The following is a 69257-nucleotide window of genomic DNA, read 5'->3' as shown; positions in this document are numbered from 1 at the left end:
GCCACGTCACTCTGTCCTGGCAACTGCAAAGACACCCCCCCCCAGAACAATCATTCCCCCAAGAGGAATGAGGGGTGAGGCCAGGGAAGCTCCTGAGCCACTTACTCAGGAGGGCACATCCTCTGGACACATGATCCCATTGTCTGGTCATCCCAGATCATCTCCCCAGGGCCTCTCCCCTCCTCCCCAGTCTAGTGTTATTTCCTCAGGACTAGGCCAGGGAGTCCAGGGCTGTGAGATAGCCAAAGCACACATTGTGCACACTGATGCTGACCAAGATGTGGGGGCCCTACGAGAAATTCAGGCCTGGAAGACTCCCAGAGCCACCTGGCCCAATTTCTTTATTTTGCAGGTGAGAAAACGGAGGCTCAGAAACACACACAGGCAGTGCAGGGGCTAAAGTAGAAGCTGGGCCTCCCGGGTTGATGTCTAACTGGAGAGAGTCAAACCTATCTCCTCATCCTTCAGTTCACTCAGCTGGCCTTGGAAGAGTTAGACCCATTTTCCAGATGGGAGAGCTGTGGCGCGTTAGCTCTCTGGACTCTCGCTGATGCTGTGTCTGGAACCATTGGCTGTACTGAACAGGCCGTCCATGAGGAGTGCTGGCTGCCTCCACAGCTGAGAGTGGAGATATTGCAGTTGATGACCTGAGAGAGTTTCAAGCCGTCACTCCTATGACCACCTCTTTCTGGAATGTCCTTCCTCACTGGATTTCCCCCTGGATCCCCACAGTGTACCACACCCAGGCCCCTGCCTGGTACTCAGCACACCATTTCAACCGGGGTATATATTTATCTCATGTACGTACTCAACTAGAGGGCCTCAAAGCCACGGCTCTATCCTGGCACCTACTCAGTGGCAGCCTACAGTAGGCCCTCAGTAACACACGGCGGACGGATCGTGAGAATTCTCGTGTTTTCTGTTCTAAGGCTTGTGGCCAATCACAATATTAAAAAGACATTAGCTTGTAAGCACATGTAATAAATAACTTCAAAATGCAATGGGTATTTAATTTTAAAGCGTGCCTTTAACATTTATGTAAAACGCTTTTTGTACTCGTTCAATAGAAACTTATCTGGCCACTGGGTAAAGCTACTGGTCCGCAATGTGGTAAGTGATGGATGAATGGGCGGGGGTGGATTGGGGGGGGGGGGAGGTTGACAAGGGACAGAGGGGAAGTAGGGAGGGAGAAGAGGCAGAGCCGGGGGCTGGTTGGCCATCATCCTAGGGGCAGACACTATTGTTTCATCCTTGCTAACAGAACTCTAACTCTGCCCATCATCTTCTAAGGGGCCTCATCCTTTAGTAGAGACTGTGTCCCTCCCAAGCCTCAGTGATAGAATCCTGCTTGGACTAAACCCACCATGATGGTTTCCTTCATCTGGCCAGAGAGGAGGTTGGGTGTGAACATAAGATACAGTTGAGCCACTGAGATGTGAGAGGAGTTATATATCCAAAAAGGAGGAGGAGGAGGGAGAGAGGGAAGAGGAGGAGGTTGGAACATTGTTGGGTGAAGATGTGCCGTTTGGAGCGGCTACAGCCATTTTTGCCACAATGAGGAACAAGCCCTAGGTCCATGGCCAGCAGACTGAGGATGGCAGAGAGGAAAGGCAGAAAGAAGCCTGTCCTTAAAGACATTATTGAGATGCTAATGGACAAAAACAAGAGTTCAGCTCCTACGGCATCTCATCAACGTTGTATTGAAACGATGGTGAGTGAAACGTTATTTGAAGACCCCGGGCACACTTTTATCCAGTCCTCTGGTGCTTTGCTTTGAGTTCCTTCTTTGGAGGAATGTTCTTGCTCTCCTTTTCCGGGTTCTTAATCTGCAAAATTCAGAAGGTATCTCCTTGTCTGGGAAACCTTTCTTGTACCACCCCCACCGGTGCCGTCAGCATTTAACATCCAGCTGTGGTGTGCTGGTAAGTATTTAACATCCAGCTCCCCAAAAAAAGGAGGGGAAAGCCCTGACTTTTAGCATCTGCCAGTGGCCATGCTGTAGATATCCTCCTCGTCATGACCAGTTTCAAGGTACAGACATGCTACCCTTGAGTGTGAGGTTGGGAAGAGATGTGCGAGCCGATGGGAGTCCATTCCAGCCACCACTGGCTGGACAGGCCGCCTGCGGTCTCTGTCCCTCCGCGGCCCCCAATAATACAGCGCCGGGCCTAGTCATATTGGAGCCTGAGGCCAAAGGGACCCTGTCTTCATTTAAAAGTTTTATATCTTTTGTTCACCCATTACTTTTTGCATTACTTTTGATTTTTAAAGCATTGCAATAAAGTGTTATTTATCTCGATAGTGAATTTAAGCACCACATTACATTTTGTTCCTGAGATAAGTGCCTCACTCACTTCGCCCTGGCCCTGGCCCTGACATAATAGCCCATGTTGCACTGCAGTAATTACCATTGCTATAGCTGCCTCCCCTACCAGGTTGTGAATCATGGGGACAGGAATTCATTTCTAGGACGCGGCACACAGTAGGTGCTCAATAACTAGGGTCCAGTGAGAGAATGAATGAATAGATGTATGGACCAGTTGCTCAGCTTCTTTGCCAACAAAATGACATGCTGATAAAATACATCCTCTGCTCTTGATTAGGCGTAGGTTTTGAGTTTCAGCTCTTCCAACTCAACAAAGATTAACCCTGCCCTTGACCCGGGTGAGCCAGCCCCTGCACTGGGGATCTTTACCAGGGCCAATCTGCAGACGCCTCCAGCCTGGGGTAGCGACAGAAGGAAGTTGAATCTGGAAAGTGGAGACTGTACTAGGACCAGGGTGGGAAGTCACCGAGAGGCAGCCGCTCCTTAGATCCCAGGAAGGACTTTCTAACCGTCTGCATCAGCGCCCTCGAGAGGCAACAGAGTTCCTGTCTCTGGATGGGTCCCAGGAGACTGCCGTTTGGCAGGGTCAATGGAAAGGAGATGCAAGCCGTGAATGCTTCAGGATGACTTCCAGCTCAACAATGTGATGGATCATCCGCCAGCTGAGGGCCCCAGGACTTGTTCCCATGCCTGCTCGCTTCTCACCCCGAGGACCTCCACAGAAGAGCTCTTCCGGGGATGCCCTCATTGGCTTCACAGGCATCTCCCTGGGCTCCGGTCAGGGTGCGGGTGGGCGTCGAAGGGTTCTATGTCTCGGAGAGGATCCATGGCTTCCATTTTTTAAGCACGTGATAATGCTGTGCCCATGGCAAAGAGCTCCATACACACATTTGCTTATTAATACCCACAGGACCCTCAGTTAATCTACCCATTTTACAGATAGGAATCAGAGAGCAACTTGCCCAAACTCACCTCGCTGATAATCGATGGAACTGAAATTGTAACCTAGAACCAACCGTCTGATTCTAAGAGTCTATGAGCTTAACCACATCGAATTTCTAAGATAGACACCACCACCCCCTTGGAGCACTATTGACTGTGAAAACTAAAAAACAGGGGTGGGAAGGAGCAGATATAGCTATTTTGGTCCTTCTTCTGACCTCGTCTTGTCATCTGCCTCAGACATGCTCCCTGCTCTCCCAGCCCACTCACCACTGAAGCCCCTACGGCTCTTTCCCACCCACCACCACAGCCCCTTCCCACCAAAGAGGAGCTCGTGTTCTCTAAAGAGGACTCTTCAGCTCAGAGATACATTCCCCGTTTGGAGGGGGAGGATGAGAACAAGCCGTGGGCATCTCCCGTGCCAGGCTCTGCACACACGTTTCCCATCCTTCTCACCCCAGGACCAGGAGCAGGTGCTTTTCCCATCTCCGTGTTCAAGGCCTGCAGCCTCCTATATGGTAGCCACTAGCCACATGTGGCTATTTGAATTTCTTAAATGTATTTTAAAAATTAAGCTCCTCAGTCACATTAGCCGCATTTCAAGTGTTCCATAGCCTCATGCAGCGAGTGGCTACTGTATTGGACAATGCATGCGGAAACAGAACATTCCCATTCTCGAAGCAAGTTCTATTGGACAGCGCTGCGCGGAGGAAGAACGAGGACTCTGAGGACGACTTGCTTTGGAGCCACACAGCGAGTTGTAAACAGAACTGGGATGGGACCCACACTTCTCGCTTCCAAAGCCTCTACTCCCAGAGCCTGGAATAAATTTGCCACCACCTGGCCCCAGAACAAGGAGGATTGTTTGCCTGGAATGGTAGGTTGACTTGGGAAACCAAATAAGAGATCAGAAGACTGTGGGTGAATACCAAAGTGGGGAAAAGGAGCCAGCTGTTCTTGAGGGCTATTTTTATCCTGCCCAGATAGCCTGGGGAGCTGCCCCCCCTCCCCTTACAGCTATTTTTATCTCGGGAGCTGGAATCAGAACACTGTCTCCCATGGATGGTTGGGAGGATGCACTGATACATCAAATTCCAGCATCAGGACCTCCCTCCGGCTGACAGTTTCCAAGGCGGCTTCATGTCCATTCTCCGAGGCCATTCTCCTACCAGTTTGGGAGGCCAGCATAGTCAATGGAGAGTGCAAACCCCAAATAACAGATAAGGGAACTGAGTGCTGTGAGCCGTTTCAACAGCTTGTATATGGTAGGGCTGGGATTTAAACCCAGGCTGAGACGGCTCCCGGCTCCCTCCTTTCTGAGCAGGGGACTCAGCTGAGTGACAGCAAACAGCCACATTTCTTGCTGACCCCACCTCACCCCTTTCTGGGTAAATGGGCAAGTTGCGTAAACACGTTACAGGGAACTCTAATCTTTTTCTGCCTCCTCCATGGACTTGCTGGGAATCTGGCCAGTGGGAAGGCTTTTGGTAAGCCGAAAAACACCCAATGCTCAGAAAAAACGATTTATTATTATTATCACCACCATCATCATCATCGTCAGCTACTAGTATGAAATCTATCATTGAAGGCGGCCTCCACCCCTTCCCCCTCTCTGGGCCTCAGTTTCCCTGCCTGAAACCTGAGCCGTCTGGCCCAGAAGATCTCCACGGGGCCTTCCTTCCAGCCTCGGCCTGCCATTTCTATGACCCATTCATTCAGTCAACAAGTGTTTATTGAGTTCGAGCAGCCCGACACGGTGGGGAAATGAGGGACCGGCTTCTCCAGAAGGCTCTCTGCCCGGGCTGCTTCAGCCACATACGCAAATTTCCTTGTGTTTTCAAAAGGCAAATTATGGGAAACATGTTATTCACCATAACACACTCGCCCCATCTCTCAGGGGGAAAAAAAAATCTCTTGAACCCCACCAAGAACTAAGCTAACAGAGGACAGAAACCCACCCTTGTTCCTTTGGGCGGCTTTCCAGAAGCGCGTCCCTGGTAAAAAGGGGAAACTGTATGCGGCCGTGTCTCTCTGGGCCGCTCTGGATGTCGTAAACAACCTGTGTTTGTCCCGGCTCTCTCCATCCTGAGGGTCAGTCACAGCCAAGGGGAAAACAGCCCCGGTCTGTGCCCAGCCGTCCCCAGAGGGAGGCAAATTGTCCGTAAATATTTTTATCTTCATGGTCACCAAGGCAGCTGCGAGGAAGGCTTTGATTCTCCAAGCCCCCAGACCACTCCCTTCCTCTGGGGACCGGGTGGTCAAAGCTGACCCGGGCGTCCCATCTCCCACCCCCAAATTACAGGCTGCTGCCCACGTCGCCGGCCCCCGGGAGGCGGTGGGCTGCGAGGCGGGGCCGCATGTACACCGTGGCTGGCCTCGGGCTGTAGGAATTGCGTCTCCCAGCCAGCTGGTTTCCTGCCGGAGCTGGGTGGTCAGGCAGGGAAGGGAGGACCCAGAGATGGTGCTCGGGGCGGGGAGAGGGCCCGGGGCTGGGGCAGAAAGAGGCCCAAGGCCGCCATCTGGATCTGGAGTGGCCTTGCTTATCAGGGCTCGGGTGGAGGAGGCCTGAGAACATCCCTGACTGGGAAGTGGTTTACGGCAAAGCAGATGCTCGGAGGTCAAAGGACTTTCACGATCCCAGGAAAAAATCGGCTAACGGTGAAATTTCAGGCTCTGTGATAGCTACTGACAAAGGCACCGGGGCCAGGGATTTCAACCCGGGACTCCTAAGAGCATCCCTCAGAGAAAGCGCCTGTGTCCCCCCCTTCCTTGCGGGAACTAACCTCCTTGCCTAACGAAAGAAGACTGTTCCTTTCTGAAACTTTCTAGAAGGAAACACTGCGTCTCGATGTACATGAGACATGAGAACCTCAGAGGGTCATCCAAGTGCAAGGTCCTCTGGTTCTGTGTTCCCTAGATCCCTGAAGCCATAAAATGTTATGGCCCAAGTGCTAGACTTCTAATGCCTGTTGCTGCCAGCACCGAGGCTCTAAAATCCTGGAATCCTCCCTGGCAACGACTTTCGGCTTCTATGATTCTGTGCTTCTGAGGCCGATTTCTGTGATCCTTCAACTCTGTGACCTACTTCGGGGCAGACAAGGACCTCACACAAGGGGGCATTCATTCCCAGCAGGGATTACGTGCGGAGGAGCCCCGTGGGGCCGGCTGATGAGCGCGCTCCTCTGTCTGTGATGGGCAGCAGTCCATGGCCCAGAAGCTCCCTGAGCCCAACTTGCCTTCTGACCTTTCCCTGGCCATATCCTCACTTGGCTCCCACGTAATCCTGCCCTGCCCCTCCCCACCCACGTCACCAGGTGTGGGCAAGGATGCTGCCGCAGCCACAGCCGCAGCCGGCTCCAACGCCCCCCCTCCCCGCCCCCCATACACACAGCACCCATTCCCAGAGGCAGAGAGAAAGGGAGGCAGTAACTCTGTTCCCTCAGGCAGCAGGCCCTCCAGGGACTCAGCATTGGAGAAGCCAGAGAAGGTAGGCTTGTCCCTGGACCTAGTCCTAACTTGTTCCATCCTGATCTACCTGGCCGGCACCGGAACGGCCACGACTGGGTGATTAAAAGATCCATAAGCCTCCCAGTAGGTTCTTCCACCGCCCACTCCTGTGGAAATGCCATCTGTGGATGGGCCTTTGCAGAAAGATCTTGGAATGACAGCTATTTCTCGTCTCATTTATTCAACACCCAGCTCAGGGCACCACTCATTTATTCAACACCCAGCTCAGGGCACCAGAAAGGTGACCTTCCTTTTTTTTCTTTGACTAAACTAAAATCCAACTCCGGCTCATGTACAGTATCTCCGTGCTGGCAGGAAACTCAGTGTTGGTCATTACCAAGCCCCCGCCCCCCCCCCATTCACGTCTCCCTCTCCTGGTGCTGGTCATGCCAGGGCCCTGGGGTCTTCTATAAAATAACATGTTCCGGGAGGTCTTTCTGTCCTTCTGCTTCCATCTTTGGCCACGTGGCCATCGCTATCTGTGCTGTGCTGGGTGCTCTGGCCCTGGGATCAATTCCTAGGTGTAGGTCTTATCACCCCCTTTGAATTCCTGGGGCAATGAGGCCTAAAAAAGGCTGAACAACTCACTCAAGGTCACACAGATTCAAGTTCAGGCTGACACACTATGGAGTCCTGGCTGCTCACAAGGTCCACTGTGACACACCCTTCAGTCCCTGTGGATCTGTCTCTTGCCCTGGGGACCCTGGCACAGGTACCCAGTGGGTGCTGGGTACAGAGGCTTTCCCTCCCACGGCCCTCACCCACCAGCCCTCAAAGCCCCTTTCATGGGCCTGTTCCACACCCCACTGGGGAAGCCAGACAAAACTGCCAGTGTTGGGATTATTTTTCTATTTCCAGATGGATCTGTTTTCTGGCTCCATCCAGGGCCTCCCATCACCGCGTGGGGGCCAGGGGCCCAGCGCCAGGTTAATATTAGGAGGCAGCAGGAAAAGAAGGCAGCCCAGTGCAGCTCCTCACAGAGTCCTGGGCTGTTCCACCAGGGCCGCCTCTGAGGAATATTCCTGGGGCATTTAAAGGGGCCTGGCAGCCAAGCGGGCCACGAGGAAGAAAGAATAGTCTTTATTTTCTTTAACAATTTTCAAGGAAGTGCCCAAGTGTCTCGTTTTAGTCCGGGGGCCAGCACGGAGTCCCCTGGTGATCTGCAGAGCTGAGCTGGGCTCTACTCACGCTGAGCTGAAGACAGCATTTTAAAATTCAACCAGGCAGTCACTCATTTAACCAACATTCACAGAGCACCTCCTTCCGTATTGTCAGATGAGGCACCACACACAGAGGGGAAAAAGGTTTCTACCCCCGTGCAGACCACGGTCTAGCAGGGAGGTGGCTGTTAGATAATTGCACGGGTGAAGGACACTTGCCACTACGACAACGTGCTATGGAAAAGGAGGCCCAGATGTAGACAACAATAGTAGACCTTGGCTTTTTAAAAAAAACTTCCCAATCTAAATGCCTTGTTTCAAAAGAAGAAGAATAGTCCCAGAGAGAGAGACAGAGACTCCTAGGTACCCAGAAAGGGTACCAATGCCAGAGCTGTACCCACCCATTTGGGCTGGGCCGTGGCAGAGCAGTATGGGCAATCATGGGATTCTGGCAGCCTTGCCCTTGATCTTGGGGGAATAGGTAGATAAGACCGGGCTATAGGGAACTCACTGATCACCATTGATCAAAGCCAAGTGTATGAGAAAGTTATCTCCAAAGCTCATTGAGTCCGTCTGTTAACGGATTCATGACTCAGTTACTATGACAAAAACATCCAGTCCAGCTGGAAGAGGGAAATGTCCCATGCCCGTCCTGGTCTCCATGCCCAGGAACAAAATCAGCAGGGGTGACATATCAGTGTGCGTCTAGGTGGGGCGCTGGGGCAGGGAGAGACGGGAGGGCCTCCGAGGCCCAGGAAACGACAGGGTGTCCTGTGTAAGACCGTCCATGGGGTCCGGGTGGCCTCGGGGGGAAGGGCCAGGGGAGAGTTCAGCTCCTGCTGAAAAGAAACTCGATGTTCAAACCACCGGCAGGTGAGAATGGGATGAGATTAACAACCAGTCCTGGGACAGAGGGGACAGGGAAGGGGAAGGGGCAGCGCAAGCAGAAATCAGTGACTCCTTGGCAGAGGCCGGAGGGAAACTTCTGGCCGGGTCAGGGGACTGGGTCAGAATCCGGGGCCAAATGAGGTCTGCAGATGTTGGCACACTCGGAATCCCGGCAGGAGGCAGCACCACGCCAAAGGGGTCAACTGAGAGAGCACTGAATGCTCCGGGCAAACGGGCCAAGTGGCTTAGAAATAATGATACCACTGCTACTGATAGTGATAAAACATAAAAGGTTGGAATGGAAGTTCTCAATGGAAATATTCAAAGCTCGAGTGGGTGGGGTGATGGGAACCAGCCGTGGCAGGTGAAGCGCCCTGGGGCTGACCGCCATGAGGAGCCTGGTCATCCCAGCTTGAAGGGACCAGGGCGAGGGGATGAGTTGGTGGAGCCAGGCAGGAGCTGCGGCCTTAGGAAAGCCGACATTGCCAGAGCTGGGGCAGGGCAGCGAGGGAGCGGACTCCGGCCTGTCTCCCCTCCTGCCTTCCCATCAGCTGGTGCCTCCCACAGACCAAAGCCACTCAGAAGTGAGGTGAGGCCCTCAGCCTCTAGAGCAGTGGTTCTCAACCTTCTGGCCCTTTAAATACAGTTCCTCATGTTGTGACCCAACCATAAAATTATTTTCATTGCTACTTCATAACTGCAATGTTGCTACTGTTATGAATCGTAATGTAAATATCTGATAGGCAGGATGGTCTTAGGCGACCCCTGTGAAAGGGTCGTTCGACCGCCAAAGGGGTCGCGACCCACAGGTTGAGAACCGCTGCTCTAGAGGCAGCCTCCTGGGGCACAGACAAGGAAAGGCAGAGAGTACATGGGGGGACCCGAGAGGAGGAGAAGAAGAGAAGTGTATTGTGACTGGTTGTCCAAATATGCCCACCTTTTTAAAAAAATGCCTGGGGTGGTAAGGCATGCCCTCTCCACTTGGCCACAGGCTCAGCACTCCCAACTGCCTTACGGTTCAACTGGCCCCGCCTGTACATAGTTCCCAGCTGGCTCTGTGGCCACTGGAGTTTGTGAGCCCCGGAAAGATAAACTCCGAGGTGCCGTCCCGCCCCCTCTGACTTCGTGACTCTCAGAGACCTAGACGACGAGAAGCGGTCACTTGTCCAACATGCCCCCAGCCCCTGCTCAGTGCTGGGGCCCAGCTGGGGTTCTGGGGACCCCGTGATTATCAAGACCTGTTTTTAACCTCTGGGGGCTTATAGTCTATGGGGGAGACATGAATCTATTTGGTGAGAAAATACTGGTAGGCAAGCACGGATTCCTCTGGCCCTGCATTTGAGTTGGGGGAGACAGAACACAAACAAGGAAGCCCATCGATGTATAAGTGCCGGGAAGGAACAAAAAGCCACAAAGTGGTCTGAACACAACGAGAAAGATGTGGCAGTGACCAAGCGCTGTCTGAAGGACAACAGCAAGCTTCGTGGCACAACACAGCCACCATGTTTGTGCTCCTGGATCCCCGGGACCTGTGATGATCCTATCTTACACGGTATAAGGAGTTCCGGTGTGATTAAATGGAAGATTTTGAAGTGGGGACAGCATCCTGGACTGTCTGGATGGGGCCAATGCAATCATGAGAGTCTTTATAAGGGAAAGAGGGAGGCAGGGAAGTCGGAGAAAGAGATGCGCTGATGGAAGCGGGGATCATGATCACGGAGAGTCTAGAAGACGCGGCTCTGTTGACTCTGAAGATGGAGAAAGGGGCCAGGAGCCAACAATGCAGCTTTAGAAGCTGGGAAAGGCCAGAGCCTCTGCCCCGGAGCCTCCAGAAGGAAAGCAGCCCAGCCTGCACCCTGACGTTAGCCCATCAGACGCATTTTGGACTTGACCCCCAGAGATGTCAGGGAATAAACTTGGGTTGCTTCAGCCACTGAGTTTGTGGTCCTCTGTTATGCAGCGTTAGGAAGCTCATGCACCATGCCTGGTGCCTTGGCTGAGATAACAAAAACCAGAGCCCCCACCTGTGACCCCTCCATGTGGGACTTCCCGTAGCGGATCAGGGCCCCCAAGCAAGCATTCTAGCAAAAATGGCAGGAGCGCCACGGCCTTTTGCTAGCCAGCTCCAGAAGGCCCGTGGCACACTACTGCTCAGTCACAAACCCGCCCAGACTCAAAGGGAGGGACGGAGACCCCACCTCGGCTGGGGGGTCAGCCGTGTTATGAAATCACCATGAAGCTCCATTAGAGGGGCGGTCAGGGAAGGCCCCCTGAGCAGGTAACATTTAAAGAGAACCTGGAGGAGGTGAGGGAGCAGGCAGAGCAGAGGGCTTCAAAGGGAGGGAACAGAAGTGGGAAGCCCAGAGTGAGAATGAGGCAGGCAGATGACTAGGAAATTCCCGTCCCTGTGACAAGTGACCCACATGTGAGAACCCAGCCTGAGAAGGTTCCAGAAGGACGGGATGAGCGAGCAGAGATGACTGGAGAACTTGGCAACCCCCTCCTATACCCCCAGCCCCCGCAGGAATGAGGACTGGCCCGTGCACTGCTCATTCTGTCCCCACTGGGTACTGGGACCCCCCCTCCCCGCCCCCCACAGGCCCAAGCAGACCTTAGCAAAGGCCTCTGCTTCCTGGGCCTCACATCAGCTTTCTTTCTGTGACCCCGTGGCCTGCACTTTTCTGTGCGATGTCCTTTCATAGATAAAGTTTTACCTAATTAACTGAGGGCTACCAAGAGCACTTTCTCACTGAGGTGAAGAGAGCCGGTGTGAACAGGGCGGGGGGGACGGGGGAGGCAGTGTGCACGCATGCGCAGCACAGGGCGTCAGCCTCGGAGCCTGAGCGGATACCCTCCAGGTCTGCCCAGCCACCCACCTTTCTTCCCTCTTTCAATGCTTTCTTCCCTCTGCAGATGCAGCCGGGGAAGTGGGAGGAGGCCCAGGTCCGGACGGTCAGGAGGGAGCCGGGGAAACGTTCCTCTGGTCCCCGGGGTCAGCATAGGGGTCACAGGATTCCAGCCTGAGCACAGAGCTTGGCAGGTAGAAGATGCTCAAGAAATACTCCTTGAATAGAGAGGAGAGGGAGGAGAGAGGAGGGGAGGGGAGAGGAGAGGGGAAGCTGAAGGGGGGAAAAGGAGGGCGAGAGGAAGAGAGAAAGAGAGAGAAAACGTTTTTTTCTCTGGCATACAACAAAAGATGGTTAAAAGCACAGGTTCGTGTTTCTACAGTCTCAGGTTCAAATCTTGGTTCAGCCTTTTACTAATTTACTCAATTACTTTACCTTCCTGCGCCTCAGTTTCCTCACCCATAAAAGGGGATAATCATGCCAACCTTATAGAATTGCTGCATCGATTAAACAGGATGGTCTCCAGAAAGGGCTGATGAAGAAGAAAGTGGTGATGATGAAGATAATGCCGAGGAAGATGATGGTGGGTAACATGCCTAAGCCCGCAGCACATGCCAGGCACAGTTCTGAGACCGCTCTAAAGATCAGTGTTTCTCATCCTCAACACAACCCAAGGAAGCATTTCACAGATGACGAGACGGAGGCCCAGAGAGGCTGAGGAGCTTGCCCAAGGTCACACAGTGGATAAGCCTTAGTGGGTGAAGGCAAGCCCAGGCAGTGTGGTGCCCAGCTGGCACTAAAGCTGCATCCTGCAGTGCCTGACACATAGTAGGAGCTCATTAAGGGGCACGTCCTCTGCCCACTGGGCAACTGTCTTCTCTGCACTGGGTGGCGAGCAGCAAGGGCAGGGGCTGCTGGTCCCTGCCTCTGGGTTCCTAGCACTGGGCTGAGCCCCTAGGACTGTTGCCTGGATGGGTGTGGCCCAACAAAGGTGTCACTCCTGTTGTGTCCTCTAATGGGACAAGGGTGTTCCGAAGTCAGGTGTCTGGAGCTGAATCCTGGCACCACCATGTATTGGCCCTGAGCCTCAGTTTCCCTAACTGTCAGGGGAAGAATGAGAGTGCCCACGCCACGTGGTCGTGCGACTGAGATCCGACTGCACAATGCTGGGCAGAGTAGTAGGCGAGAGCTGAATGAAGGTTCGCCATCATCACCATCATTATTTGTGTTGCTCTTCCACACTTCAGCCAGGCTTCCCCACAGCACCCTGGCTTCACGGGGACCGGGCCACCCGCCCGGGCAAAGAACAGTTAACCAGACTCTTTCTAGTGACGGGTAACTTAACTCCCATCTCAGATGCAGCAGCGGAGGCCAACGCAGAGGTGAGGCCGGAATTCGAGATTGGCCCTGGGCCGCGTGCTCCCTCGCGAAATGGCCAGAGCTTTCACCCCAGCCCTTTCTTCTCCCGCCTTCCAGAGCGGTGGTCATAGATATGGCGAAACGAGATCCACCTCAAGTGAGACTGGGGTTGGGAGGGTGTTGGGAGCGGGCAGGTGGAGGGGGTGTAACACCATCCCTCTCAATGTCCCTCCCAGACAACACTGAATCTGCCCTTTGACTTCCCCAGAGGCCCAGAGAGGTTAAGGTGCTGGGCCAGTACCACACAGCTTATCTGAAAGCCAGCTGGACTTTCTGATCCTGGAAGTCCCTAGTTCTAAAACTCCGTGACACTCCCACCTCGGCTCAGCCCAAGGTCCCTTCTTGGGGAATGGGGGGCGATGATGAGGCTTCCTGGCCCTTTTCACCTGAGTCTTGGATGGGGGAGCCAGGCCAGAGCCTCCGGTGCGGGGAGGGGGTGAGCACCAGGCAGCAGGATCGGGTGCCAGGCCCTGCTCCTTGGCTCCCCAGGGAGGATCAGTTGCTTGGAGGAGGGGGGGAAGGCCAGGATGCCAGGAATGGAAGGCGCTGGAAAGCCATTTCTCTAGCACCGGCCTCATCTCATTTTCTCTCTGCCTGGCTTCTTTCTGGCCCGCTCTGTCTTGTGGGCTCTATTTCTCTGCCTCTCCCCGTCTTTTCTGTTTCCCTCTCCCTCTAGTTCAGCAGTTCTCAACCTGTGGGTCGCGACCATCGGAAAACACATATAGCATATCAGATATTTACATTATGATTCATAGCAGTAGCAAAATTACAGTTATGAAGTAGCAGCGAAAATAATTTTATGGTTGGGGGTCACCACAACATGAGGAACTGTATTAAAGGGTCGTGGCATTAGGAAGGTTGAGAACCACTGCGTTCCTTTTGTCTCTATATCCTGCCTCCCTGTTCCCTCCCCTTTCTTTCTTGTCAGTCTCTCTCCACGTATCTCTCTCTGTTTCTGCCTGTCTTTTGCTCTGTCTACGTCTCTCTTCCCCTCCATTTCTCCCTTCTTTCTGCCTCTCCTCCTCCCCCTGCTCTGCCTCCTCTCTGTCTCCCCTCTGCCCTAGTATCCCACTCACCTGGGAGGAGATAAGGGATCCGGGGAGGAGAGTGACACACAGGGAGGGGAGAGCAGGGCAGACGACAAGAGGCCACTGCAAAGGTCCGGGGAGGAGATGGCCAGATCTGAGCCCTGTGAACGCTGCGAGGTGGAGAGGACGGGTGGCGGTGAGAAAGGCTGCAAAGGAGGGAGCGTCGAGGGAGCAGCGGGCTGGGGAGAAGAGCCAGCAGGTGGGACAACTTCCAGGAGGAAGAGGAGGAAGGGACCTCAGCACGAGCATGTCGAGGGGATCGTTTAGGCTGAACCTCGGGTCTGACGGGGACGGGTAGACTGATGGGGACAAGAAGGGCGGGTGCTGAGAACTGAGCCTAGGCCGGGACAACTGGGGGAAAGCCTTGAATGCCGACCAAGAGCCTGGACGTCAGTCCATGGAGCAGTGGCTTTTTATGTGAATCTGATGAAACTCCAGAATTCTCCCTGACCAGTGTGTATGCCCCATGTTTGGCACCCACGCCGAGGCTTCTGGGACCCTCTGAAGTTCTTCATGAGCCACAGATACCTCAGGACATGGCGCTGGTTGCAGGCCCTGGGGAGCCATTGAGGGTTTTGAGCTGAGGAGACCGGCAGAGTTGGAGCCGCACGTCAGGAAGGTGCATCTGAAGAGGAGTGGCTTTCATGGTTGGGCAGAGAGACCTCTAGCTGCCTGGCCCACCGGGCCCGGGGCCTCGCCGAGTGCACCTGCTTCCTGGAGACCCTGCCAGGCTCTAGGCATGCAGAGGGCTGGCTGCAGCCTAGGACACCCAGGCGCAGAGGGAGGGGCTGGGGGCCTCTTCCTGATGCTGGGAGGGTACTTGGTCTCAGGATACCTGGCCCAAGAGGACTGGCCATTCCCAGCCTTTTGGATGACCAGCCTGGGTGCCTGAGACAGTAGCCGTGCCCTGCCAGGTCCAGCCCAGCCTGGTTCCTCCTTCCCACCCACTCACTCACCCACCTCCTGTCCCACATGCCCTGCACTGGGTCTCTACCTCCTCAGACAATGTCCTGTAGGCAGGGAACAGCTCCGATGTGGGGCTGCCCTCACCCTGACAGCAGGGCCAGCCTGGAGTCTGCTGCAGTAACCTCAGTCCTCTGGTTCAATGCCCATTGTACAGACGGGAAAACTGAGTCCTGGAGAGTGGGGAGACCTTCCCAGTAATTCTCCAACAAGATGGTGCCTCAGGCAGGCCACCAGGCTCTCAGCTCCGGGCTCTTCTGCCTGTGCGTCAAGGGTGGTCCTGCATGTGACCCTATCACCTAAAATGCCTGGGTCCTGCCCCAGTCACACCCTCTACTCAGGCTGCCCTAGCCAGTTTGGGCAGAACTCATTGCTATGTGGTAGTTACCGTTTATTAAGCGCCTATGGTATGCCAGTCACTTGATATCATGCAATCCTCCCAATGGCCCACCGTGTAGGTGGTAATGTTAGCCTATTGTGTAGATGAGTAAGCTGAGGCTCAGAGGGGTCCAGTAACTTGCCTGTGATCACTGTGTCAGTAACTGACAGAGCCAAGATTAGTACCCAGGTGTGTCCAACTGCCAAGTTCGGACCTTTCTCCTATACCACACCCCTTTCTCTTTCTGTCACACAAAAGGGGCATCAAACTGGAGACCCAGGAATCTGTCCCCCAAACCAGATGTTCAGGCACCCACCTGGCTCCCATGAGACCAGGTAGGGGTCAGCTTTAGCAGCCGGGGGGGGGGGGGGCCCTCAGCTGTTGCCTTTCCTTCAGCATGGGAGGTCCATGAACCCGGTCTCCAGGGTTCAGCTCTGCCATTGACTTGCTGTGTGACCGTGGCCTCGTCCACTGCCCCCTCTGGTTATGCCTCTGTCTTCCCCTCTCAACCTGCAGGAGTTGGGCTCCTGACTCCCAGAGGGCTATGCCAGCCCGAGTGCCTGCAATTCCTTGGCTGAAGGGAGATGTCTTATGCCCTCTGGGTAGAAGCGTTGCCAAGCTAAGGGTTTGGCATGCCATCTTTGCCTGCTCTGTTTGAGGGTGACTGTCTTATTCCAACAGGGAACCACCCCCAGAGTGGCCCACTCCAAACCCCAGTGACTCACTTACAGAGTGAGGGGCAAGCGGGCGGGAGCTGTCTCTGTGGCTCTTGGCGTCTGATGGAGCCCACGGGCCCACGAGCCCACGCCGGGCGGGGATTGGTGTCAACCACTGGCTCCTATAAATCGCAGGGCCAGGACAAGGTGGGACCGCCAGCGGCCCTCGAGAGAAAGCTCAGCCTGTGTGCTCTGGGGAGGTGACCCGGGGGGACCCTGGGCTGCTCCTCGGGGGCGGGCGTTAATGAGCGCTCCATCTGGTGCCATCCTCAACCACGAGCTGACGCTGACACAGCATCTCAGAGAGGAGAGAGAGCGCGTGTGTGTTCCAAGGCTAGCAAAGGCTCAGTTTTTCCGATTCGGAAAAATCCGTTCAAAGAAGGGAAAATTGGGGATGAGGAGCCGAAGATTGCCTGATTAATGTGGTCTTAGTCTGTGACTTGAAGGGTTCACAGAAGACCATCTCCCTGGATGTCTCACTGGGGAGACCCAGGCTCAAAGAAGGCTGGGCTCCGAGGGGAGGGCCATGGCAGGGCCAGAAGAGCGATGTGACCTTTCACTGCCCAGCCCAAAGCTCTGACCGGTTTGCCATCCTGCCTCCCTCAGGCAGGGCCGGCTCTGCCTTTGGCCCGACTGGAACACGCACCCCGATTCTCTGGCCTTGGTTTGGATTCAGGACTGTCACTTCTCTGAGGCGATACATTTACTAGGAGGTACCCCCCTCCCGCAGAGGACCCAGAGCCCCGCCTTCAGAGGATTTCCCATCCTCTTTAGGAGACAGGAAGGAGTTTAGAAGGGAAACCAGAAACAGTAATAACTGATGCTTAGTTGGTACTTCTGCACCAGGCACGGTTCTGTTCTACAGGCTTTTCACATATTAACCCATGTAGTTATCATGACAAACTATAACATACTGTCATCCCTGTTTTACAGAGGAGGAAACTGAGGTCGTCAGAGGCTAATTAACTTCCCCCGAATCACGTAGCTAGGAAATTGTGTAGAAAGGCAGCCTGGTGTTTGAGCCCATAACTTTGTATGGCAAGTGTGAGCACCTCCTCTGTGCAAGGCGCCATCCTCAGTGTTGGGGGCCCTGTGGTAGAAAGAATAGACAAGGAAGCTGCCCTCAAGAAACTGGTCATTCTTCATCCACTCACCCACCCACCCATCCATCCATCCACCCATCCATCCATCCACCCATCCACCCATCCATCCACCCATCCATCCACCCACCCATCCATCCATCCACCCATCCATCCATCCACCCATCCACCCATCCATCCATCCACCCATCCACCCACCCACCCATCCATCATCCATCCGTGTCTGGTTTTATTTGCTTTTGTATCCCCCGTGCTCAACATAGTGCCTGGCACTAACAAGCTGTGAACCAGTATTTGCTGAAGAAATGAAGAGATGGGGAGAGATGTGGGCCCAGTCCAAGAACTCTGGGTCTGAGTCCCTTACCCTCTCCCAGTCTCTATGCATTGGGTGGTAAACACTGCCCTGCTCACCTCACAGGTTTCTCGGGAGGTTCTGATGGGGAGGAGGCAAGTGCTTTGCAAACTGTAAAGGGCTGTGAAGACATAGTCAGCACTGGGCTGCCCAGCTGCTGTGTAGGCGCCGAGGCCTGCAGAGCTGTGTCTCTCTCAGGTCTGGCTGGTGAGACCTGTCAGACACTTCCCCTCGGCCTGCCAAGAGGCCCAGAAAGGAAAGGAAATTGACATTTAATGAGCATCCGCGATGTGCCAGGACCTTCACACGCTTTAACCCTCTCTTCTCTTGTACAGATCAAAGAATGGAAGCCCAGAGAGCTCCATCTATTGCCCAAGGTCACACAGCCAGTGAGGAGCAGAGTCCAGGGGGACCCTGGTCTGTGAGTCCCAAAGCCTATGGTTGTGACAATACCCCCTACCACCTCCCCGTAAAGGGATGCTGCCGACTTCCTGCTTTCCAAATCTCCAAGTCCCCAGTGTTCAAGGTTACACAGCAAGCTCCTTCCTGGCAAAGCCTTTCAGAAAGTGTTTCCATTTAGTTTTTGCATTGATTATTTCCTTTTTGCTTTATAGGAATTTCCCCCCTTTTATTTGCAAAGAAAAGCCAACGTAAATGTTCTCCCCACACACAGGTTAACCCTTGTCTCTCAGAGAGGGATGTGAGCAGCTATTTGGGGAGGAGACGGAAGGTCAGCTGCTGGCCACAGCGCCTGCAGGGCCTCTTCGCAGACCCTCAAGACAGTTCACACGCCAGTGTGGCCGTGCTGCCTGCTGTCCTCCGATCACCAGCTTCTGTGACCCTCAGCACAAGGCAGCCTTCCATGACCCAAGTGGAACCACCCCCTGAAGCTTAGAGCCCAGGCCTCCTGGAGACACCACCTTGTGCCACAGGCCGGGACAGAAAAAGAAACGCCCGTAGCCACTGTTCCTGGGCCACCCACCGAGAGCCTGGCACCGCGCTGGGCACCTCACCAACATCCTCTGACTGCCTCTTCTAAGTGGGAGGGGCAGGTCTTGGTGACCCCATTTTACAATGGAAAGAAAAGCTGAGGCTCAGAGAGGCAAACTCACCTGCCCAAGGCCCCCCAGCTGGCCAGGGGCAAACTGGGGATAAGACAGGACCCTTGCTGATAAGTTGCTTTAAGCCCAGGGCTAAAAATAAGACATGGTGCATGTGAAGTGACCAAGCCACGCCCCTGGGCCAGGCACCACCCTCAGTCCTGGGGACCTGGCCCAACAGGAAACTGGTGGAAGCAAGGCCCCATTCTGCTAAAGACTTGCTGAGTGACCTTGAGTTGGTTACTCTCCTTCTCTGAGCCCAGAATTTGCCCCATGGGAAGTGAGTGGGTTGAATGTCTCAGTCTTCTATGCTCTTTCTCAGGTCTTGTTTGGGTAACAATTCGCAAAGTAGAACACGGTAGGCGAGAGACGATGGCCGAGGTTTGTGGAGCAGCAGCATGTGATTGAGAGTTACTAAAAAGCCCTCATCCGGCCACCTAGAGCCTCCATTACCAAGACCCCACGGGGTAAGATTCCTGGAGGCGCTCAGGTTGAAATGGCCCTGCAGCCTTGCCCCACTGCTGATCCGCACCACCACCACCGGGTCGGGGGCTGAATAGAGTTGCAAGCCGTGGGCCAGACACCACAGGGAGGAAGGGAGGGCACCAGGCCTTCTGCACGGTGTCCACGCCAGCGCGCAGGACTCTCTGAGCCCACCTCTTCGGCGGCCCCCTCCCCCAGCCCTGTCCCTGGCAGCCCCTCACCAGGACCAGCGCCCAGCACCCCGCGCCCCCAGCCCCAGCCGAGGTTCCTCTGTATTTGGCTCCAGCGCCAGCAGGCCGGCCATTTAAGGCTCCACCTCACCCCTTTAAATTCTATTTTTTCAAACCACATTCTTGAACTTGGCAGATAACGTGGCAGCCCGACAAGAGCCCTATTTACCCGGAGAGCCGTGAATGGGCCCTTTATAACAAGCTTCATTAATATTTCTACCTATTGGCCAGCTCGCCGTTTCCTCCCCCTATACAAACAGATTCTCCACACAGAAAGACTTTTCAAATGCTCTTGTTGACTTTCCCCAAACAGGGAGAGCAGCCGGGCCGGGCCGGCCGGCCGGGGTGTGTGAGTGTGTGTGCAGGGGAGGGGCGGCCATGGGCGCACCCGCCGGCCTGGGGCAGGAAGGAAAGAGGCCCGCTATTCATGGCCGGGCCGGGCAGCGGGTGAGCTCAGGTATGCCGCGCACAAAGGCACACTGAGCGGCCTGCGCTGCCAATTCCTGAGTCCTGGCCCCGGGAGGGGAGTCGGCGGTCCCGCCCGGGCCCTGCCGCCCGGCCAGGGGACCCTGGGCAAGCCCCGTACTCACTCTGCGCCGCACTGTCCTCCGAGGTCAGTTGGGCCTGCACCCCGCTCCTCCAAGTGTGGTCCGTGCGCCGCCGCAGCAGCTTCACCTGAGCGCTGGCGAGACACGCGGGCTCTCGGTCCAGGTGTTGGTACTGGAGTCTGTGTCTTGAGCGCCCAGGTGATGCGCAAGCCCGATGAGATTTCAGAGGCCTCGGGTCTACGCACGTGCCCCTCCGCCAGCACCGGGGCTGCGCTGCGGCTCCAAGGCCATCACAGATCTTCAACGTCATCGCGAAGGCCTCCTCCAAGGCTATTTTGCTCTCGACGTTGTGACCACAGGCCTGGCCCAGGGCTGGGGCTCAGGAAATAAACAGAAAAATACATTGTCACAGTTTAAACTCTTCCTCTTCAGCATATGAGAATGGTGAAGAACAGCCTGTTCTGTCGTCCAGAAGGTTATAGATAGATAGAGAGAGAGAGAGAGAGAGAGAGAGAGAGAGAGAGAGAGTTGTGTTCTTTTTTTATTATGTTTTTATTGATTTTGAGAGAGAGAGGGAGAGGGAAAGATAGAAACATCTATGAGAGAGAAATACCATCGATTGGCTGCCTCCTGCCCGCCCCCTACTGGGGATTGGGCCTGCAACCCGGGCATGTGCCCTGACTGGTAATCAAACCAGGGACCTCCTGGTTCATGGATCAACACTCAACCACTGAGCCACAGGGGCGGGGCAGAACCTTCTAATATTGCAGTGGACGGTGGGGTCAGCAGCCTGTGCTCTGGAGATAGGCAAGCAGAAGCCAGAGGACCTGGGAGAGGAGTTACTAGTAAAGAAGGGCTGAGCCCCATGTGAGCCCCTGGGCTGAGGGAGAAACAGTGCAGGGCGTGGGCAGTCACCAGGTCACCTCTGAGCATGCTCACAGGAGCACGGGCGCCTGTGGAAAGAGGCAGAGCCCGGTTAGAATGCTGACGATACCCTCTAACAGTGAGGACATGGGCGAACGCCTTCGCTTCCCTTCCTTGTACATGTGCTAAATGTCTAGTCTATGTGTCAGGCCCTCTGCGGGACCTTGGGGACATAGGCTTTGTCCTTGCCCTATCAGAGGAGAGAGACAATCAACAAGAAAATAAAACTATAACTAGAAATGCTGGTGAGGAAGCGAAGGAGGGTGACAGAGACAAGGTAGTGGGTAAGGGAGTGGGGGAAACCTATTAGTCAAGGCCCTTAGGAAGGATATCAATGAAAGATGGCTCTTTAAATTCAAGCCTGAAGACAGAGGAGCCAATCATGTGAGCGAACCTAAAGGAAGGGCACTCCGGGCAGTGGGAACAGCATGTGCGAAGGCAATGCTGGGTGCTTTGAAAGGGGGTCAGTGTGTGCGGCAATAGCATTTCTCATTCAAGTGGGAGAGGGGTGGTCATCTCCACCTTGCAGACCTGCTGGGAGGGAGGATGGCACAAGGGAAGTGCTCAGAGCATAACGTTTGCTCTTAACTGATCTCCAGGCCCCCGTGGCTGCGTTAGGCCCCTATCGGGACCGCCGTCTGCTCTTTCCATCTCTCAGGAGCAGCAGGAGCAGTGCTGCAGCCTGGGCCGCAGCCCAGAGCAGGGTCAGCTGAGCTGGAGGGGGTTGAATGAGCTGCCTGTGTGCGTCTTGGCTACCTATATCTTACCTTTTGGGGGAGGGGGAGGCCTCCCCTCTCCTGGGAAACCTGCCCAGCTTTGGCTAGCCCAGGCGGCTTGGACAGAAATCCCTGACCCCCTGCCTAGGTCTCAGCAGCCAAAGGCCAGACCCTCTTGGGAGCACAGAGCCCTCCTACCAGCCCACACCCCACTGCCTGGCCAGCCCTTAAGTACCAGGCTGGAAATAACCAGTTGTCCCCGCCCCTTGGGGCTGTGGGCTTGCCCACCACAGGGGCTGGGGTGGCTGGGCAGAGCAGGGCAGGAGGGCTGTCCCAAGGGAGGCCTGTTGGATTCTTCCAGCTGGGAGGCTCCTACTTTCAGGCTTCTGGAGGTAGGAGGGGTTGGTTCAAATCCTGCATTTGCCACTGACTCCTCAAGAGCCTTTCAAAAGCTGCCTGAATAATTTGAGCTTCAGTTTCTTTATCTGTGCAATGGAGTTCATCATTCCTTCTAGGGTTAGTGTGAGAAGCAGGATAGATGTGTGAGCTTTGTACACTGTACGGTGCAATGCACACAGAAGAGCTTGTGGTTGGGGTGAACACTTCCCGTTGTATTAAAGGTGTGGGTGGAGGGGGTGTCTCCATTGAGTGACAGAGCAGGGGATGAAGACTCGAGCTGGGAGACATGCTTCCCGCTGCTCCCTAGCGACCAGCTCTAAGGGCTCGGGCTGATGTGGAAGCCCCAGCCCTGCCTGCGTTCCAGGTCCTTAGCGGCCAGAGGAGCGAGTCAGCAGTGGGGCCTGGCACCCACCCAGGCCTCCAGAACGCAGTGTCCTCCTTGCTGATAAGGTGGGTGTATTTTCCTGGGAAGAGCCAGAATAATCACAGGAGGGGGCTCCCGGGCATCCCCCGGCTCTGCTTCTCCAGAACAGTGAGTGAAGACAAGTTCCTAGCCCGGACCGTGCCCCAGGCTTCTATGAAGGCTTCGGCTTTGGGCAGTTTGGAGTATGGTCCCACCAACCTTCCTGATCTTCCATCCCACTAAGCAACAGTTTGCTCCTCAACTTGTCCCACCTCTGGGCCTTTGTTTATACTGTCCCCTTTGCCTGAAATGCTCTTCTTCTCTCTTCTCTCTGCCTTGATTTCTAACCATCTTTTTAAACCTGTCCTGATGCCACCTCCTCCAGGAAGCCTTCCCAGATTCCCCAGCTCTTGCTCTCTGACCAAAATTCCTTTTCTTCGCCTGTGCTCCCATGGCACTTAGGTCCAGCTGCTACCATTTGAACAGGTATGGCCTTATTCACCGACTAGCTCCTGCCTTCAGAGAGCTTAGAGTTCTCTGAAGCAGACAGATGTGGATGCCCTCCTCCCCACCACCACCAAATGGATTAAGGTCATGGGCGGTAGGTGTTGGAGGGTGTGGGTCCACAGAGGACGGTCCCATCCCAATCCAGGAGGGCTTCCTGGGAGAGGAGGTAGCCACTCTGTGCTCACAACGAAACAAGGCCGTGGATTGTTAGCACCTAGTTTGTGACCCAGCATATAGTGGGTGCTTTGGGTGTGCTAAATTAACATTCCAACTGAATGTGCAGTGGCATCCTCCACATTGGACAGCTTACTGTCACCCGTGTAGAAGAAAACTAGAAAGGAAGAAAAATCTGGAAAACTCTTAATGGATCCCCTGGTCAGGACAGGCAGGACCTGTGTGCCGTTCTGCCCTGTTCAGCCTATGAGTTCTCAGTAGATCCCAAGCTAGAAATGAACAGAGGGACTTCAGGGACCACAGTGAGATGGCTCATCAGAAAGGTGGGTGCACTAGAAAAAGCAGACAGAAGGTCTCACAATGCCCATCGAGATCTAAGAAATCACTCTCAGGAGATAGCCCGAGACACACACTGGATGGGATGACTTCCATCATCAAGAAAAATGGGAAGCTGAAGCTGTCGGCCTGCTGTGCATTAGATCCACCTGGGCCCACTCCCCAACCAATGACCCAGAACCCCTGGAGGCAGGGGCTGGAATCCGAGGTGATTCTGATGCCAGGGGTGGAGCTCCACTGCCTTAAAGTATCCCCAGGGAAGAAGGCAGGGCAGTGCGGTAGCCGACGTGGGAGCATGTTTCCACAGAGATGGCTAAACTAGGCAAGTGTGTACTTAACAGGTCAACTTCAGCTACCCAAGTTCAGCTGTGCAGAACAGCTCGTAGAAAAGGGCTGCAGAGAGTGGAGGATGGGACACAAGTTTTGGCGCCGGTCAGATTCCCACATCACTGAGTGGGTGTGTAACCTTGGGCAAATTACTGAACATCTCTGAACCTCAGTTTTCTCATCTGTAAAATGGGAATGGTTGTAGTGCCAGTCCCAGAGGGCTGCTTTAAAAAGTAATTAAAGTGAAGTAGGAAAAAGTGCTCAAGTGTTCGATAAATATTAACTCCCATTCCTCTGACTCAGAAGGTTCCAGACACATGAGGCATCATTGTGCAAGAGAGGGTCCTTAATACCCCTTAACATTCTTGCACATTAAAATGATTGTTTTTAGAGGGAAATATCCAGCTCATAGGTAAGTCATTCCTGGTTGACCAGTGGGTACACTGACTCAGGGGAAAGTTGCTTATGTTTCCAGGGAGAAGAGCTGAGATCCTGAAAACAACTGGGAGTTCAACAACCCTGAGTCCTTTGATTTCACAACCCTCCACGGACGCTCATCTTCACCAGAAGATGAACTTGACTTCAAGGCATCATTTCCTCTTGCATGGACCGTCCTCCATCAGACAGACCGTCAGTGGGTGTGCCTCTGTGCCGGGCCTTACGCTGGGCCTTGGGAGAGGCTCTCTACCTTCGCACGGCTGCTTGCTGAACAGGAAGCCTGGCATGACCGCCAGCACCCCTCAGACACCAGAGAAGCCTCGTGAGGATGCAGCGGGGAGGAGCCAGGCATTGAGGGGAAAGAGTGGCCCAGGAGTGCCCATGGGTTGCTGTGACTCTCTCCATTTCTTCCCCAAATCACTGCTCTTCACCATGAATGCCAGTGCAGCTGCAGCCTGTACCGCCCCTCCTTTCAGTTTTCCCATCTGTAAAATGGGGGTAGGGGACCAGAGAGGAGTACACTCAATGATTCCCTATGGTGCCTGCTTTGGAGAATTTTATGTAATGAGTCCTATGGCCTAAATTCACATTTTAATTAAAGATTACAGCAAGCTCTGTTTGGAAAATTTCACAACTGGCCTTGGATCCATCTGGCTTTGCCTCCACCGGGGGTACAAATGGAACGATGAAAGATGAGGGCCACAGGAGGAAAGAACTGCCTTCCTCCCCGATCTTTCTATTCATCTCTGTCCCCCCTCAGTCCAGTGCAAGGCTGTCTGGCAGGTGAGCCCCAGACTCACCTGGGGGCTTGGCTGGGGCTGGGAGAGTGTCACCCGGATTCTGGGCACATTGGAGAGCAGCTTTGTGGCAGGGGCTGACGATCTCCACGAAAAATGAGTCCCTGGAGGAATCCTTACATCACAAAGGTAAGTGTCTGTGGTTAGCATTGAGAGGCAGGAGGGAAGAGAGATGGCAGTTGGAGAGAGATGGCCAGCCTCCCTTCCTCCTTCCTGGCTCCTTCTCTTGTCCAACCAACACTTGCTGAGCTCCTACTGGGTGCAGGGCCCGGTGCTGAAGCCGGCACAGTCCCTGGTCCCAACAGACAGGAAGACCAACCTAGTGTATTCAGCACTGAACAGTCCCAGGAGGCGGCAGGGACAAACACAACCCCAACCTGACCTGGTGGGAAGAGCGTGATGGGCAAGGCTTTCTATGGGAAGGCTTGCAGGACAAGCCCACCAGGCAGAAGACAGCCTTCCCGGCAGAGGGGACAACAGGAGCAAATGTAGAAGAATTAAAGGGAAGCCCAGGCAAGCTTTGGGCTGGAGCACAGGATGCAGGGATGGAGGGCGGTGGGTAGTGGAGAGGGACAACAGAGGGGTCAGCAGAACATAGAGTCAGTCCGAACGAGCTTGAGGCTCATTGGGGGAACTCAGTCCTTATTCTGAGTCCCAGAGAGTCAGGGCAGGGTTTTCCCCGGGAGGATAAGTGGGATTGACCGGAGGAGTGGATTGAAGAGGCTGGAACCGGTAGCAGGGGCGTGCACGGAGGGTCCCTGGTTGCTCAATGTGGCTTTCATTCACTCCCTCAAGGAGCATTTCTTGTGGGCCTGCTCATCCCTCTCCACAGCATCAGGCTGGTTAGCCCCTGCACAGTGCTCGAGCTCAGCAAAAAATGTATGGAAAGAGCATGGCCGCACTTCACAAAGCCTCTTTTGTGAGCAGCCCTGGGGCCATGGAGGCGCGGTACTCTGCTGCCCTCTAGCGAGGCCTGGAGACACACCCCTGTGGGGTCCAGCCAGCTTCTAAATTTCTCTGCAGTTTCCCCCAAATGCCTTTCCTCTGTCTCAACCACGGGACCAGCCGTTCTGGATGAAAAGTGCGGTTTGGAAATAGAGGGCAGGCTCAGAGCATCCAGTGGTGCACACATTCTGACTCAGGTGGGGAGCCTAGTGCAAACGTCCCCACAAACAGCTCATCACACCCCAATATGCACATCTTCCCTGTCCCTGCACTTGTCTCCAAATCGCTTCGGTGTGGCTCATCTCAGTCCAGTGTGAGGCAGACAGCAAACTGATAAAACCAACGCACACTAAGATGTGAATGACCCATAGTTCTTAACCCCTTTAAGGGCATTTAAGGGAGCAACTGTTCACTCACACCTAGAAAGGCAGCCTGCCAGGACAGGTAGAAAGCACCAGAACTTAGAGCTCGAGGTTCCCGGCTTAAACCCCACCTCCCACTTACAGCTGCTTTCTCCTTAGCCTGCCCTGCCTTACCTCTGCTTTCGTGTGTGTGTGTGTGTGTGTGTGTGTGTGTGTGTGTGTGTGTGTTCATCTGAAAAACAGGACTAGTAATGCTTGCCCTAGGATTTAAAAATATATAATAGGTTAAGGAACTTCCGAGTTGAAAGGAATCTTGAAGATCATCTAGGGATTTTTATTTTTGGCTTTTAGGTAAATCTTCACAATTTACGAATCACTTTCCAATACAGACACTCTTCGAATTATGATAGGGTTATGGCCCAATAAACCCACAGTAAATTGAAAATCTATGACGTCTAAAATTCATTTAATACTATACTGGAGAGTGCCGATGAGTCTTTGCCCTCGTGATTGTGTGGCTGCCCGGGAGCTCCGCCCGCTGCTGCTGCCAATACCATGAGAAAGCACCTCACTGTGTGCGCATCACTAGCCTGGGAAAAGATCAAGCTGAAAAATTCAAAGTACAGTTTCTACTAAATGCCTATTGCTTTTGCACGATTGTAAAGTCAAAAAATCCTTAGTTGAGCCATTGTAAGCCAGGGGCCGTCTGTCTGTACGCTGTCTCATCCGAATCTCAGAACAACTAAGTAAAATCATTCATCTCCATTTACGGGAAGGAAACAGGTGAGAAAAGGGAAATGACTTGCCCAAGACTCTCTGCTATTTTAGCGCAGACAGGTAGCTCTTGGCTCTTCCCTAACTCTCCCTACGGATCCTTCCTGCTAAAAAAAAAAAAAAAAGCCCTATCGCCCTCATCTGTTACCCTCACTTCCTGCCCCCACAGGCCTCGGAATTCCTGCAAAGCCCCTGCACCCTAGATAGTACTTACCTGACTCCCTAGCAAGACTAGGGGATTCCTGCCCAGTGCCTTGCATGGAGGCTGGCACTGGATGGGTAAGTGCCCCATCCCAGCTCATTCACAGATATCTCTGCTGCTTTCATAAGCCAGACCAGGCCAGGGACAAACAGCAGTCCTGGCCTGGGGTCAGCCTTGGCACTGGAGAAGCAGGTGGCCCAATGTTTAACCAGATGCTTTGGGCCCTTCTGTCAGCTCAGTCAAGAACTAAATCCGGCAGGTCTTCCTAGAGCTGAGACCTGCCCCCCCCCCCCTCTCCCCTCCCTGGGCCCTGGGAAGTGAAGAAGCCTGAGCTAGGGAGCGGGGTGGAGGGAGGAAGATGACAAACCTGGAGGAGTATGTGGATAGAGTAGGAAGAGCCTGGTCCAGGCTCTGCCATTCGGCCTTCCCATCCCTGCCTCAGTGTCCCCATCTGTACACAGAGGAGGCTGGTCTGGGTGGTCCCTCCTGATGGGACTGGGCAAGAGCCAGGGATCCTCAGACTCCAGAACCCCCTAGCTGGGGTCCCTCGCTGGGAGACTCTCCACCACGGAGGTGAGGCTGGGTAAATCTTTAACTAGCGCCCGGGGCAGGCCGAGCCTTTCCGGATGGATGACTGCCTGGGAAGGGGGGATGGGGTGGGGGATGTAGGTGTGCACAGCCAGTCCCAGTGTGGAGAAGGGAGGGTGGTGGGGAGGGAAAGGAACGAGACGGGAGCAGAGCTAACTCCGTGAGCAAAGCAGGACATGGAGGAGCGGGGATCCCCCGATGGGTAAGCGGAGATTCTGGGAGGTCCGAGGCCGCTGGGCACAGGACAGTTTAACTCGCCATGCTGCCACAGGGACCTCGCGCGGAGCCTGCAGCAGGGCCTCGAGGGGCTGGAAACGCCCATCCAGGTGGTGCTCAGGTGGGAGTAGGTTGCCTAGGCTGTGCCTGAGAGAGGAAGGGCCGGATGGAGACATCGGGATGGAACATACAACCCTCCCGCCGGACCCCAGGATGCGTCTCATAGCCCTGCGAAACTGCACCCCATGAGAACTGAACGTCGTGACACTGCTCGGGCCCCAGGACTCTGTGGGGGAAGAACCCCCCCCACCCCCAGAACCTAAAAATCCTACCTCCCTCCCCCCAGGCAACTTTGTCCAGGCCTGGCCCTCCCTGGCCCCGCCCCAGACCCCGCCCTCCCCGGCCCGGCCCCGCCCCCTTCTCCACCGCCCCCTCCATCAGGTGAGCCCCCCGGGCGGGGGCCCGGACGTGGCGTTCCGCTTTGGTGCCGTGTTGGACGGGGCGCGCACCCAGGAGGACGTGTTCCGGGCGAGCGGTGTGCGGCGACTCGGGGAGCTGGCGCTGCGCGGGTGAGTGAGGCCCTGGGGATGCCCCGCACCCCAGCACTGCCCTGCCTGCCCCCGCTCCGCCCCCCCGCCACCACGCCCGCTGCCCAGATCCAGCCACACACCCCTGCCGCCCGCAGCTTCTCCTGCACCGTCTTCACCTTCGGCCAGACCGGCTCCGGGAAGACCTACACCCTCACGGGGCCTCCTCCCCAGGTGGGCTGAGCTCCCCTGCAGGGTCAGGGGTCGGTGGGGAGCCACTGACAGCTCAGGCTCCCACAGGGAGGGCCTTGGACAGTGTGACTCAGCCCCATGTATTTGCAGACAAGGAAACTGAGGCCCAGAGAGGTGAAAGGATTTGCCTAATATGGACTTCAAATTTTGTCCCTTTTTAAAAAAATATGTTTTTTTATTGGTTTCAGAGAGGGAGAGAGAGAGAAACATCAATGATGAAAGGGAGTCATTGATTGGCTGCCTCCTGCATGCCCTACTGGGGATAGAGTCCACAAAGGGGGTGGGGGGGCAGGGTGTGTCCACCTTTGACCAGAATCCAACCCGGACCCTTCAGTCCCCCAGGTGGACGCTCTAGCCACTGAGCCAAACCAGCTAGGGCAAATTTTGTGCCTTTTGCTGACAAGCTCAGAGCCTTCATCTGTGAAATGGAAGCGAGAGTACTGACTGTGAGAAGTAAATGAGATGTTATAGGGAACTTGGCCTAGCTCCTGAGGCATAGTAGCTAAGGGCGCCAGGAAGGGTAGTTATTACCGTGGTCGTGTTTCTGTCCCCAGGGAGAGGGGGTGCCTGTACCCCCCCAGCCTGGCTGGCATCATGCAGAGGACCTTTGCCTGGCTGTTGGACCGTGTGCAGCACCTGGGCGCCCCGGTCACCCTCCACGCCTCCTACCTGGAGATCTACAATGAGCAGGTGGGGACGGAGATGAATGAAAGCGCACAATGGATTGGAGGCCTTGCTTCCCAAGGAGCTTGGGGCGAGGGGCAGAGTGGGGGCGGGGGGGGGTAGAGGGGGGCTGGTGTTGGTAAGGGTTGGACTCGGGCCCCTTCCCTCACACGCCACCCTCACCTCCCAGGTTCTAGACTTGCTGAGCCTGGGGTCTCCCCGGCCCCTCCCTGTTCGTTGGAACAAGACTCGGGGCTTCTATGTGGAGCAGCTGCGGGTGGTGGAGTTTGGGAGTCTAGGGGCCCTGATGGAACTTCTGCAGATGGGTGAGTGCTGTCTCGGGAGCTTTGGGGGTACAAGGGAAGCCCGTCCCTCTACTGCTCACTGAATGCACTGGAGCCCCTGGCTGGAGCTGTGGGTGACCAGAGATGACCCCTGTGAGAGCTAAGGGCCAGCAAAACAACAATTCAGACACCGTCCAAGGATGTCCCCCATCCCACCCAGACCTCCTGCTGATTCTGCCTTTCACACTCTTTCTGGGCCCACCCTCTTTCCAGTCCAGGACCTCTGCCTCAGTCAGCCTCTTTTTTTTTTTTTTTCTTCCTAGAGAAATCTTCCCAACTCAAGGCTCCTCCGTTCCAATCTGTGCTCTTCCTTGCGGCAAACCACATCCCTCTTCCCCTCCAGACCCTCCAGACCCTTCCAATGTCCTGAGGGCAAAGGTCACTCCTATAACCTAGTCTATAGGGCCCCTCTGTTCCAGTCTCATTCATTCATCCAATGTTTATGAGATATCTCATTATTCACCCGCAGCCTGCTGGCTGGTCCTGGGTGAGACTCCAGGCTCCTGCCAGCGTTCTGCCAGCTGATCTCTCTGCTCGCTCTCCGCCCTTCACACAGCCGTTTGAGGGATGTTTATCAACTGTGACTCTGACTGACATTCTTCCACTCAGTTCTGTCGATTCCCCTCTCACCTGCTCGTGATAGAGCCGGACCCCACATCCCATCATTCTTTCCCCGCCGCCTTTGCACAGGCTGGCCCCTCCCTCCCCAGGATCCCTTTGCTCCTTTTCTGCTATTGCTCCTCCTGTCAGGTCCAGCTCCTGCTGCTTTCCCCCTCCAGGTCTTAGCCGCCGAAGGAGCTCAGCTCACACCCTGAACCAGGCCTCCAGCCGAAGCCATGCCCTGCTCACACTCCATATCCGCCGCCAAACCGTGAGTGGCCCAGCTTGGGGAAGGAGCTGGCGCCGGGTCCTCAGCCAGGGTCCGCCTCAGGGTGTATAAAGCAACTCGGGTGTGCACAGGAGGACGTAGTGGAAACCAAGCCCTGACCCCCAGTCCCAGCAGATGCCTCCTGTGGATCCCGGGGAACACCCTGCCGGAGGGAAGCTGTGCTTTGTAGACCTGGCTGGCAGCGAGAAGGTGGCGGCCACCGGATCCCGTGGGGAGCTGATGCTCGAGGCCAACAGCATCAACCGCAGCCTGCTGGCGCTGGGTGAGTCCCTCCTCTTGCCCGGCCTGTAGCTGTGCGGGAAGAGGGGAGCAGGGGAGGAGGAGGAGGAGACAGGGGTTGTAGTGCATGAAGAGCTGTGAGCCAGGGGCCACAGGCCTCCTTCCAGCCTCAGCTTGCTGTTGACTCGTGTCTCCCCTCTTAGAACATTGTTGATGAATCTAGAAACCCCATAAACTTGATTCTATTAGAATAAAGCTGCATTCTAACCTGGGAGGTAAGCACCCTCAAGTGCAGAGCATGAGCCCATCCTCGTGCAGTTGGGAAAGCGGAGGCCCAGCAAGGGGAAGAGGGGACAGACCTGTCTCCCACCTCCACCCCTGAGGGCCTTCCTCTGCCACGTGCTGAGGAGCCTCTTCATTCAGTCCCTTTGCCAGACATTTCCTGAGCCCCTGCTGAGAGCCAGGCCCTGTGTTGGGCATTGGGGTGTGGGTGCAGGTCCCTGCTCTGCACAGACCAGCTGCGTGGCCTTGGGCAAGGGGTATAACCTCGCTGGACCTTCTCTTCCCACCCAGGCCACTGCATCTCCCTGCTGCTGGACCCGCGGCGGAAGCAAAGCCACATCCCCTTTCGAGACAGCAAGCTCACGAAGCTGCTGGCGGACTCACTGGGGGGGCGCGGGGTCACCCTCATGGTACCTGAGGGGGGCTGGCAGGGAAGAGTGGGGCTTGAGGGAGGGGCTCCCAGAGAGGAACATTCAGGGGCATCCTCCCCAGGTGGCCTGCGTGTCGCCCTCAGCCCAGTGCCTCCCTGAGACCCTCAGCACCCTGCGATACGCCAGCCGAGCTCAGCGGGTCACCACTCGGCCGCAGGCCCCCAAGGTGAATGGAGGCAGACACAGGCCGAGGGGTGGCGGGGGCGATGGTTGGGTCAGGCAGTAGTTGGAACCTGAGTTGGTGTCACAGTTGAAATCTGGGATTGAGTCAGAGTTAGGATGAGAGTTGAAATCTTGATGATGGGGCCATGACTGGGTAGGATGGGTCAGGGTCAGGGTCACGGTCAGAGTTGTGGCAGGTCTCAGGTTGGAGTCTGATTTGGGATATGATTCAGGGTCCAGCCTGGATCCCAAGTGGTATCATGATTAAGCCTGAGTTGAGTTGGGGTCTGATGTGGAGTCTTGTTTGGGTTCTGAACCAAGATTTGAACAGAACTTACTTTGGGTTGGGCTTGGAGCAGGGTCCAGCTTAGAGGGGGCCCTGCTGGCACGCAGCAGAGGCCATAGGCACTTCGATGCATTGGGACAAGGTGGCCCCTCCAGGTGGACGTAGCCTTGTGCCAGGATGCAAAGCCTGTGAGGGAAGCATGGGCTGGTTTCTAGGCTCCCTCACTCCCCACTCCCGGAGCCCTTGCACGACTTGTGCCACTGCAGGTGGCAGCTCCGGGCCCCTCTCTCTGCAGTCCCCTATGGCAAAGCAGCCCCAGCGCCTGGAAACGGAGATATTGCAGCTCCAGGCGGAGAACCGCCTTCTACGGTCCCAACTGAGCCAGATGGACCTTAAGGGTATGAGCTCCCTGGGGGTGCAGGTGGGACGTGGAGAGCATCTGGGCTCCTGTGGACCCAGCCATCTCCCCCTTCCCTGCAGCCCCTGGATTCAGTGGGACCCGCGTGGCCTGGGCCCAGCAGAACCTCTATGGGATGCTCCAGGAGTTCATGCTGGAGAATGAGAGGCTCAGGTAGGGCCTCGCCAGGGGACTCCGTGCCCACCCCTCACTGCTGGGCTGCTTCTGCCAAGTGGCCCCCTCCCCGCTCCCTGACTCCGTTCTGGCCCCACCTACCTGCGGGGGCTCATACTGCCCTGCAATGCGGGGCTGACTGATACCCCCACCAGCCCTGCTTCCTGTCACCTCCCTGGGGCCCCCTCTTCCCAGGAAGGAAAAGAGCCAGCTGCAGAGTAGCCGGGACCTGGCCCGGGATGAGCAGCGCGTCCTGGCCCAGCAGGTCCACGAGCTGGAGCGGTGAGCACGGCCACCAGCCCAGGGACAGGCCTTGGGACAGCGGGCAGGTGGGAAAGGGAACCGTTAAGAGTCTGACCACTGGATTCAGACCACCTGGGTTCCAATTCCAGCTCTGGCGCCTACTAGCTGGGTGACCTTGGTGAGTCATGCGCCTCTCACTGCCGGGTTTCCTCCGCTGTAACATGGGGGTGATACGGTGCCCACCGAATAGGGCTGTTTTAAAGGTTGGATCGAATGAGTTCATATGTTGAGCACTGGGAACGGTGCCTGGCACGCCGTAGTGCCCAGGGGTGTTTGTTAAAACGGGGGATGTGGGGACCAGCCTGGTGGTAGGGTGGAGGGCTGCAGGCACAGACCCCCTGTTCTTTCCAGGCGCCTCCTCTCTACCTGCTACCTCCACCAGCCCCCCTTTGGCCCAGCCCCACCATGTCCCTGTGCGATGGTGCCAGCTCCCTCCTGCCATGTGAGTCTCTGCCCAGCCGGAAGGGGGAGGAGCAGGGATGACAGGGAGCCTCTGACATGCCCTCTTGCAGGCCCTGCCACCCCTCTGCTCCTGCCCCTGCTGCCACCTCTGCCCCCTGTGCCGAGCCCCACTGGCCCACTGGGCCTGCCCACGGAGGGAGCTCCACCTGCCCCAGGTAGGAAAGGCCACGGTGGGGGTGCGGGGAGTCTAGGAGAGCCGGAGGCCATGGGGAAAGTGGCTGATTGGGCTCCTTCTGCCCAGGGTTCAGAATCACTGTTTACCTCGCCTCCCTCTTCCTTCCTGCCTTCTTTTAGGAACTCGCTCTGCCATTTGCTTATTCCTTCACTTACATGCTACTCATTTATGCATTTGCTTATTCCTTCCTTCACTCACATGCTGCTCATTTATGGATTTGCTTATTCACTCCTTCACTCACATTTATGGATTTGCTTATTCACTCCTTCACTCTCTCGCTCACTGACTCTCCTCTAACCTCCTTGCTTTGTACCAGCCCCTGTTCTGGGCACTGAGGATTCTGTCCACAGAAGTAACCAACACCCCACCCCTTTATGCCCATCTGGCAGTGTTGGTGCCACCTGGGGCAGGTGGTATTATGATCAGCACCTGGAAGTGGGGCACAGAGAGGCAGGGCTGAGGTCACCAGTGCTGGCTGTGGTCTTTCTTGCAGGTGTTTGGCCCTAAGGCCCCCGACGGCATTCCCCCGTCTGCCCGGCCCCCACCCTGGGTGCCCCCATGCAGCCCTGGCTCTGCCAAGTGCTCCAGAGAGAGGTGGGCCCAGCCTGGGGCACTGGGGTGGGAGGGCAGGAGGCCTGGGCACTTGAAGGCTCACCTCCCACCACCCAACTGCCCCTGGCGCAGGAGTCACAGCGACTGGACTCAGACCCGAGTCCTGGCGGAGATACTCACCGAGGAGGAGGTGGTACCTTCTGCACCTCCCCTGCCCGCGGGGCCCCCGAACACGTCGCCAGTGCTGAGAGGTGAAGAAGGGAGAGGGAGGAGCCCCTGGGGTTTTCTGTGATCTTGGGCCAGAACGCACCCTCTCCGGAACATAGTCTTTCCATTTCTGAAATAGGGCACATGTTAGGAGGTTAATTCCTAAGATCTTTCTAGTTTCCAAACTTGGAATTCTCTTCCTAGGGCCACCTTCACGCCCAGATGTATACCAAAGCCCAGGGTGTATGTGGGGGGTGGGGGAGGGGCAGGGGCGAGTAGGTACCATCTGAAGCTTCCCCAGAGGATGTTGGGACCTGATGACCCCAGGGTAGTGCAGGCCTCGAGTGTCCCCGTACCCCTCAGGTGGGGCCACGGTTCCAAACCTGGCCCGGAGACTGGAGGCCCTCAGAGACCAGATCGGCAGCTCCCTGCGGCGGGGCCGGAGCCAGCCACCCACGCATGAGAGCAAACGGACCCCTAGCCGAGCCCTCCCTCCCTGCTGAGCGCAAAATGGAAACACAGGAGACTGCGTGTGACCTTCGGCCGGGCTCTTTGCTCTGGGGCTTCAGTCTCTCCATCTATTAAATGGGGATAGCAGCTGCCCATCCATTCTGCAGCCTGGCTGGGCAAGGACCATTCCTGAGGGTCAGGGTGACGGCTGGAGGGCCGTTTGGGGGAGTAAAAGGAGGGTGCCACCCCAGACTATGAGTAATGAGACTGGATTCAGGAGAAGCCAGGCAGCAGGTGACGAAACGTACATGACAATAAAGAGGCCTCAGCTCAGCCTGGCTGGTCCTGTCCTTTGGGTAGTCCCACTTCCCATGGGGACATCCCAGACGAGGGGTTCTCGGGGGAGCCTGAGGAGGAGAAGGCAAGGACTCTTGGCAGTGTGTGTCCCCTTCTGATCAGGAACATTCCAGGTTCCATCTCCTTTCCTGTATTACACGCATTTTAATTGAGCGACTATTATGTGCCACTGGGACAGCATGGGGAATCGAATGATGAGCGCCTCCAGGAAGGAGACCTGAAGGAAACGGAGTTGGCCTTGAGCTGGGGCAGGTGGCGGGCTGAGGGCTTGCGTCTCTGTGCCCCTGCACGTGGCCTGGTGCAGGGGCATGAGCCTGGTGCAGGGCCTGGTGCATGAGCCCTGCGTTCTGGTGCCACAGGTCTCTGAGATCCTGAGCAAGCCCTGCACCCTCCCCAGACCACTTTCTGGTTTTCAGTCAGTCGGATGGGGGGCACGGTTCCCTGTCCTGTTGAGCTCTAGTGAGGGTCAGGGAGGTGAGGAACCTCAGGACTCCTGGTACATGGTTAGCAGGGTGCAGTGGGTCTACAATTAAGGGGAAGCCCGGACATGACATGAGAAATTGGAGGTGCCAGTGGGAGGACCTCATTATAAAAAGAGCCACACGGCTAACCTAACTGTCCCATTTTACAGTTAGGGAAACTGAGGCCCAGATGGCTAATTCCTTGGTTGGTTCTGAAACTCACTCTTTCAGGAACACCACCGGCATCCACTCCAAATCAAGGTGGTGAAAAGACTGACAAGGAGCAAGCTGGCTCTGACCAGGGAGCTCACAGTCTGGTGGGGGACAGATGTGCTTTGAAGGGGAAGCATGGAGGAAGGCCCCCCACTCAGAAATTGTTGAGGGGGTCAAAGAAGGTTTGCCGAAGAGCTATGATAAAGGCCCAGAAGGTGAACAGCAGGTGGAGGGAGGGGCTGTGGAGAAAAGGCCCAGAGACCCTGATGTTCCAAAGGTGGCCAGCAGCAGGCAGAGCACGGCCTTGTGGGTCACATCCGGAGCTTGGGCTTGTCTCGAGGACAGAGGAGAGCCACAGAGGGGTCCTGAGGAGTCACCAGCTTAGATCTGCATTTGGGTCACACTAGCCACTGTGGCAGGTGGACTGATTGGTGATGGTGAGCCGGAGGCAGGGGGACCAGTAACATGACCAGTGCAGGGAGGCGATGAAACTCCTCAACCAGAACTACCTGAGCCGGGCCTCGTGTCGGAGTCCCCTGAGACCTGGACCCTGGGCTCTGGCGAGGCCTCAAGCAGGCCAGCTTCAGCCACGGGCTTGGGGAGCACTGGGAAGGAGCAGGGAGCCGGGGATGCCCTAAGCAGGGGGTGGCAGTCATTGGAGAATGCTCAGGCTTGCCCACAGGCATGGCCCGAGAAAACAAGTCCCGTTGCTCCCACCCCACTGCCCAGTGCAAGACCAAGCAAGAAAACACCCAGTGCTCGCCTACCCACCATGCTGGGAAATAGCCCTAATTATGCTCTCCTGCCCCAAGAGAAGTGAGGACCCACAGACTAAAGCAAGGCGCCTCACAGCGACACTTGAGCCTGCTGTGTGACTTGGGGCAGGCGACTTGGCCTCTCTGAGCTGTCCACACTGTAGGGCCTCTGACTGAGTCTCTGCAGGGCTGGTCCCTGAAATGGGCCAGCAGGGTCAGCCCAGGTTGGAGTCCCCAGCAGCCAGGAATCGAAAGGCAAGACTTGTATTTAACAGTGAAAACTGTGGACGGACAGTGACCATGGAGGCAGAGCCCAGGGCGGTGAGGTAACGGCAGACGCCACAGGCAGCTGGGCCAGACAGAGGTAGCTGTGGTTAAGCCCACAAGTTCAAATCCCGGCGTCATCACTTACCCAGGAGTGATCCCGGGCAGGTGGCTTAGCTGCTCTGAGCCTGAGTGGCCTCATCTGCGGAATGGACACAGTAGTAGCCCCTCTCGGGATGGTCACGGGGATTAAATCCACTGCTATGTGGGAGGAGGACATCACGAAGACTTGCCTATTGCAGACGAGTTAACCAAAAGCAACTTGTAGTCAACAAGACAATTCGATGGAATTGACCGTCTGGATTTTAAAAATTAATAATCCAACCAATATTTATTGGGAACCCACTTTGGGCCAGCATTGAACAAAGCATAAGGATCCTTATCCTCATGGACGAAAAGAAAATGGGCAACATATGTGGGAGGTCAGGGATAAATGCTGTGGAGCAAAACAGTAGGGGAGGCCCCTCGGCCAGGGCAGGTGCAGCTCTACATCAGGGGCAGGAAAGGTCTCATGCAGGTGACATTTGTGCAGAGGCCCGAGGGAGGGGGGGAGGATGAGCCTGACATGCCACAAAGTCACTTTTCCTGCTCTAGGTCATTTTGATGCCACATCAGCTTGGGTGGCTCCGTATGTGTGAGCCTGGGCTCCTCCCCTGCCCAGAGCCCTTATCTTACTCTCTGTATCGTGGCCCTGCTTGCTGGGAGGTCTCCGGCCTCAGGCAGGGAAAGCCCCTGGCACCGAGCGTGAGACTTTCCTTAGCTGCCTTGGGAGGGTGGACAGGGACCACCCAGGGGGACCCTGGCTGTTGCCGGTTCATTTGTGTTTGGATGATTCCTTTTCCCATTGGAACCAGCCACGATTTTCCAGTTTCCTAGTTCCAGCTCAGCAAAGCTCCCACTTACTTTCCCAGAGATAGACAGACACAAGACGCAAGGGGATAAGTCTCCACTTCCCCCATCTCCCAGTCACAGGCTCACTCTAGAACTGCCACTTGTCCAGACCCCTAAGCACTAGGAATTCCATGGGACCCAGTAACGTATCAGGATCTTCGAATCCAGTGGTCCTTCCTGAGAATGTGTGAATTGTAGAGGACACGCCTGGAACCCTGAAAGCTATAGGCCTTCCCCAGAATTCTGGGGTTTGGGGTTCTTTGGCCCCATGAAATAAGGTCGTAAGTTCTCCAGAAGAGTTAGACTAAGATGGTCTCTGGTACCTCAGAACATTAGAACTGGGGGCAGCTCTCAGAAATCCTGAAACACTGAAGGGATTTGCCAGAATTCCGAATCCCTGAATGATCTCTCTGAAATTTTAAAACGTTATGTAGAAGTTAGAAGGGGTCTCTGGAATCTTTAGCTGGGGTTGGGGATGTTCGTCAAGAGCTCGAGGATCATCAGAAGTTTCTAGAACGCTGGCCAATCTAGAGAGCGACCTAGATGTCTAGGGCCCGGTTTGAGTTCTCCAGATCCTTGGGGACCCAACTCCTAGCCAGCGCAGGATGGGTTGTCGGACAGCACAAGCATCAGGAAGATCACTCCCGGGGATTCTTGTGTTTAAAGGCCCCGAGGCCTCATGAGGTGAAGTCAATGTGAGAGTGTGTGAAGACCCTACTGCCAAGAACATCTCTGTCTGCTTTGGCCACACCAGCCTTCACTCACACCAGCCTTTCTCTCACTCAGGGTCTTTCTTCTCTTTATCTAAGGACACATTTGCTCCAAATTCATATTTATTCAATGTTATATACAACATTTCATCCGCTTTGAAGGATATTTTGTGTCCTCTTAGGTGACTTTTTCCATTTTCATCTTCCGAAGGACTCATCTTCCTTTATTTTAAGCAAACACACAGGTAGGGCCAGGTGGGGACAGGTGGGGCAGGTAGGGGTGACTGAGATGACGTCACCCTATGTCCTCGGAGGGACTAATATCGCTCTTTTCTGTGAAGTAGAACTACTCTGTGAAGTAGGTCTGGCTATGAAACAACGAGCAGCAGCTACTGGAACTTGTAGGTAGGTTGGAGCTGTGGTTGGAGACCAGGACTGGAGCCAGGAGACCTGGGTTTGAAGCAAGCCCCCCGGCCATCACTGACATCTACATGGGCTGGCCATCAAGGAAGACCTTTGGAAGGTGGCCCGAGGCGTCTTCCTCAAGAGCCTTCATTCAGCTCAGGGCTCTGACCACACTCTCTCTCATCCGTCACACACTTACTAAGTCCCTACTTGAAGGCCAGGCCTGCTCGACTGGGCATGGGAGACACTGGCCTGATCTACTCCCAAGAAGCTTCCAGACAACTGGGGGGAAAGGACAATAAAAGCGACAATTGGTAGCCATGGAATAAATACCAATTAGCAAACTTATGTGGTGCCAAGCACTGTTCCCAGTACTTGCCATGTATTAACTCGCGGATTGCTCATAACTGCTCTGTGAAGTAGGTCCCATTACTATCCTCGTGTTGCAGTTAGGAAACCAAGGCAAGAAGAGGTTCAGGAACGTTTCCAAGGTCATACAGCTAGTCGGTGGCAGAAGTGGGATTGGTCCCGGGGTGGTCTGTCTATTTGTACCCGGGTGGTCTTGATTATGTGTCTTCAGCCACCATGCCAAGAGCCACCCAGTAGGACCACAGAGGAAGGGCAAATAGAGGAGCAGTTTCCATCCAACTCAGGAACCTCTGAGCACATGGGGCAGCCTCCCTGGAGAAGTTGGTCTCCATCAGAGCCCAGCACAGCCCAGCAAGGCCAGACCATGCCGAGGTCTTTGATGAGGCAGAGGATGGGGCTTCCCAAGGTCTTTTCCCTCCACGGAGGAACCCTCACCAACCCCAAAGAAGATAAAGGGATTCTTTACAAACGACCCAAATGAAGCAGGCTTCTGGGAAGCCCGAGCTGGAATCAAGAGAATTAGAAATGAACCCTAAGGTCTAACCTTTGTGTCTCCCAGCTCCGGAATCGTGGGCACACCCACTCCCTCTCTCAACCCCACATTGAGCTGTGCGAGCCTGAGCAAGGTGGTTAAGGTCTCTGAACCTCGGTCTCCTCCTCTGTAAAGTGGGGCTAAGGTTGGCTTACCCTGTGAGAAGTTAATAAGCGCTCATAGGGGATGATGTGAGGATTGAAAGAGTGGATCCATATACACTGTATAGGACAGAGCCTGGCATACGGTCAGGGCTAAATAAATGCTAGTTGTTATTACTATTTTTATTACTAATGGATGCTCTCAGCACAAACATACTGCCGTCCCGCTACTCACAGGAGAGGAACTGCATGCATATCTGGACTCGGGTGACAGACTCATGAACTCGCTGACTTCAGCTCTGCCGGCTCCTTCCTGCAAGGATTCTTCCAGGGAGAGAAGTGTCCATTCAGGACGCTCGCCCAATGAAAGAGCCAGGAAGGGTTCCTGCTGCCCTTCCCCGGCAGCTGATTGGGAGGCATTCATTTGTCTTCATTGAGGAAAGGCCAGCGGGACTTTCCGAAGAGGCCAGCTTGCGCGTGGTTTCAGAAAAGAGCTCTATTAGTCCCTCCGAGGACATAGGGTGACGTCATCTCGGTCAGCCAGGAGTCAGGCCGGCCCTGGACGCCCGGCGTTCATGGACAGATAAGAGCAGCCTGTGAGGGCAGGAAATGCCTGTCCCCTTCCCGGAGGCAGGCAGGCCTCCGGGAGTTTATTTCTGTAGGAGCCCTTTCTTCAGGGGTGCCCAGGGAACCAGACCCTGGGCCACAAGCTCTGTTCCCGGGGCAGCCAGGCCTCAAGGACACTCAGCTCCAAAGAGCCTCTCTCTTTGCTTCTTCAGGCTCAGCCACCAGCTCTCACAATCAGGAAGCTAAATTGACAGCACCTAAGGGCCCCTCCCCCCAGCGCCCTCCCCCCAGGGCAGCTAGCATTTACTATTTGCTAGGCTCTCTCCAAAGAGCAAGAACACGACAGGTTTCTCATCATTTAATTCTTCTACGCCACAATGAGCTCTTTAAAACCCCATTTAACAGAGGAAAAGACCCACATTCAGAAAGGTGGAGTCACTTAGTGAAGATCAAACAGGCAAGAAGGGGTCACGGCCATGACCATAAACCAGGTCTGTCTGGGTGCAAAGCTCAGCTGCTTAACCGTCACCCCGCTGGACGAAGCCTTGGGAATCCTCCCAGATGCACAGACTAACTCAAAATCGGAGGCACAAGGAAAAGCCACCACAGAGCAAGGGCTCTTTGCTTTTGAAATGGTATCATTCATTGTATCACTCCCTCCCTCGCGGGTAATTATTCAAGGACTTGGCGAGGGTTTCAACCTCCCAGGCTCCCTCAGCTGTCTTCTATTTGGGTGGTCCTTGTTGGGGTCTGACCTCACAGTTCTAAGTAAGTCAATTAGCATGTATTCACTGAGCACCGACTCAGTGCCCAGCACCCTGCTAGGCCCCGAAGAGGAGAGAAGGGCCAGGTTTCAGTGGGGCAGGCATGGAACATGCCCTTGGCTCATCTGGGGAAGGGAGAGCCCGCAATGAGGAGCTCAGCGAAGGGAACAGCCGCCCCTGCTCCAGGTCTCTGGGAGAACATGGCCCGAGGTCCTGCTATCTATCAGGCCTGGGAGGTGAGCAGAGTGACTCAGGTGTCAGGGAGACAAACCTGGGTTTGAATTGCTACCCACTGGCTGCCTGCCCTCTGACCCTGGAATACCTGATCTCCCAGCCTCGGTTTCCCCGTCTGCACAATACGACTACTATCACAGTAAAATGATAGAACCTTACTGGGAGGCCTCAACAGCACGTGCTCCTGGAGCGCTCAGCACGTCGCACTATGTAGGACCTTCATGGAGTGATTTTTCGGGGTACAGCCACCTTGTGGTCTCTAGCGGCTGTTCCCAATTCTGGCTCGCCAGGGAACTCTTTGTAAAGGGGCCCCACGAAGCATCCACCTCTGTAGCCGGGGTGGAGATAGACAAGGTAGATGCTGAATGTTTTGCACTCACCATCTTAAGCAGGTTCGGGAGGAGCTCTCTGGTCAGGACAGTGGCTCCAGGTCTGTACTGCGCCGGCTGTGAGCAATCCCGCGGTCTTCCTTCAAGTCCTCTGCTGCCCTCTAGTGGACATGGGCTGCGGCCTGTGTGGAGCTTGCCTGTGATGACGCTGGTCCCTCCGGTGTGTACACTTGGGGAGCACTGTCACAGATGCCCCTCACTGGTTCTTATTTAAGCCTGGTCACGTGAGTTGTTATTACCCGCGTTTGGAGGTCTAGATGAGGAAGGGGAGGCCAGGGAGGGAAGCACTGCCCCACAGTCACAAGGCAAGTTCCTAGGACTGGGACCCCGATCTCTGAGTGGCCTAGCTCTTTGGGTCAAGGGTGGGGGGTGATAAAGCCTCGAGATCATGGGCGGTGAGGACATCTCTCCCGTCACGGGTCATGGAGTCCGGGGTGCTGTTCACCTCCCGCTTTGCCAGGAATGGGCAGACTTTGGCTCCAAGACCAAGGGCATTTGGGGCAAGGCCAGCAGCTGGTTACCTCCTGGGGAAAGAGGGTCAGCTTCTGTGCCATCCCCTTCCACCATGAGCAGAGGGAGGCCTGAACCTTGACCACAACCTTTGATCTTAGTTCTGCCCAATGTTCTTGATGTCCCTGCTGGTCTACTCACCAGGCCTCCCCCACCCCCCACCCCCCCAAAAAACAGGTCCCAGTGCCCAGCTCCTCCCCATCTTGCCATTCCCCTCTGTCCCCCAAGCTCCTGGCCTACGGTTTTTTCGTTTGGTTTCTGTATTCCAAGTGCTTTTCTCTCCATCTCCCTCCTCTAAGCCTTTGTAGTTGCTGTTCCTTCTGTCTGGAATACCTTCCTCACCACGCACCCCATGCACTTCTGTCTGGCTGACTCCTCTCCCCTGGCCACAGCTTCCCCCATCACTGCAGTCGCTATCCAGTCTTATCACCCTCTCCTCCCTCCTTCCCATCCCAGCCTGACCAGGAGTCCTGTCCTGTTCTCCGTTCTGTCCTCATGCACCCAGTGTGCATTTGGTGAATGAATGACTGGACAAATGAATAAAGGGGGACTCAGGGTGCTGAACATTAGTCTAATCTGTCCCCCCGCTCGGTCACAAGCTGGATGACCTTGAACAAGTTCCATTCCCTCCCAGAACCCGTGTTTTCTTTTTTTATTAATATTTTTTATTGATTTTTTACAGAGAGGGAGGGAGAGGGATAGAGAGTTAGAAACATTGATGAGAGAGAAACATCGATCAGCTGCCTCCTGCACACCTCCCACTGGGGATGTGCCCGCAACCAAGGTACATGCCCCTGACCGGAATTGAACCCGGGACCTTCCAGTCCGCAGGCCGACGCTCCATCCACTGAGCCAAACCGGGTAGGGCATAGAACCCGTGTTTTCATCTGATAATGAGGCCTCTCTTCCCCACAGCTCAGGACACCTCTGAGGCTCCGAAGCCTCCTACACGGGCCCTTCCCCTTGACATGGTTCCAGATCTGGCCAGGTATCTTGGATCCCTGCGTCCCCTAGGAGGACAGGAACCCAGAGCCTCCATCGCCCCACCCTGATGGCCAGAGAGGAAAGAGGGGTCAGCACCCCCTGACCACTACCAGCCGTGCATCTTTGAGTCCCGGGGTTAATTTTTTAAAAGCAGCTCAAAGTCCAGTGGGCCTTGGCAGAGTTCGCTCCCTCTGTGCTGGTTAATCATCTCGAGAGAGCAAACAGCCCCGGAGGCAGGAAAAGTCGACATCCTGGCTGGGCCTCTGGCCTCTCCCCTCCCCCAGGAGAGGCTGCGTGGCTGGATGAGCAGCCCTGTCCAAAGGGGCCCAGGTTCTTCTTCACCCGTGTGCCTCGGGCTTCCCGTGAGCCAGGGGGCCTGACAGTCTCATGCAGACCTGCTGTGAAGGTCAGAGGAGCCATCATGGCACACTAAAGGCAGCCTTAATAGGGCGTTCTATTTCCACTGTGGTTTTTTCCCAATATTGATTCTTTTTTTATAAATGTATTTTTATTGATTTCAGAGAGGAAGGGAGAGGGAGAGAGAGAGAGAGAGAGAGAGAGAGAGAAACATCAATGATGAGAGAGAATCATTGATCGGCTGCCTCCTGCGTGCCGCCTACTGGAGATCGAGCCCGCAACCTGGACATGTGCCCTGATTGGGAATCGAACCCAGGATCTCTTGGTCCATGGGATGATGCTCAATCCACTGAGCCACCACAGCCAGGCTCTATTTCAATTATTAATGACTCCTTGTTACATGCCATTCTTATACTAGGCCTGGTTTCTCCAAAGACAGGCACGCCTGGGTCTAGCACACAGGTAGGACAGTGGACTGTCACACACATGGCCTCAACCTCTTGGCAGACAGAGTGGGGACTGAGGAAAGCGGGCTTCAGAGAGGGAAAGTCACTCCAAAGTCACACAGAACCGGGAGCCAGGGCTTCCCGCTCCCACTTCTCCGCACCCCAGACTGCACAGAAGGCAGTCTGGCTCCGGGGCCCAGGCTCTCAACCACACCAAATGCTGCCTCCTCCAGCAGCACCGCTAACCAGACGTGAGACCCTGGGCAAGTCGTTTACCTCTCGGAGACTCACATTTCCTGTCTGTAAGGGGGACCTGCACCTAGTGTATGGGGTTGTGGGGATTGAGTTCAGTTCCTGGCCAGTGTTAAGTGCTGGAACATAGCAGGTGCTCAGTGAATGGAAGCTATCATCATCATCATCGTCATCATTGTTTCTACTATAACTTGCTGGGGCTATGGGAAAGCAGTGGTGAGAGAAGGAACCCTGGGGACAGGAGGTCATAGACTTCCCTACGGTCTCTGATAAGTCACTTCCTCTCCCTGGGCCTCAGTTTTCTCATGTGAGAAATGGGCTCAATCAGGCTCATCCTCCTGACTCACAGGTGGTCCAGGTGGAATGACCAGCAGGGAGTTCAGGGCTACCTGGGTCCTTCACCCTCACATGCCCATGACAGGAGGGGTGTTTCTTGGGAAGCCTTTCTGGAACTGAACCCAGCCTGGGCTGCAGCTGGCCTGTTGTGTTTGGTCAACGCCTCCTCTGAAACAGACCTCCTGGCCCCAGCCAGGGCACCACAGGGATCGACCAGCCCTGGCCTTGGGGCCCTGATTGGTCCTGGCTGAACAGGGCAAACACCAACGTCACCTATAAACCAAAGGTCCCTTCCCCAGCCTCAGTTTGCAGCCACCTCGGTCAGGGAGCTCCTCTGTCCCCACTGAGCCTGTGAGTGACCCCCTTGGTAGAGGAGCCAGAGCCATGTGGAGTCTCGGGGCCCTGTTTGTGCTGCTGACCGCCTGCCTGGCGGTGAGCGCCAACCCTGTGCCCACGCCGCCGGCCAACATCCAAGTGCAAGAGAACTTCGACGTGTCTAGGGTAAGGCTGGCCTCCGGGGTGATGGGGTGACGGCGGTGAGCTGGGGTCTCTCTCTCCCCATCTGGAACTCAGGGCCGGGTCCCTAAAGGCTTTTCCTGCGCAGACTGTCTGGGGTTTGTTGACGCGACAACTCCATGCACCTGCCATTCTATGGGACTCGTCTGACATCCCCAGTCCAATGCCCTCACCTTCGAACCCGTCCGGAGAAGGTTTTATGGGGACTGCTACCCCTGCAGCCCCCCACAATGCCCAGCCCTCACCCTTTAACCACTCACTGCACCCCACAGCACCCGTTAGCCTGTCCCGGGTCCCCTGCCCTCACAGGCCTGGGGTGGCACAAGGCGGGCATGTGGGGTTATGGGAAAAGAGAAGCAGGACAGAGATCTGGGCTGATGGGCATAAGAGGCCTGGGCAGGGTGCTGTGTGCGGGGAGTCCTGGGACTTCCTTCCTGGCCCTGTTCTGTCCCAGTCACTGGGCGACCCGGAACAGGACCTTGTCTACCCAGGTCTCTCATGGGTACAAGGGGCTCTCATACTGTCCTACCTGTGCGTCCTGTGGATTTTACTCACTTTCAGGGACTAGGAAGGGTCGTGGGTGGAGGGGTCTGGGATGGCGAAGGGTCGCAGGCTCGGCGCCCTCTGCAGGGATGGAGGGTTCTCTAACTCCCTGACGCACAGTCAGAGGGAGATGTCACGCTTGTCCCACATCAGCTCAAGGTCAGGCGATACTTTCCAACATGCAGTGCTCAGAGGTGGTGAGAGCAGGGTCCCCTGACCCGCCCGTGGAGAGCAATGGTTGATGATGACCTCAGGGCACGAGGCTGTGGACCCCATCCCAGTGAGCACAGCCCTCAGCTCTCAGCGGAGTAAGGCCTTCTAGGGCGGGGTGGGGGGGGGATGCCTGAACCTCCCCACTCCAAGCTTGCCATGGTGCCTGAAGTTCCACCATTCGGGCTCCATCTGCCCTTGAAGCTGTGTGGCCTCCAATTAGCGATAAGATGTCACATAAAAATTGAGTCATTCAGAGGAGGGAGGGGAGCAGACTCCTGCCAAGTCTTCCTCAAGGTCAGGGGCAAATCCCAACCCCGAGCACTGTGGCTGCCTCCTAGTTCTACGGGAAATGGTTCCACGTGGCCATCGGCTCCACCTGCTCCTGGCTGGTGAGGTTCAAGGACAGGCTGACCGTGAGCACGCTGCTGCTGAGAGAGGGAGAGACCGAGAGGCAGATCAGCACGACCATTACTCGTTGGCGGTGAGCTTGGGGGTAGGGTGGGAGGGGAGGGGGACCAGGGCCCACCCCACCCTGGCTTCGCTCGCCACCACGTCCTGGAAAGCAGCAGACCTCTCCTTCCAGCCAGGCCCTGGCCTCTGAGCTGGATCTCTCTGCTTTGCTCCACCAACAGGGCGTCCTTTCTAACCGTCCCCTCTGCACCTCGCGGGCGGTGCCTCCAACGCTATGCCAGCTCTTCAATCTGCTCTCGCTCTTGGGCATCCCTTAGCTCAGTAAGGGCACTTCCACCCACCAGGGTCCCAACCGGGAACTGGGCGGGAGAGGGCTGGCCTGGATCCTTCATCAAGCCCCGTCCATTCTCTCTGGATTCTCTCCAATCTGTTCCCTTCTCCCCTCTTCCCAGTCACTAGCCGTGGTCCAAGCCACCCCCTTTCTTCCCTCCTTGTCTACAACAGCCTCTCTGCTTTTCTCCCCACCTCTAATCTCGAACCTTCCATTCAATTCATTCTTCACCCAGCAACCAGAAAGACCTTTCAAAAAACTCAAATCTGCTGAAACATTTCCATCGCTCCCTACTGCCCTTGGGAATAAAATTCAACCCCTTTGACATGGCCTTCCAGGCCCCCCTGCCCCCAGCACTCACCATCCCCTGCCGCACTCTCTACCATGAACTCTGTGACCCACCCAAGTGGACCTTCTTTCAGTTCCCGGAATCCTTCATCCTCTCCTACCTCTCGGCCTTTGCACCATATATTCCTTCTACTGGGAAAATCTCTCTCCACCTCCCTGGGCTAATTCCTTTGGATCCTTCAGGACTCAGGTTCTATGTCACTTCCTCCAGGAAGCCCTCCCTGACCACCGCAGGTTCAGGTTACATGCCTTCCTTTGTGCTCTTGGAGCACCTCCTGCTTCCTGAACGTGGTACACTGACTGCATCAGCCTCTGGCCTGCCCCCTGTCCCACTCAATTGTAAGCGTCACATGGGGACAGGGCCTGTCTTGCCCTCCTCTGTATCCCTAGCAGGTAGCACAGCGCCTGGCACACTGATGCTGCTCGATAAGTAATGCTCGTAACAAGGACAGTTAAGATGTGCGTATGTTTACGCTAAGCTCTTTACATTCAAAACCTCATTTGATCCTCTCAGCCACAATGTGAGGTAGACACTATCATTACCCCCATTTCACACGTAAGGGAACTGGGGCAAGAGAGACACAGAGTAATCAACGAAGGCATTACTTCACCCCTCGGACTTCCCAGTGAATCGACATAATGTGCAGATTTGGTTAAGGAAGCTGATTTTTAGTACTCGCTTTGCTAAGGGATGGCATGGATTAGTCCCTTTTTTCTCTGTCCCTCGATCCCCTCATATGTGAAATGGATGAGATGTCCCCCAAGGCTGATGTGAGGGTTAAACAAGATAATTGAAAATGTTACTTTCCAATTAAAAAGAGAGAGAGAGAGAGAGAGAGAGAGAGAGAGAGAGAGAGAGAGAGACATTTGGGAAGAACAGGAAGGAGAAGGGGTGTAGGACCATGGCCTCTGCCCGCATTTACCTCGCCTGTGGTCTGTTCACTTCCAGGAGAGGCGTCTGTGAGGAGCACTCTGGGACTTACGAGAAAACAGACACCGAGGGAAAGTTCCTCTATCACAGATCCAGTAGGTGGAGTCGGAGGAGACACCACAGCTCTCTCCTTCGTGGACAATACCTTGATGTCTTCAGCTCTTTCCTTGTCTCCCCCTCTAACCTTCCTCCTATTTTCCCTAGATGTCATCTAGCCTTCTTCCAAATGCTTCCTCCTCCTCCTCTTCCTCCTCCTTCTTCTCTCCCTTTCCCTCCTTCCCTCCCTCCTTCTGTCTCTCTATCACTCTCTCACACATGCACACCCAGAATTAGAGTGATGGTGTGAATGTGAGGATAATATCAAGATTTCATCAGTCTTCATGTTAGGCACCAGCTGATAAAGGTTTGCCAAGCATCTACCATGTACAGCGTGCATGGTGCCATGTGATAGAAGGACTTGGACATGAGTTTATTCATTTATCCAGCAAATGTTTATTGAATATGCTCTGTGTGTTAACTAACCGTGCTCAGGGTTGAATATATGAATGTTTGGGTAGATGGATGGTTGTAGTGAGAGAATAAACAAATGTTTGGTAAATGAATAAACATATGTATGAATGGCAGATAAGTGAATTAATCATCATCCGACAGATAAATTGATGATTTCAGGGATGGAGGAAAGAAGAAAGAAAGAAAGGAGAGAAGGAAGGAGGGATGAAGGAAAATGGATCCATTTATGGATTGATACATGGAGAAGAGGGATGGATGAAGTGGTGGTAGATGAATTAATGATAACTATATGGAGAAGATGGGTGAATAGATAAACAAGAATATGGAAGGGATGGGTAGACAGGATGGCTGAATAGAGGATGTGTGGGTGAACAGGTGAAGGATTGAGGACAAGAGGAGTCTCCTGACCACTGAGCCCTTTGTCTTCCTGCATCTCCCACGCAGGACGGAACATCAACATCGAGTCCTATGTGGTCCACACCAACTACGATGAGTATGCCATTATTCTGAGCAAGAAATCCAGCAGCCACCATGGACCCACAATTACTGCCAAGCTCTACGGTAAAGGCCTGGAACCAGCTAAGCTCATTGGAGCTGGGGGTGGGAGGGACCCGTGGTTTAGGGACAGTGGCGTGGGGAGGAACGGGGAGTTTTGCTTTTTCCTTCGGATAAAACTTCTGTTACAGGACATGTGGGAGCATTTGCTTTGCCTGGAGGAGGTAGAACTCAGTCTCCCGTTTCAGGCAGAATCCTCTTCTTTTGATCTCTAAAATTCCAGACCGGAGAATTCCAGAGCCTCCGGGCCCTTGAGGGACCCGTGGAAGAGCCCCGTGTGGGAGTGGGGAGACCCGAGCAGGGGGTTGGGAGGGACACTTCTTCCTTTTCTGGAGCTGACCTTTCCATCCTGTGCTGAAGAGGTCAAATTGGACCAATAGTTTTCAACGTTCCCCCAATGAAAATCCTGGGCAAAATCCTCACAGGTCCTGCCAGCCCAGGCCCTGCGGTTCTAGGAGCCTTCTCTGCTTCCCACTCACAGGGCGGGGGCCGCAGCTCCGGGAGAGCCTGCTGCAGGAGTTCAGGGAGGTCGCCCTGGGTGTGGGCATCCCTGAGGACGCTATCTTCACCATGGCCGACAGAGGTAAGTGGCACCCCCACCCCACCCACCTTTCTGTCTCCTCCTCATCCTTCACGGCCCCCAGAGAACATCTTCCTAGCCCGTGGGTCTGCCTTGTAACCCTCTGAGGTAAGCAGAGCGGCAGTCCTCTTCCCTCGATACAGAGAAGGCAGCTGGGGCCCCTGGATTTACTCCAAGTCACACGGCGTGAACTTGGCAGAGCCTGGACTAGAACCAGTTCAATGTTCACTCTCCTGCTATGTGTCTAAGTGAGGCGATAGCCAGACTCCACAGGTACCTCTTAGAGGTAATAAATAGAGTGTTAGGATTGAGGCATGGCCTCCAGAGTTAGAGCACCTAGGTTCCAACTGAGCGGTGTGGCTGGCGTCTGGCTGGTCAGTCTTCCAGAGCCTCAATTTCCTCATCTGTAAAATGGGGATAACAAGGTCTCCCATCTAAGTTACTGTGAGGAGTCAGTGAGATAAAGCCGTTAAATACAATAGCACTGTGCCCGGTGTCTAGTAAGCGCTCAACAAATGTTAGCCATTGCTGCCCTGTGATGGTGCAGAGGACATGCTGGTGGTGGGGTGGAGATGACGCCGATGGTGAAGATGGTGCAGCCACCAGCCTGTAGCTTTTCTCATGAATGACCTTCAGTAAGCCACGTGGGCGGAGCCATTCATGAGTGGGCTATTGCAGGAGACAGTTTCCAGTGCGATGCCACCTGGCGTGCAGCCAGCACCATGAACGCAGCAAAGCCCTCTCTGGTTTAGGATGCCCCCCAAGTGTGGTCCTCTTATTCACCTCCGTCTCCTGCCCTCTGACCTAGGAGAGTGTGTCCCTGGGGAGCAGGAACCAGATCTCACTTCATCCTCAGTGAGTACTCTTTCCCCTACTCCACCCCCCAACCCCCACTTGACTTTTGCTGCCCTTGCTTAGGTCCTGCTGTAGTGGTGGCGGTGGGAGTGGTGGGGGGCCATTGAGAGGGGTTGGGGCAGGCAGCGAGGGGCAGGGGGTTGGAGGTCAGTCCCACCTGGCTCAATCTTGGTTCTGCCATTTAGGCTTCTTGCGGCACCACCCGGACCTCACTTTTCTCACGTATGAAATGGAGTAGTTAGTTGCCTTCCAGGAGCTAGAATTCAATGACAGGTTACAGAAGGACTTGGCATGGTGCCTAAAACCAGTGAAGTATTTACTCATGAAATAACAATGCTCAATAAATGAAAATAAAATTACTTCATCTTAAAAAACAAACAAATAAACCCGAGAGCAAGCAGCTTCTCAAACCACCGGGCAGAACGTCTAAGCTGCCTTTTGATTTGGGTCTTCCTTATGCCTCTGTTCTATTTTCCTGCTTTTTGCCATATTGACTGAGCTTTATCCATTCTTTTTTTCTCTGATTATTTGAAAACTATGTAGCCTAATTTATCCTGCCGATGTGTGTATAAATCTATATATGTGTGTAAAAATATATATAATGTTTACTTAGAAACATATTCTTGAAAATTGAAAAACTACAAGAAAGCAAAAAAAGGGACAATGTCCTTATTCCCGCATAGAATTAACAGTTAACGTATTGTTTGCTTCTACACTTTAAAGAAAAATTACCATTGATTTTATAAAAACTAACTTATATAAAGAATTAAAACAATGCAGAAAAGTATTAACAAAATTAAAGTTCTTTAAAAATTCCACCACCTGGAAACTACCGGCATTCACACCATTCCAGGAATCCTGGCGTGCACGCGTGTGGGAGGCCAAATGCAGGAAGGTTGGGTAGACAGAGGCACAGGTTTAGATATACTCTTACTAAGTGGGATTATAGTACAGATGCTACTTCTGATTTTAAAAGCTTCCATTGTCGTTTTATATGAATTTTTTAAAAAATGAAGTGGACTTCTTGAACGCCAAGTAGAGATTTCTTTATCACAAGAGACTTCTTTCTCAAAGAAGGCTCCAAGCAACGTCAAGGCTGTGAGAAAACACTCTTAGAGGATGTCTGTTGTCTCTATGATTGGAAGGACAAATGTTCCATCCCCCGTCCCCTTTCTCTTTACGTTGTCCAGATCATTGCTGTCGCCATAATCCCCAGTCGTTTGGGGGCTGGTGTTATTATTAATTTTTTTTATCAATTAGTTGTTATTATGATGCTGCTTTTCTCTTGGCTTACGGTTCCATGTGTACAGACTTGTCTGCCCAGTGAGATGGAGATGGTGTCTTCTCGCACATCTTTGCAATCTCCCCCCAGTGCCAGGATCAGTGTTGAACAATTGTAGATACTGAACAAGGCCACTTGGATTGATTTCATTTTCCTAATAAATGACTTTCTACATTTTCCAAATTTCCCTAGTTAATGACCCCATCAAATACAGAATCCAAGCCTTCTAGACCTTTTCCCGTGACTGGAGGGTCCTGATTATTGGTTTCCAGGCTGGCATTTACCCTTGGATTCTTCATTGCTTTTAGGGATAAAACTTGCCTATGCCCACGATTCAATTTAGGAATTCATTACTGCTTTGTTGTTCCTTTAAGGGATTAACATCAAGCATGAACTGACGTTCTGTCCTGGGTATTGTGCAATGCTGGTTGATGCACACTGGTCTAATGTAACAAGTAACTCTAATATGTGCTTTCTACTCACAGTTTCCCAGCGCCGTTGGCACTGGCACCTTCAACGGCCCCTACGAGCCTGCAGGAGGACAAGTAAGGCTTTTAACTCGTTTTGCTTCCGTTTACATCCCCCCTCTAGCCAATGCTACCCCGATAGGACGAGGGCAAGCCTTCATCTCCTTGGGGTGTGTGGAGACTGTGGAATCTTGAGATTCCCCGATTTCAAGGAAAGTAGTGATTGTGTTTCAACTTCCACTCAGACAATTTCACCTCGGGATTTCAATGGCACCAGACCATTGTTTTCAAAAGTATGATATGTAGAATGTTGTGACAAGCTTTCTAAAAATCTGGATTACAGCTATCGGACATGAACATTCCATCTTCTTCTGGCAAAGTTGTATTTTTTTTAAATGACAAATTTCAGTTCTATTGTTTCAACATTCAAATATTATTGAATGTCCAATTTTTAGGAAAATGATGCGGATGAACTTTGTAAATTGTTCTTTCATAGAGAGCTTCTTCCCAATTAGCAGCACTTGGGGGATAAATATATGTACTAGTATTTAGATAGTCTCTCTGATCTTTGCGAGGGTTTAGAGACTTTAATGTTACTCAAAGGTGAGTCTTTCGGTGCGTCAAACTCTGTATCAACAAATATAAAGCTGCTTTAAAATAAGATGAAACTCTTTATAGGAAAGCTTTGATGCATAAAATTACAGCATTAAAAATGTAATTTTAATTTTACATTAAGATGAGTTTACTTTAACGTGTATTACATTTCTTTCATGCTCTCTCTCTCTCCCTAGTGTCTCTAAGTTGTGTGGGGGCTGGTTCATTGTCTCTTGTTGAGCCTCTATTCCTAGTACTTATTATTTCTTAAACAATAAATGATGAGGACTAGAAAAATGCTATGTATTACAGCCAACATACAACTTATAAATGCATTGTGTTTTGTTTTGTCTTTATTCAATTTATTGGGGTGACTGGTCAACATGAACATACAGGTTTCAGGTGTGAGGGTTCTACGTTACAAGATCTGTATATTGCACCGTGTGCCCACCACCCAAAGTCTAATCTTCTCCTGTCACCATATATTAGGACCCCCTGCTCCCCCCAGTCCCTTCCCTCTGGTCATCACCACACTGCTGTTTGTGTTCACGAGTTTCAGTTTTTTGTCCCACATATGAGTGAAATCAGATGGGTCTTAACTTTTCCTGACTTATTTCACCTAGCGTAATGTTCTCAAGGTCCATCCACGTTGCTGCCAATGGCGCTACTTCTTCCTTTCTTACGGCTGAGTGGTATTCCATTGTGTATATGCACCACATCTTCTCTATCCAGTGCCTTCAAGCTGCTCACATGGGAACACTACCCTTCCTTGGTTTCCAACTGGGGGTAGATTCCTTTTCCATAATTATATCCTTTTGGCACTTCCACTGGAGGTTGGATGTGAGGTATTGTTACACCTCGAGGATCTAATTTTTCATTTCAATCCAGAAATCTGTCCCATGATGCCCATTCTGGAATTCAGGTTGAAGTGTTCTGGAAAACAGGTCATTAGCCATTCTAGTATCTGTGCTTCTGTCCACAGCCTGATTCCCAATGCAAATGGTGTATGTATTCTAGGGGTAGAGGTGAGCAATAGTGGCAAGGTCCCTGCAACAGCTTCTTTTCTTTGTCTCCCCAGAGAGCCCGGCGGGCTGTGCTGCCGCAGGAGCAGGAAGGATCGGGGGCTGGGCAACCGGTAACTGGTCTAATGAAGAAAGAAGGTAATGATCAGGCACCTTTTCACCCTCTTCTGTCAGACTCCAGAAAGGAAGGACCATGGCTGACTCCCCTGGCTGCCCTCATGACCATAAAATCCCTTTTTTTCCTACTAGAGTCCAGGGTTAGGCCTAGGAAAGGCAAATCAAGTCCTCTGCCCTGTGCAGGGGGTGTGAGGGGAGCGAGGAGACGAAGCATGGTCTCAGCTCCATGGTAAGAAGCCAGTTCTCGGCCTGTCTCACGGTGTGGCCTCCCAGCCGTGGTTTCCTCATCTGTACCACAGCATAACCACCTGCTGAGCTGCCACCAGGCTGGGAGCAAGGTGGGGAAGGAGGGAAGGAGCTTCGTGTAGTTGACAGTACTTACCAACAACTCACTCTGCAAACACGGAACCTGCTCCACCCCAGACTGTGTGCTGGGCACGGGAGTCACAGAGACACAGCACCCATGTCTTTTTGGAACTTCTGGTCAAGTGGGGGAGGCAGTCAGAGAAGAAGGTGATGGACCCAAAAGGGAGGGTCAGCTAAGAGGCTGGAGTAGCTCAGAGGAAGCAGGGGTGAGGAGATCAAGGACTTCGTGGAGGAAGGGGAATGCATGCTGTGTACAGGTATCCAGGTAGGGTTTTGCTCCATAAAGGCATGGGGGCGGGGCTCAGTGAAGAGGTCAGGCTGTCTGGCCTGGGTGCTGGTGAGTGTGTTATCAACTGCTACTATTACAGAGGCTTTGGGCAGACGGGGCCAACATGGGATGGTGGGTCTGTGGGTCGCTGGTAACTCCCCATGTTCTGGAGTGAAATGAGCATTGCTATTGGAGTCCACAGACATGATTTGGAACCTCAGCTCTGTGTGACCCTGGGCAAGTCACTTTACCTCTCAGCATCAGTGCCGTCGATAAAATTAGTTGGTAATCCTTCCTCGTGGTGCAGAGGGGAAGACTAATTGAGAGGACGCCTGGGAAGTGTCCAGCCTGCTGGCAGCTACACAGGCACTCAGTAGGTGCTGCTGTTCCGCCCCTCCCCAGATGCCTGCCAACTGGGCTACGCAGAAGGTCCTTGCCTGGGGATGGTCACGAGGTATTTCTATAACGGCTCCTCCATGGCCTGTGAGCCTTTCCAATATGGCGGCTGCCTAGGCAACGGCAACAACTTTGTCTCGGAGAAGGAGTGTCTGCAGACCTGCAGAAGCGTGGGTGAGTCCGGGCCCTTTGCCACTGCGCACGCTGCAGCTGGCAGCGCCGTCCTCCCGTCGGACCACCTGCCAACTGAACCGGTGGCTAAGAGGGGATGTTCCTGGGGTGGAAATCCAGGGCGAGTTTCCGGAAGTCGTAGGAAGTGCCATTTGCATATGGGTGACCGTAGGCAAGTGATTTCTTCTCATAGGCGCCAGCTCCCCAGTCTAGAAGGGGCGAGGTGGTCTAGGTGAGCAAGGTCCCCTGGTTCAGGTCCTGTGCCTCGGGTGAGCCAAGCGGAAGGATTACTAATGCGGTGCCTCCCTCCCCTCCACAGCGGCCTGCAACCTCCCCATCGTCACAGGGCCCTGCCGAGCCTTCATCCAGCTCTGGGCATTCGATGCCGTGCAGGGGAAGTGCATCCAATTTCAATATGGGGGCTGCCAAGGCAACGGCAACAAGTTCTACTCCGAGAAGGAGTGCAAGGAGTACTGCGGCGTCCCTGGCGACGGTAGGAGGCCCTGTGGGGTGCCGGGCTGGGCCAAGGGGCTGTTGGGGTCCAGGTGGGAGAGCCCTGTCGGCGAGGGTCTGGAGAGCTGAGCTCTGGACTCTGTACCAGGTGACCAGCCCACCCACTCCCAAGGCCTCCGCTTCCCGTCTTTCGTGTGGGGCCAAGCCCCAGGCCTCAGCCCAGCTGGGATGCGGTACCTGGGGTACCGGGTAGAGGCAGAGGGTGTGCAGGGCAGTCTGAGGAGCCTGGCAGAACTGGGCTGATCCTGGTGCTGCCACATTCGGGCCGGCCCCACTGGCCAGGTGCCGGTTTTAGCCTCAGTTTTCTCTTGTAAAATGGGACAAAGCACTGATTTATTTCCCAGACTTCCCAGTGCCTGGCACGGGTAGTGCTCAGCGAGCGGCACCTGTTACTGATAGTGACGGTGATGCTATCAGGAGGACAGGGCAGGTCCACCTCGCTTTACTGCGCTTCGCAGATATTACCACTCACTTTACTGTGGTGGTTGCTTTGCTACGCTGGTCTGGAACCCAACCCCAACCCCAACCGGCAATATCTCCGAGGTACGCCCGTGATAGCATTGCTGGAACAGCAGCCCTGTGAGGTTACTGTGCCTTATCTCCCCACCGGGAAACAGCACCTAAAGTCAGTCAGAAGAGGCTGAAAACCAGACCATCCTGTGGAATGCACTGTGGGGACATCTAGCCATTCAGCAAGCGGGAGTTTCTGGCCTCAGGCCCCAGCTCGGCCCGAGCTGCCTCTCCCCCTCCATGAGGCACCCCCTCCCAACTTTCCCTGCCCTGGACCCGCAGGCGAGCCCCACACCTACTCCCTGAGCCTCTGTGTCCACAGGAGATGAGGAACTGCTGCGCTTCAACAACTGACCGGTCCAAGGCCAGCGGTCCAGGCCAGAGGACGGCGGGGAGGCTGCGGGCCAGTGTCTGCCCCAGGGCCCCACATCGGGCAGGCCGGGCCGAGGGACCCGGGTTCAAATAAAAGCCAAATCATGGGCTCCTGAAGTTCCATGTCCTGACTGTTCATTGTCATCCTCGTGGAAGGAGATGGGGGCGGGAGAGGGAGACAAAGCTGGGCGGGCAGGAGCAGCCCAGCCGGCCCCAGGAGTGGGAAACGTGACAGAACCCCCTTCCCTGCGTGAAACTGGCTGTGCAAGTCATGACACATAGAGCACAGTTCCCTTTGCTCGACAACAGTATACAATAGGATTTTGCTTTCATAAAGCTAGAGGAGGGGGACGCTCTGGGTACTTGTTTCTGCAGGAGGTTTGACGGGTCACCAGCGACCCAGGGTCAGAATAAGGTGCCCTATGTGCCCGGGGGGGTCAGTGCCTGAAATCATTCCCGTTCTTCACCACATGGAACCCCCTCCAACGTTTTACTTTGGCCACAGCCACGTCCCCAGCACCAGCTGCCGGGAGCTGAAAAGCCTTGGGCTGTTTCCCACCAGGCGGAGTTTCCATCTCCTGGGAGCCCTTCCCCAGCCCTTTGCCCCAGGAGAATGTTCACTGACCTTCACGTTCTGTCCATGACGACCAGCAGGGCCCTGGGCCAGGACCCGCAGCCCTCGGTCCGGCTGGCTTCTCCTCCCTTCATAGGCCATCCAAGTGACTCAGGCACCCACCTGGCCCAAGAGCACGACTCTAGGAGCCTCCGATTGATACACTGAACATACAAACGTCCGGGTTATGAATCTCTCTTGCGAGCTCCCTCCACCCAGAGCCCGGAGGGATGCGGCTGCTGCTGAGGGAGGGGAGCCCAGCTTGCTGTCCTGAAGTGGAAGCTGCCGGGGCCGCAGAAGCCCAGGCAGGGCGGCTTCTCCTGGGGTGAGCCTGCTAAGGGGCCGCAGCTACTTCGGTCAAGGCTGCTTCTCATGCCATTAGCCCATGTGCTTAAGAGACTCATCAAGAAGAAGGGAGTTCCACACCCCTTGTTGAGGGGATGAACCCAGAGCAAGGATTTAGGTGCAGAGATCTTTGCAACCCTCTTGGTCAGACCACACAGAGTCCCCCTCCCACTGTCTCCTCCAAAGACTAGCGCTTGGGAGAGGGCTGTCCTGAGGGACACATCTGTGGTCACGGCCAGGGCTCTCTGGGCACAAGTGGGCGGAGTCTAGGCAGTGGGTTCAGGGGGAAGCGGCAAACAAATGTCATCACACCGTGTCCACACCTTGCTCCCCCCCCCCCCCCCCCCACACATGCCTCGAACAGCAGAGCCACCTGTGGCGCCTGAAGGTGCCACTCTGAAGAGTGACCTGAAGAACAAATGTTTAAACCAGAGGTGCCGCCACAGGTGCACAGGCAGGCCAGCTGGTGGATGGGGTGTGTGGCTTGGAAGGTGCTTTTTACAGCTCTGAAGGCGCCATTTAAAACCTGAGCGTCCATATACACACCTGGGCTTCTCAGTTCTCTAGGAAAGGAAGTCCCGGCAGCCCGGGGCCTGCACCCTGCTCGCCGAGGGGCGGGAGCTGACCTGAGCAGCCCCTAGCGACGGGGCCTCCTGAGGTTCACCAGCCCTGCCCAGGCCCAAGGCATCTGTCTCCCTATTTGCCAAAGCCTTCCCAGCAAAAGGTTCCCTTGGATCCTGACTCCATCCCTCAGGGGTGCGGTGGGGCTGAAGCACACCTGTGACCCCCGAGACCGGAGTCCGTGAGGCTCATCTCTGGAGGCCCCAGAATCCTTGTTGGCAAAGTGGCTGCCCTGGGGACTCCCTGGATTCTCAAGTGGTCCCTCATTTCTGATACCAAATAGATGTGGCTATTTTTAAACTTACTCTGTTTTAAACTTGAACATCCTGAGGCTGGCCCTTCTGCTGTAGGAAGGCTCTGGGCCAGGCCCTGGTCTTGTTGGCGATGCTCCAAGGTGTGGGGATTGTCAGCTGCAGCAGGACTCCGGGCTTGTTTTAGACCACATAGAAACTCCCCGGTTACATTCCGGCTGCTGGCCCAGGGCTGTCCAACAGGATCTTCACCCCCACAGGATGGCTCGGAGGGTGGGCTGATGCCCCCGAGAGGCCGGCCCAGCTGGAGCCCACATGAGCTGTTGAATGTGCGATTCGATGGAACGTGTTCAGCTGACCCAAGTAGCACACTGTCTTCAAGAGCAGCCTGCACCTGGTTGAAGGCAGGGATAGAGAGGCGCTGGGTGTCTGGCATCCGCCTTGACGGCGAGACGGCGATTTCACCTTTGCACAGGTGTTCCCGCTTGAAGGGCCATCACCCTTCCCGCCCATGCAGGCCGCAGCGTATCTTCCAATGGCATCTTTGTCCCTCTTGCCTTCGGCTGGACTCTATTCAATCGGAGCGTTGCTGTGCCTGTGCCTGTTGTGGGGCAAGTCCACCCAGCAGTTCACCGTGGAGGGCGCTTGCAGATGCCATCAGGAATTTGGCAAAGTCCCGGACACCCTTCCCCAGAAAACAAGATGTCACACACAACACATAACGCTGCGCACATCACGGGGGAGGCCAAGGCCACAGGCTCACAAGAGGCACAGGAACGACCGCTGGGCAAGGCGAACGTGGATCTTCCCCTTAGGCACTGGGTCTGTAGGACTCAGATGAAATCCATCCTTTCTTCCACGGGACCATGTCCATAAGCCAGGCCTGTAGGGACCCCGTCTCCCCTTGGCCATGTCCCTCCATCATTTATCAAACATTGGCTGAGCCGGGTCTGGTGCTGGAGGTAAGCGATGAGCTCAGATGAGTTAGCAGCGCTGGCCTTGGGCTGGACTCCAGCTGTGACCCCCAGGGGCCCTGCCCCTGATCCATCGCCACTCACCAGTAGATGCTCCTGACTGAATGACACAGCCCAACCCCACACCCAAAAAATACCACCACACACTGCCATCTCCTAAAGGTCGTTTTATTGTAAAACCATAAATACAACACCGACATGAAATCATTTAAGCAACTGATCCTCTCTAACCATTAAAAGGATGTCTTTTGCCTTGGCATCAACCAACCGGGAAATAATGTTGCAAGAATTCATGGGGTCGAGGGGTTCTGAATTCTGGGCGGGGGCTTTTGGCGATTTAAGGAACCGAGTGGAACCTTCCTCTTCTCCCTGGGAATGTCCCACTTTTGGACAAGAACAGACAGTTAAAAACAGCAACATTTAAACAGCTCAGTTTTAAATTTTATTACTTCGTAAAAATCTTTCCTTTTTCTGTTCCTTTCCTCCATGTGACATCAGTAAAAGTTTGAAACACCACGAAATTGATTTGGCTGTAAATGGAGAAACGGTACCAGGGACCCAAACAAAGTGAAACGGGAAAACCCAAAGGACAAACAGAAAACCCTTAAATACACCCACAAGTTTGGTCTCGGGGGCTCACACATCACACAAGAACCGTCAACGCAACCCCCATGCAATGCGACCCCTTGCAGAGCTGTCGGACCCACACCGACACAGGAGACCGCAAACATCTTTCGTTAATTAACACAGCAAGGGTGACACTAGGTAACTTTTTTTTTTTTTTAAATACAGTACATGGTACACAGGGTCCCAAGATGGCCCTGCATAAACCCCTCGTGGAGACTCGAGCCAAGCACTGGCTGTTTATAAAAATATTGTGTTGCTACAAAAGTATAAATTAATGCTACCGGTATTAAGAAATATTAAACACATAAAACTTATAAGGATTAAGAAAAATATTCATTAATACCTGTAGAAAACTCTGGCCTAAAAAAGATATTTTTTTGTGTTTGTTTTTTTGTAAATTTTTTTTTTGTATTTTTTTTTTTTAAGATGACTTGAGTTTCTTGCACTCGAAGAGAGAGACACAGTCAGATGTGCCTATGGTATTGCCTAGAACGTCTTCACTACTGAGAAAGGATGGGGGTGCGCGCACGTGGCTACGGAGTGGGGCCTGGGAGGGAGGGGCACCAAGGCTTTCTCAAGCTTTACCTGATGTGAAAGAATCACGGACGGGAAGCTGTGGGGGAAAGACAAAGGAAGGGTCAGAAGAGAACTGAAAATAATTTATCCTTTTTTAAAAAATATCTCTGCTTCGGGTGGTTGTACAAAATGATTTCCTGATGGTTGGGATCTGAATGGCCCTGGACACGTTCGTTGCCCGGTGGGTCTGAGCCTTCAGCCCCGCAGGTCCCTCTGTCTCTTGGGTGGTGAGTCCCAGCCCCAGGCCAGTCCACGAGCTGGCTCACTGCTTGGGAACCCAGCTGCCCTGGCTGGGCGGGAGGGGGTCCCCGGCAGGGACTGGCTGGCACCTGGGTTGTGGGAGGAGCCCCTCCTTCCAGCTGGTCTCAGACCCCCAGGTCTCTGCCAACCTGGACTTCAGGAAGCGCCACAGGGATCCCAGGCCCCTGAGGTTGCAGTCGAGGCTGGGCTGTGCCCCTGTAAGGAACTTTGGTTTGAAGAGTCAAGGTGCCCAGTGGATGGGTGGGACCCTCATGGGTCCAATGCTGACGCCCAACTGCAAACCCAGCAGATCCTCCTCGGAACAGGAGCTGAGTCTTTGAAGCGACACCGTGGTGGTGGCGGTGGGGGGCATGAATAGACCCACAGGATCTTCACCCTCATCCACGCGGGAGCAGGTGCCTTTTCGCAAGGAAAGCACAGGGCCCTTCGGGGAAAGGCAGGGCTGTACTGACTACGATCCTCAAACCCAAATGAGAGCCCAAGAGAAACAATCAAATCCTCCAGAAAATCCTGAGGGGGGAGCCAGGAGGGGAAGAGGAGAGGGAAAACACTGTATCATTGGTTCACCATAACTGGCCTAGCAAACATTAGCCACAGTGAAGAGAGGGCAGCCCCATCCCAAGACTCCCACCGGCCCAGGTGGATACCGGGGGCTGGGCCAGGGCAGGCAGGGCCGAGACAGGAGCCCTCACCTCCTGTCTCTGGGGACAGCCTGAGCCTTCCTTAGCCTCTTGGTTCTGTCTAAAGCAGCAGCCTGTCTAGGAGCCCTCCTGCAAGTACATCCCAGGGACACAGGCGTTGGCCTGTCCCCAAGGCCAGGGCGTAGCCATGAACTCAGTCCAGCTCCAGGGGGCAGGAGCCCACCCACGTGCCCTGTGCACTTCCTCTTCCATCTCTGCAAGCGTGTCCCTCATGATGACAATCTCCAGGTACTGTCCCCTCCAGGCCATTTCTCACGGGCCTGCCTTCTCCATCCGCATCCCAGCCTCATTTCTAACCTTCCTTGTGACCCGTGGAGCCCAGAGAGCATGCGCTGTATCCTTGACATCCCTCCAGGGGCCCACGCACTCTCCAAGGAGCCCGGTCCAAGTCCAGGAGGAGGCAGGCAGCCTCCCGCAAGCACGGGGGACTCCCAAAGACAGAAGCTTGGCGTCACAGTGGAAAACCTGCCCTGCAGTTTTCCTCTGGTGTTTCTTGAAAGCGAAGGACAGGAGCAAACCGGAGAGAATTCCTGGCAGCCTATGGACCTGGTGTAAGCAAACAGTCCTTCCTAGAATCCCAGAGACGCACACTTCTCAGTGTGCCATCAGGCCTTGCCCAGCCAACAGCCACTCTGAAGGCCAAGCATGAAGTTGCCAGGTGGACTGGAAGCCTTATAAGATCCTTGTGTTTCCTGGTTTCTAACTACCACCCGGGGGGAGGCCTGGCTGGCTGACCGAGGCGCAGGGAAGGCAGGACGTTGCTGGGACAGGAGCATCCTCTCACGATGACTGGGATGGCACCACTGTTCTTGGTGGAATCGAGACCCCTGGCTACTCCAAATCTGAGGACCACCCATGAGACACGGTCCTTTGGGCTTGGGTGGGGAAGCCAGCTGACCTCAGGGGAGGGGCCAACCCCGCAGTCTCCTCTTGGGTCCGTGTACGCCAAAGCAAAGACCCGTTCTGTCCTGGGAATCACGTGGCTTGAGACGAGTTGTGTCCAAGTCAGCAGGCGAACACCTGGAGCTGCCCAGAACATGACAGGAACGGTCCCTGGTCTGCCAGCTGCCGCGGGCCTGTGCTGGGAAGTCCCACAGCTGTCAGAGGAGTAGGAAGCAGGAGACAAGACCCTTCCGTAGGTCAAGGCCAGATCCTGTGCCTGGAGATTAAGTGGAAGAGCCCACCTCCATCCTTTGGCTGAGCTAGAATCTGAACAAGGTGGATATTGCTATAAATCGGGGGCCAGTGGCTGGACCTGTGAGATCTTTGGGTTGTGAAGTGGTTGGTGGCAGCAGGATCTGCACTATGGGAATTGCCTGCGTGAGGAAGCAGGCTGAGGGGTGACTCCAGTTTCTGGGGATCCAGAGGTTGCAAGAGAGAGATGGCTACCTGCCACCTCGTCACCACAGGTGGTTGAGGCAGCCCCAGGAGACAGCTTCAGCGCCTGTCCTAAGGACTAAACTCAGGTGGGACGGAAGACCAGATGACGACACGTGACTCGGTACCTAGAATTCAGTGAGACTCGAATTTCATTCTGGAGGGCTGACATCCCGTGGTCCAAAGACTCTAAATGCACATCTGGACTTGGTTTCTGATGGCTTTACAAGAAAATGAAACGCCTACTTCCTAACGAACTGGCCCCCAAACGGGCAACACCAGCACACAGCTCTGCTCCACGTAGAGGGAGGATGGGCCCAGGCCGTTTCCACCGACCACACCGTGGGAGCAGCTCTGACCCGCCTGGTGTGGCCCTTTCCCCGGCAGCAGAGCAGAGCAGGGCGGGAGGAACCTGGAGCTGGAGGTACTGTCACTCCTCAGCACCCCTGCAGCTACCTTCTGCAAGGCCAGGAGGCCCGGAGTCAGCCGAAACACTCTAGGAAGTGACATCAGGTGATCGGCCAGTGCGAATGGAGGCTCTTCTGATGGCGTGAGCCCAGCTGGAGACGTTGTGGGGAAACACCTAGCCCTTCTCTGGGTGAGGAAGTGGCAGGGCGGTGGCTGAGGCCATGGCTTGCTGGAGAGAACGTGCCCACAGCCCACTCTCATACATTTCAGTACATACAAGTCTCGGAGGGGTGGTTCTCATGAGGCAAAGTGAGCAGGCGAGGCCCCCGGGGACAGTGTTTCTATACCAGCGTCGCTTGCCCATCTGCCATGGGCCGGGAGAGGGCAGGGTACAGTGCTTTCTGTAGTCGAGGTATCTGGCAGTTGAGTAATGCTTTCTTAGGAGGAAGGGGTGGAGTCGCCCTCGCCCCCGAGACGGTAGAATGTGCCGTTGTGGAAGCCACGTGGCCGTCCTCAGCCTGAAGCCCTTGGTGTCGCCATCTCCATGCCACAGCCATGGGCACCGGAGGACGGGAGACCACCAGCACTTTATTCACAGAGAGGAGGGCCGGGGCTCATCACTGATCCTGACGGAACCACCTCTTATAGGGGTGTGGGGTGGGCGGGAGGGGCCACCCTCGGCGTTTGGACTGAGTGTGTAGAAACGGAACTGCTTGTGGAGAGAAAAGCCTACAGACATCTTTCACAGCATCAAGTTCAGTGTGGCCTCATGCCATTCCACCCTCCATACATCAATCGTTTGGCCCACAAGGCACCGTGCGCAACTACTGTACTGGAAGGAGGGCTGAGGCTCGAGTGCGGGGACCCCAGGGCTGTGGGCAACAGACCCACCGGAACCCCTGGGGTCCTGGGGAGGGGTGGGGAGGCGGTGGGTCTGAGGTGTGACGGACGTGAACGTGGGTCAGCTCAGGAGTCCCTGCTGAGTCCCTGCTGAGCTGAGAGTGTCAGTGACGTGGTGAGTAGTGTAATGCACTCTGGGTATCAGTCGGACATTCGCAGTACCGGACGCGGCGAGCCAGGAGGGCGGGCCTCCGCTTACATTCAGGAGAAATCCTAACCCACAGGCGTCCCTATGGCTTCCACCGAACCCCACCCCCGTGGAACCTGTGACTCCAACCCCACTCCTGGTCTCCACACAGCACAGACCAGGGCGGGGTCCTGGCTGTTCAAATACACAGACACGGGACCGTACAGGGAAGGCTAATGGAAACCGGAGGAGAGCGAATAGACCACTGAGATGAGCTCGTTTACAGTGTGACTTGAGGAACAAAAATGGCAGTTAAAAAAAAACAAACAACCTTCAAAACATAAGTTATAGACATTCAGTGCCTCCTAGCAGAGTCTAAATCAAATTTGAAAAAAAAACGAAACCAAAAGATAAAAACGGCTAAAATGTTAGGAAGAGAATTAAGGAGTGGAGATAGTATCTATACTTCTCTGAAATATGTCTTTTTTTTTCTTCTTCTTCTTATATTAAAAAGCCAAAAGTCAGCTTTCTATTCTTAAAGTCTCCTTTCCTGATCTGGGGAGATAGATAGGTGTGTTTCTAAGGCGGCTGCCCCGTGACACCCGCAGTGTCTCGAAGGCAGCTGCTCAATGCCCTGAAGGTGAACAAGAACAAAGTCCAGTGCAGAAACTGTCCATCTGATGCGGTTTGGAGAATCCATCGCGGGGCAGCCGGGGAGGGCGCCTTAGGGTGAGGAGGGCTGCGGGGAGGGGGCATGAAGGGAAAAGGGGGACCACGGGCTGAGGACAGAGCGCGTCAAGTCACTTCAGATCTCAGCTGCCTGAACACCTTGCAACATCGGCGTCCTACCAACCTGCGCACCTGAAAACCAAGTCTTCGAAGCCCCTTGGCAAGGAAACGAGGTGAGCGTTTTCCCTCTTTCCCACACCCTCGGCTTTCCCGACACGCCCAGTTTAATGCACACGCGCCCACGAGCAGGCGTGGACATGCACCAGGGTAGTATGTGTGTGCACGCGTGTGCGAAGCTACGGCGGCCACGCAGATGAGCAAAAGAGCCTCGTGCCCCGCACCCACGGTCCGCGTGCTGGGACACACACATGCACACACACACTGGAAAAAGCACTTAAGTTTCCAGGGGGCGTTTAGAATGAGGTCCACAGTGTTTAGAACTTAAACTCCTTTCCTTTGTTGGCGACAGTGTTGTGTAAATTTTTTTTCCCCTACCGTTCCCTCTCGCTTTTCTTTTGTTCGGAAGTAGAAGTCTTAAAGCATGTTGGACTTCAGAAACATGAGTTTGTTCATATCTTCGGGGCTGAGCAGTCGCCTCCTTTTGATGAGAAGCGCCTGCTCACACATACTGACACACCCACTCCTGGCCCCCACGGCCGGGACCGCGAGGAGCCAGAAGGCCAGCTTGGCGAGTTTCGTGTGCTTCTGGGTCACGCACGACCAGTACTGGAAGAGATCGGGGGTGGCCTGGAAGAGGGGCTCCTGCAGGTAATCGTACACCTCGTTCTTGCCCAGCCGATCGTCTTCCTGAGCGGCGGGGTTCTCGCCGGCGGCGGAGCGAGGCTTCTTGGCGGCGGGCTCGAAGTCGGCCTCCTCCGTCCAGGACTCCTTGACCTCGTTGATGAGCTCGCACACCTTGCCGATGATTTCCTCGTGCTGATACGGCGGGACCGGCCGCAGCTTCTGCTGTGGGTCCAGGATCATGGCCACCTTATGCGCCGGGTGCACCTTGAAGTTCTCCTTGAGGGCTTCCAGGAAGAGGTGGCACAGCTTGCTGACCGTGCCCGCGTCGTTGGCCTTGGCCGTGAACAGCTTCTCCAGCCGGACGTAGGTGGGCAGCACCAGCTGCAGGGTGGGCTGGCTCTCGTTGCTCAGCTCGATGACCGCTTGCTTCACCGGCGTCAGGATGGCTGCCAGGTTGCTGAGCAGGTGCTTGTTGAGGCTCTGGATGAGGTTCATCTTCTTGGCCCGGCTGTAGAACTCGCAGATCTGCTCGTAGCGCTCGTGCACCAGCAGCAGCGAGTCCGTGACCGAGTTCCAGCAGGGCGGCGGCGAGGTCTCCTCCAGCGACCCGAAGGTCTCCTTGGCGAGGCCGGTGGAGCCCGCCAGGTCCTCGCACACGTTGAGCAGCTCGATGACCTCGTGCATGCTGCGGGCCTGCAGCGTCCGCTTGCTCAGCACGCTCTGCACCACCGAGTTCAAGGCACAGGCGGAGCAGCGGAGGCACATGCCGGCCTTGGAGAAGGCGGACGCGCTCACCCGGCAGTCCGTCACGTACACTGTCCTGATCTCCGACATCACGAACTCTGACAGCACGTTCTGCACCCAGTGGTGCACCAGGTCGCCGCTGTCACGGATGTCCGCTCCCTTCACGCCCAGCACGTAGCTCTTGATGTGGTTGCCCTCGGCCTGGTAGGCAGTGAGGATGTAGCAGGAGTCGGGGCCCACGCTCTGCGAGTGACAGGTGACGCCGATGCCCAGGCAGGCGTTGCTGCCCAAGGCACACGTCACCTTCACCTTCACCTGGTTATACATGCGCGGCAGGTGCTTCAGCGCCAGCGTGTTGAAGTTGCCCAGGATCTCGGTGACGGAGAAAGCCCCGTAGCGGGCGCCACTGTCCACCAGCGTCTGGGCCAGTTTCAGGAACTCCTTCCCACTCACCACGCTCAGCGCTCCCAGGTCAGCGCACATGACCCGCAGCAGCCGCTCTGCGATGTTCTGCCGCTCCTTCTCAGGGATGATGCTGTTGGATGTTAAACCGCTGGCCGTGGCTGGCAGGGGACACAAGGAGAGATCGGATTAACCCTGGCATCTGAGGCTCCTGGATCCAGCAGCAGACTAATACTCCCAGCACCTATTATTAGGAATGATGAACAGATTTCATCTTGCACAGAAATTACATGAGTTTCACGAGAATGACATTCTATGACTGATGGATTGGTAATGCCTGCCATGGGCGTGGGAATACAACATAGTGGTATGTGTGCAGCATACTTGCTGCATGGGCCAGTCACCTAGACTTTTGAAGCCAACTAGTCTAACCCAGTGGTCGGCAAACTGCGGCTCACGAGCCACATGCGGCTCTTTGGCCCCTTGAGTGTGGCTCTTCTACAAAATACCACGTGCAGGCGCGCATGTACAGTGCGATTGAAACTTCGTGGCCCATGCGCAGAAGTCGGTATTTTGTGGAAGAGCCACACTCAAGGGGCCAAAGAGCCGCATGTGGCTCGTGAGCCGCAGTTTGCCGACCACTGGTCTAACCTCTTCCTCAGTATAGCAATGGCTGCTAATAAAGGCACCTCCAGTGAATAAAATGCAGGAGGCCAACATGTCAGGAAAGAGCGACCAACAGAAATTGTGAGAGTGGATTCCAGTTCTGATCCTGTCACTAATTTGGACTCTGATCACACACAGGTCACCTCCTCTCCCCGGGCCTCCTTTTGCCGATCCTATGAGGTCTTACTAGTAAGTGTGCAAGTGCTTTGGAAACTGTTATGCGTGGCCTTCCGTCACCCTGGGAGGCACAGGTGGTGGGGATGCGGGCAGAAGAGAGCAACCTGAGCTGGGGCTGGAGGTGCGTGGGGCAGACCTCCGTGAGGCCCCCGGCTCCAGCCTGGAAGAGACCTACTGTTGTTGGCGCTGTTCCTCTGGGCCTGGGGTTTCCACTTCTCTTCCACAACAGCAGGTGGCGATCGGGACTGGTTAGAGGTGATGTTGTTCTCGTTGTCCGCTGTGGGCACAAAGGGGACGGTGTGTCACCCTACAGTATCAGAGGCCTGTGGACTAACAGACGAGAGCTAGAGCGTGGCGGGGGAGGGCACGCATGCCCCCTGGGACTGAGGCCTGGAGCCAAATCCTGGCTCCTCCTCACACAGCTATCATAGATTTGCGAAGCCTCATTTTCATCATTTGGAAAAACGAAGATAATCACACAGATGGGACACAACTGCTGGAAGGACTAACAAGAGAAAACGCAGGGAAAGGGCGGAGCACAGTGCCCGGCGTGGAGTAAGTGCTGAGCAAATGGGGATATCACAGCACGGGTCTGGCTGGGAGCTCCCCCGACCCCACACAACCCCAGAATTCTAGCTCTGAAATGGGGGAGGGGTTCCAGTTACACCCTAAAGCATTTCACACTCTCACATCTTCAAAGTGGTTTTTTTGGACTTTTCAGTATATTTATTAGAAATTTAGTTTATGAGGCTGGCATTACCCTGATCCAAAACCAGAGAAAAACATTACAAGAAAAGGAACGACAACCAATATCCCTCGTAAACATATACACAAAAGTCCTTAACAAAATATTAGCAAGCTAGAGACAGTAATATATAGAAAGAATAGCATATTATGACTATGGAGTTTATCCCAGAAATCCAAGTTGAGGTTAATAATTGAAAACCAATCAGTGTAATGCCCTATACTAAGTGGAAAGAAACAAATAGAAAAATCATCCCCACAGATATAAATGCACATTAAAATATGACAAAATTCAACAGCCACCCACGACACAAACTCTGACCAAACTAGGAAGAGAAGGAAACATCTACTTGGTAAAGGGGGTCAGAGAAAAGTTGATGGAAATAAAAAGGATTATAAAGAAATACTACAAACAGTAGTAGTCCAACAGATTAGATAACCTGAATGAAAGAGACATATTCTTAGAAAGACATAAACTACCAAAAATGATTCAAAAACAGAAAATCTGAATA

The 69257-nt window shown here is 54.6% G+C and overlaps 4 protein-coding genes across 4 annotated transcripts in view; 2 read left to right on the top strand and 2 right to left on the bottom strand.

Annotated features, from left to right (window-relative positions):
- The window catches only part of LOC102427501 (collagen alpha-1(XXVII) chain), a gene marked incomplete at its 3' end in the record, with an annotated part of 129398 nt that extends 104840 nt beyond the window's left edge, over window positions 1–24558 (bottom strand). The window contains exons 1-3 of the mRNA XM_014447154.2: window positions 24522–24558; window positions 22499–22550; window positions 20090–20326 (exon numbers count right to left, since the gene is read on the bottom strand). Of these exons, the coding sequence (XP_014302640.2) occupies window positions 20090–20326; window positions 22499–22550; window positions 24522–24558 (326 nt within the window). The remainder of the gene's footprint in view (window positions 1–20089; window positions 20327–22498; window positions 22551–24521) is intronic.
- A 3557-nt stretch (window positions 24559–28115) lies between these two features.
- Window positions 28116–34983, top strand: KIF12 (kinesin family member 12). Its single transcript, XM_006104914.3, is given in 20 exon segments — window positions 28116–28141; window positions 28211–28329; window positions 28422–28443; window positions 28602–28724; window positions 28841–28916; window positions 29489–29506; window positions 29508–29624; window positions 29788–29923; window positions 30721–30812; window positions 30936–31092; window positions 31623–31741; window positions 31824–31928; window positions 32506–32608; window positions 32691–32781; window positions 32977–33063; window positions 33436–33526; window positions 33597–33701; window positions 34215–34315; window positions 34406–34524; window positions 34844–34983. Coding segments are annotated over 20 exon segments (1947 nt in total).
- A 10221-nt stretch (window positions 34984–45204) lies between these two features.
- AMBP (alpha-1-microglobulin/bikunin precursor) lies at window positions 45205–56875 on the top strand. The gene is made up of 11 exons (XM_014447156.2): window positions 45205–45388; window positions 46498–46640; window positions 48199–48275; window positions 49135–49251; window positions 49727–49828; window positions 50634–50680; window positions 52448–52507; window positions 54102–54183; window positions 55199–55366; window positions 55683–55856; window positions 56709–56875. The coding sequence occupies exons 1-11, from the start codon at window positions 45272–45274 to the stop codon at window positions 56738–56740; spliced, it is 1119 nt and encodes a 372-aa protein (XP_014302642.1). The 5' UTR covers window positions 45205–45271; the 3' UTR covers window positions 56741–56875.
- Window positions 56876–64815: 7940 nt separating this feature from the next.
- The window catches only part of ZNF618 (zinc finger protein 618), a 76356-nt gene continuing 71914 nt past the window's right edge, over window positions 64816–69257 (bottom strand). The window contains exons 13-14 of the mRNA XM_023746032.1: window positions 68177–68278; window positions 64816–67319 (exon numbers count right to left, since the gene is read on the bottom strand). Coding sequence (XP_023601800.1) covers window positions 65803–67319; window positions 68177–68278 — 1619 coding nt within the window. The 3' untranslated portion in view covers window positions 64816–65802. The remainder of the gene's footprint in view (window positions 67320–68176; window positions 68279–69257) is intronic.

The sequence above is a fragment of the Myotis lucifugus genome, unplaced genomic scaffold (genome assembly GCF_000147115.1).
Source record: "Myotis lucifugus unplaced genomic scaffold, Myoluc2.0 scaffold_620, whole genome shotgun sequence".
Taxonomy (NCBI): domain Eukaryota; kingdom Metazoa; phylum Chordata; class Mammalia; order Chiroptera; family Vespertilionidae; genus Myotis; species Myotis lucifugus.
The sequence above is the reverse complement of the archived record's forward strand: the minus strand, read 5'-3'. Positions and strand labels throughout refer to the sequence as shown.

What these genes read in the sequence shown, in the direction of transcription:
- AMBP (XM_014447156.2), top strand. Translation starts at nt 45,272, where the DNA reads ATGTGGAGTCTCGGGGCCCTGTTTGTGCTGCTGACCGCCTGCCTGGCG. An exon ending in ACGAGCCTGCAGGAGGACAA is followed by an intron (nt 52,508 to 54,101) that starts GTAAGGCTTTTA and finishes TTGTCTCCCCAG; the next exon opens with AGAGCCCGGCGGGCTGTGCT. An exon ending in GCAGACCTGCAGAAGCGTGG is followed by an intron (nt 55,367 to 55,682) that starts GTGAGTCCGGGC and finishes TCCCCTCCACAG; the next exon opens with CGGCCTGCAACCTCCCCATC.